General features: G+C 37.0%; 4 protein-coding genes across 6 annotated transcripts; 3 read left to right on the top strand and 1 right to left on the bottom strand.

The window, feature by feature from the left end:
- Window positions 1-13,748: 13,748 nt before the first annotated feature.
- On the bottom strand, window positions 13,749-15,769 carry LOC116020272 (protein FAR1-RELATED SEQUENCE 7-like). The gene is made up of 4 exons (XM_031260756.1): window positions 15,567-15,769; window positions 14,600-14,724; window positions 14,339-14,481; window positions 13,749-14,276 (listed from the first exon to the last, which is right to left on the bottom strand). The coding sequence occupies exons 1-4, from the start codon at window positions 15,767-15,769 to the stop codon at window positions 13,749-13,751; spliced, it is 999 nt and encodes a 332-aa protein (XP_031116616.1).
- A 5,459-nt stretch (window positions 15,770-21,228) lies between these two features.
- LOC116020271 (receptor-like protein 52) lies at window positions 21,229-22,827 on the top strand. The gene has a single exon (XM_031260755.1). It carries the CDS (start codon window positions 21,229-21,231, stop codon window positions 22,825-22,827), a length of 1,599 nt encoding a protein of 532 aa, XP_031116615.1.
- Window positions 22,828-25,436: 2,609 nt separating this feature from the next.
- LOC116019692 (receptor-like protein kinase HSL1) lies at window positions 25,437-31,487 on the top strand. 3 transcript variants are annotated; one of them, XM_031259984.1, is made up of 6 exons: window positions 25,437-26,723; window positions 26,796-28,274; window positions 29,071-29,888; window positions 30,604-30,745; window positions 30,838-31,077; window positions 31,191-31,487. In XM_031259984.1, exons 1-3 carry the CDS (start codon window positions 25,652-25,654, stop codon window positions 29,499-29,501), a joined length of 2,982 nt encoding a protein of 993 aa, XP_031115844.1. In that variant the 5' UTR covers window positions 25,437-25,651; the 3' UTR covers window positions 29,502-29,888; window positions 30,604-30,745; window positions 30,838-31,077; window positions 31,191-31,487. The 3 variants fall into 3 exon arrangements, with proteins under 3 accessions (XP_031115844.1, XP_031115841.1, XP_031115842.1); XM_031259981.1 differs by having other exon boundaries at window positions 25,437-28,274; XM_031259982.1 differs by having other exon boundaries at window positions 25,437-28,274; window positions 30,827-31,077.
- Window positions 31,488-34,921: 3,434 nt separating this feature from the next.
- LOC116019256 (receptor-like protein kinase HSL1) lies at window positions 34,922-38,898 on the top strand. Its single transcript, XM_031259405.1, has 2 exons — window positions 34,922-38,119; window positions 38,228-38,898. The coding sequence occupies exons 1-2, from the start codon at window positions 35,539-35,541 to the stop codon at window positions 38,686-38,688; spliced, it is 3,042 nt and encodes a 1,013-aa protein (XP_031115265.1). The 5' UTR covers window positions 34,922-35,538; the 3' UTR covers window positions 38,689-38,898.
- Window positions 38,899-72,089: the final 33,191 nt, after the last annotated feature.

The raw sequence follows: 72,089 nt of genomic DNA, 5'->3' as shown, positions 1-72,089 counted from the left end.
TTTTTTTCATTTACTTTCCAATTTACTAAATAATTACCATTAAAAATAAATATTCTGATAAAAACTCTATAGAAGAGGCGCCAACTTTTTCTCCAAAAAAATAAAAAAGAGGCGCCATTAATTATGTTTTTTATCATTTACTTTCCAAGTTTTGTTCTTTGATTAATTTAAAATTGAATTACCTTGTGGGTGAAATTGTTACCTAAGCAATCAAACCAATACTTTGATTGTTTTAATTAATTGGTCAAATTAATCAACATTTTTTATGTATGCTATTTTTTATATTATATATTTGATACAACCAACTTGTACAAAAATTGTATTACAGGGATGACTTTAATGAAAAAATAATAGCCTAATATGGTTAGGAGTAATAATTCAATTAATTAATTTGATCCAATTAACCAATAGTCATCCAATTAATTTTGAATCAAACTTAGAGATTAAGATGCCATATTGATAGCATAAAAAGCAATCCCTAGGAATGACATTCATTGTTCTGATTGCATTTGTCTTCCCCTGCTTTAAAATAATTTTTTAAATAAAAAACAGAGCTTCATCTCCGGTCATGGGGACGAAGGCACGAAGCCCTCTGTTTTTTTAAAATATATATATTTTTAAAATGATTGTTTTAAAATTATTTTTTAAAAATATTTTTAATTTTGGTTGAATGGTTAAAACCCTGAAAAAACCTGCAAATTAGACTAATTGCATTGAATGGATTAGTTTAGGGATTTAATTGTAACTTTTTAAAGTTTAATGGTCTAATTGCATTACCTTGTGCAATTTGATGGCTTATTTGACCCTTATATATGTATATATATATATATTGAGTTTGAATGGTTAACTTTAATAAATCTTTTTGAAATATATTGTTGGTACTAAACATATAATTTTTGTTATGGAATTATAGAGCGTCACAAATAGTTGTAACAATTTTATCACAAATAGTTTTTTCTCACAATTGTTTCTCATTTCTAGTGGTACTAACCAATTGTATTTTTATTGACAAAAACTATTGTCACAAATATTATAAACAAGAGTGACCAACAACTATTTGTCACAAAAAGTACAAAAATTTGTGTCCACATTATATTTTGTCACAATTACATTCGTTCCCGCCATAATTATAATACCGCCAAAATGTACATACATTTAGTGACAACAAATAGTGACAATGTATGTTACGACACTATTATTCTAGTAATAGTGACAACTTATTCGCAACAAATATTTACTTGTCACAATTCATATTATCATAGGGCGAAATGGGGATCTATCCACTTTGGACAATAGTATACTGTAAATAAGTACTCAGGTTTTTTTTTTTTTTAAATAAAATTGTTTTGATCTTGTGTTGACTTTAAATAGTACAAATTTGATAATCAATGACAATATTTCAAAAAAAAAAAACAGTCAATAACATTATTCGATGAAATAAAATGTTACAAAAAAATTTTGCCAAAGTTTTCTATGTAATATTTACGTGTACGTGATTTTTACGTTGTTATAGTCTTCTTTAATTTTTTTTTTTTGGTTTTGTGTGTGCACGGTAACGGGATAATGTGTGCCTGTCTCCTTTGTCTTGTGAGCACTTGTCATATTCCAGGTGTGTTGACATGCATTTTTCGGTTGTGTGCACTGTTATGTTTGTCTGTGTGCACGAGTTCAGAGTGGTGTGTGCACTGTTTTGTTTGCCTGTGTTCACGGGTTATAGTGTGTTGTGTCACTTGGCTTACATTTAGTTTGTTTTAGTGATTGTGTTTGTTCATGTTGTTGGTCGGCAGCTAAGAAGGCAAGGAATGCACCTTCGGAGGGTTGTTCATCCGAATTTTGTAGATGGGATGCGGCAAGAACCTTTGTGTGATGATCCGAAGATTGATTTTACTCTAGAGGAGCGGGTACGATTTCTAGGTGCTAGAATTAGGGTGCTTCCAACACTGTTGGTATAGGCCTTGGAAGACCTTACTGCATAACAAAGGAAGGATATTCATGTTGGTATGACTTTACTGTCTCGTCACATTCTAGAATAAATTCATCTGTTATTCCAAGAGTTATTTCCTCCTTGCACTCTGCACCGTAATTGACCTGTCCGTCTGATTCAAAGTAATATCAAAATGAGTACCACGTTGATAAAAAACTATTATTTTAACCACTAACACCTATATGTTACTTCAAAAAATTTCAGCACTTTAGGTGAGGAAAGTTAACTGCTTCCTGTTTAATTAATATGGCACACGACATAGTATTAGCATGAACACGATTTCCTCAACAATGCACACGAGATGTAAAGATATATGACTCAATAAAAGATAAGCAGTGAAGCATATATTAATAACTAAAATCACCTGTTGACTCCAAACCATATTCTTTTATGTTATTGGTTTAACTACTAGTACACATCATTTACATATATCATTAACCAATGATGCCAAACAATCGTTGCATTTCTAGGAGTCTCTAATAACTTCTCAATTAACCATTGTTTACTTAATCAAAGCAATGTACACTACCACCTGATTCACCTTCCAGAGGACTAGTGTTGACTCTGGAGTCTGGACTGCAATAGTGGCTAGTCTTCCTCCTTACAAAATCTGTTTAGAAGGATTTCATGCCAACAATCACTGCCCAGAATATATGCAAATTGCATGTCAACTATGCCAATCAACCTCTGCATCCTCACACTCATCTTTTAAAAAAACGATTGAAAAATCCTATCTTAACAATTGTTGGCATGAAAATCCTATCTTAACAATTTTGTAAGGAGGAAGACTAGCCATTATTGCTGAGTCAACTTAGTAGTATTTGAGAAGTCCACGTAGTGGTCTTTTAATAATTTTTTTAAAAAATAACATAGTAACATCATGTGTAAGGTGGAAGAATAGCCATTATTGCTGAGTCAACTTAGCAGTTCGGACCACGGTCCACAATGCTTTGTGGACCGTGGTCCCAAAACGCCGCCGTTTCATTTACTAAATGAAACGGCGGCCGTTTACTCCGTCCCACGACGTCAACCCGTCGTGGGACATTTGATATTATTATTATTTTTTTTTTAATAAAATACGAAAAGAACGGGGAAAAGGCATCATTTGTCCTCTCCACTCTCCCACTTTCTTTTCAAACAAACAAAAGACGTACTTACCATCTTCTCCAAAAAGCAACAGTGCTCTTCACTTCTTCTGCCATTGTCGACCATTTTCATCGCCATTATCGACACATTTTCAACTATTGTTGCAATCTAAAAGCTTCAATACCGGTAAACATCTTGTTATGTATCAAGCAAACACATTGTTATGTATCATGAATGAGCTAAGAGTTTATTTTCAGTTATTTTACATCCATTACAACGCATGCACTGAAATGAAAAAGGCATATAACAAAAATACATATATTATTGTCAAATGTGAAAAAGAAATCGCGTGTATCATTCAAAAAATNATTTTCATCGCCATTATCGACACATTTTCAACTATTGTTGCAATCTAAAAGCTTCAATACCGGTAAACATCTTGTTATGTATCAAGCAAACACATTGTTATGTATCATGAATGAGCTAAGAGTTTATTTTCAGTTATTTTACATCCATTACAACGCATGCACTGAAATGAAAAAGGCATATAACAAAAATACATATATTATTGTCAAATGTGAAAAAGAAATCGCGTGTATCATTCAAAAAATTGTATATTACTTGAAAGGATACTAATCTTTCAAAATGATGAAATCACATGGTTTATAAAATCGAACTAGATGTATGAAAACACATGAATCGTCAAAATATTCTGTTGTATTTTCAAAATGAAACTAAAGGTTTGTCTAAAAGAAACTAGTGGTTTGTCTAAATGAAACTGTAGGTTTGTCAAAAAGAAACCGTATGTTTGTAAAATATAACAGTTTAGATGGTGTCTTGTTATGCCCTAAAAATTATTAAATGAAAATATAGAGTAATTCAAAAGATACTGTATTGTTTTGGGAAAGAACCTACATTGTTCATAAAATGAATCTGACAAAGTGGAACTATAGTGTTTGCAATAAGAAACTGTAATGTAATTTAAAAGAAACTGCAGTGTTTGGTAAAGGAAAGTGCTGTATTTTCAAAAAGAAACTATATTCTTTTTAAGTATATTGTTTCTCCATAATTCCTAAAAATCTTAAATGAAACTATAGAGTAACTGAAATGATAATGTAGTATTCATGAACTGAAACTGAAGGGTTTATTAACTAGAACTGACAATGTGGTGTCAAATATTCCACTGCAATTCCATTTGAAACTATAGCTAAATGAAAAAGAAACTGTAGTGTTTTTCAAAAGAAACTGCAGTGTTTGGTAAAAGAAAGTGCTGTATTTTCAAAAAGAAACTATATTCTTTTTAAGTATATTGTTTCTCCATAAGTCCTAAAAATCTTAAATGAAACTATAGAGTAACTGAAATAATAATGTAGTATTCATGAACTGAAACTGAAGGGTTTATTAACTAGAACTGACAATGTGGTGTCAAATATTCCACTGCAATTCCATTTGAAACTACAGCTGAATGAAAAAGAAACTGTAGTGTTTTTCAAAAGTAACTATAGTGTTTTGTAAAAGAAACTGTATGGTGTATCAGAACAGGGGGTTGTGTGACCAGAAAACTATGAAATCTATGAAAAGAAATTTATGAACTGTATGAACACAAAAAATTATGAATAGAAAACAATGAAATCTACCTAATTATAATAATCATTGTTAATTTGTGACCTTGTTTGCAGAGAAAAAATGAAGAAGATAGCAGCAACACAGAAAAAAACCAAAGAAATCGATACAGAAACAGAAATGCCAGAGCAGCCAAAAACAAGGGGTAGTAAAGCTGGTGCTAAGCGCAAGGCTCAAAAACAAAACCTCCCAAAGCACCCAAAAACAAAAAATCAAAAACAACTCCAGAGAAGTCATTGATTACTGACCTTGAATACCTGCAAACCCGAATGTCACCAAAGCACTTTAGGGAACTCTTGTAACACCCCAATTTTCACATCTTGGATTTATTACAAAATCCTAATAATACAATACATTGCGGAAGCGTCTAACCAGCAGAAAACTGGGTGTTACCGCCACGCTTAGGCATCTCTCCTATACCCAAACGCTAAGGCTAAACTTACAACCTCAAATAACCATATCAATATCCAAATATGTACATATGGAAATAATCCTTCCAGGGTGCCTATTCTAGAATAGAGTAGTCTTCCACCTCGACTTCCATCCTATTCAGAGCTCATCGGGCCACAGAGGCCCACGTTAGACTGCATCTAATAAAGGACACAATGAAGTGTAGTTAGCACGACGGCTAAGTAAGGGGATCCATGGTCACTCGAAAAATAAACAAAGGTTTTCGAAAACAGCATTCAATAACAAGTGGAGTAAGACAAACGTTACCCAGCAGTCGCAGTCTACTTGCAATCACTCTAACAGCAAGCAATTCCACATTATATAAGTAATTCCGGCACATAACACAGCCATTAATTCACACGTGAGAAACACAACACCCACACTACTGTTCGAGACACCCGACAGTTAGTTCTCACAACTTCACTCAGCGAATAGACTTCGCTCTGCAGTATGAATCAATCATACAAAATCTCACACATCACTCAGCGAATAGACATCGCTCTGCAGTATGAATCAATCATACAAAATCTCACACATCACTCAGCGAATAGACTTCGCTCTGCAGTATGAATCAATCATACAAAATCTCACACATTACTCAGCGAATAGACTTCGCTCGGCAGTATGAATCAATCATACAAAACCTCACACATCACTCAGCGAATAGGCTTCGCTCTGCAGTATGAATTAATCATACAAAATCTCACCCATCACTCAGCGAATAGACTTCGCTCGGCAGTATGAATCAATCATACAAAACCTCACACATCACTCAGCGAATAGGCTTCGCTCTGCAGTATGAATTAATCATACAAAATCTCACCCATCACTCAGCGAATAGACTTCGCTCGGCAGTATGAATCAATCATACAAAACCTCACACATCACTCAGCGAATAGGCTTCGCTCTGCAGTATGAATTAATCATACAAAATCTCACACATCACTCAGCGAATAGACTTCGCTCTGCAGTATGAATCAATCATACAAAATCTCACACATCACTCAGCGAATAGACTTCGCTCTGCAGTATGAATTAATCATACAAAATCTCACCATTCACTCAGCGAATAGACTTCGTTCTGCAGTATAGATTAATCATACAGACCCCTCACCATTTCACTCAGCGAAGAAACTTCGCTCTGCAGTATAGATTAATCATACAGACTCCCTCACCATTCATTATTATCACACGACTCCATAACCATCACACTTGATCAAATATATTTCCCCAAAATACACACTTTGGTTAGTGTTAGTCTCGTTATGGAAATTCGAGTACAGGAGACACAATAATTTTCAAAACACAAGTACTTTCCAAGTTAATAAATATAATGCACAAAAATAATATTTGGGCCTTCAAAAATTCACCCGGATGCCCGTAGGCTTTCAAAACATCGCAACACTCAGGGTTAAAAACATCGGGGAAAAACCGGGTNTCAAAACATAATTATTTTCCACGTTAATATAATGCACAAAAATAATATTTGTCAAAATTGTTTCTAACCATCCTTTTTCAGAAAATTTCAGCTTGGCGCAGTCAGAAAGATTGAGTCGGTAAAAATAGTTCCCGAACTCTTTTTCACTTGAAATTTTTATGGTAGAACCCCAACTTATAGTACTTGATGTCCATAAAAAGTTTTGGTCGTTTTGATCCGCGAATAAACCCAGAAAATTCCATTTTTTCCCTTGGCAATGTGCTGTCCAGAGTTTTTCTCTCTGGACCAGTTTTGGAAAAAAATTTTAAAACCATACTTATACTACTCCGATCATTATGAAATTTTATATGCAGGTTCTACACTTATAGGACTACATGTCAAAAAAAATGGGATCAAAATACCTTACCGATTTTTCCCAATAAATCTCGGAAGTTACTGCCCGAGACTATCCTTATTTCTTTTCACTATTTTCACAAATATAAGCCTATATGGGCATAAATACAACATATACGTGTATAAATTAGCTATGGACATGCCTAGTAAATTTACCAAAAAAAAATCAAGGTAGAGATTTTGAGCCAACTTTTAGATCTATAACATAGCACAAAATTTTCATGTAAAAATTCCTAATCATATAATTTCCTAGCAATTGTCTACCTTCAAGTGATTGGGCCAACTTAAGGGATTCCTTACCTCGATGGAAGATTTTAAAACCGAAGAAGTTGCTAGATCCTTCCTTTGAGTTCAAAGACCCTAAAAATATCACCATAATAACAATATTTTTCATGCACCAAACATTAACACTTAAGTTCTAGAGATGATTTAATCCAACAAAGTCTAAGGTCTTACCTACACTTAGTCTCTTGGGTTGGAGAAATGCTTGGGAGCTCTTTGATCACAATGGAAGACCAAACTAATTCTTCTTCTTCTTCCTAATTGTGTAGTTTCGAAAATGGGATGAAGGAATGAGAGAGATGATGTGAGTTTGTCTTGATCATTAAGCAACAAGTGCAATTGCACCATACCTCTTATGACATAGCATTTAATGATCCAATCTTAGGCTAAGATTTGGTTGCCACTTGTCATCACCCTATGGAGTCTCTAGGAAGATCACAACTTAATTGGCCAGTTTATGGTTAAATCAGATGAAAGCTCGGAGGATTATAACTTAATTCGGGAAAATTCTAACACCAAAATTATCCTAAAAATAATCCCGTCGGAAAATTCTAACACCAAAATTATCCTAAAAATAATCCCGTCGGAAAATTCTAACACCAAAATTATCCTAAAAATAATCCCGTCGCAAAATTCTAACACCAAAATTATCCTAAAAATAATCCCGTCGCAAATCACCAAAATTGGGAATTTTTCGATATCTCGCGAAATATAGGTACAGAGTTCGTAACAATTTTCCCCTTACAGTCCATTAAAAATTTTCTTGAACTAACTAGAAGTTCAGGCTTAATCGTATGATACTTAATAATCCAATTTCTAGGAAAATTCGAACTGAATCTATATCCTTAAAATTTTCTCGGTTCGTGACCGGTACGTAGTTCGTAGCTTATCGATAACTAATCTTAAAAAAATTCTTTCGAGCACCGAGAAGCCTTCTCTTAAATGTCATAGCTAAAAAAAAATTATATCAATATTCTCGAATCTTAACTTTGTCGGAAAACCCGAGGGGTTACAACTCTTATCTTCACTAAACCCTGCACAGCAACAAGCAGTTCAAGACATCGGTTTTGGATCAATGCTGACAATGACAGTTTTTGATTGGGACAGTAGGTTAACAAGATACCTAGTCCAGAAGTTTGATCCCTATAGATGCTCATTAGATTTACAGGGCGATCAAATGAGGATTTCTGCTGATGATGTGTATAGCACAATGGAGCTCCCAAATGGACAAGACCCTGTCATTGAATCTACTTCAGAAACTGAACCAGCAGAGTATGTTAATCTTTTGACTGAATGGAGGCAAAGATGGGAAATAACAAAAGGTTCACCACTCACAAGACGCATGCCAGCGAAGATGATTGAAAGAGGAGATAGTGGAGATTGGTTCAAACGGGATTTTGTTATCCTATTGGTGTCCAGCATACTCAAAGGGAATCAGAGTAGGAATGCAGCGTACAAGGTCCTATAATCGCTGAATGATGTTTCAAAAATTAAAGACTTGAACTGGTGCGAGTACACTTTCAAATCTTTGATTGACTCTGTTGAAGCTTGGAAAAAGAAGCCGAATGCATTCTTCTGTGGCCCTGCACTGTTTCTGATGGTAATAATTTAAACCATATATTTATAATATTTCTCTTATTGTCCTACATACTAGAACAATTAAATTTAACTTGTACTAACTAATATTCTTATTGTTTCAAACACAGTTGACATACCTTGACCGTTTAGAATTCAAAGGCAAAAAGATACAAAGGGTAGCTCCTGCAATAACATCATGGACTGAAGAAAAAGTAAAGGAAAGGATAAAGTCAGAGATATTATCTGGACAATTTGGAAGGGGAAAGGTAATCCCACGATTTGAACGGAAAGAAGAACATGTACATGAGAGGATTGATGAGAATGTCCAAGATGAATTGTCTGATGAGTCTTTAAAGAAGGTCACTTCTGTCTTGAGGAAGATGGCTGACACAGTGGTTGAATATGCTGAGGTAATGGCTGAGATTGGCAACACCAGGACTGGAGGTGGAATAATCAAGAGAACATTTGAAAATATTGCTGAAATGATCAACGGTGTGTCCTGTTCTCAACCTCCACAACAACAAGGTCTGCTAGATGATGATGACATCTTCAATCAACAGAGCTTTCTTGATGCAGTCAGTGCTCTTGAGCAAGCATTCTTACAGACAAGGAAAAATTACCCAGCTCAGCCAACACAGCCTACAACTTCACAATCACAACAACAAATTCAAACACCATCTTTTGACCTTGGAGTGCCCTCTCCTCAACCTGCTGCAATGGAACAACCCCAAGATAAGTTTGATTCTAATGAACTACGAAATATTGCAAGAGATCTTGAAGAAGATAGTGAGAATGCCATTTCTGATGAATAACAGTTGGACACAACCCCAGCAGACAACACAATGAAAGAACTCTTTGATAGGTATGCTCAATCCTTTTATATATACACTAATTTTAACACATAATATTTGCATGATATCAAAATGAAATTATAGTCTAACTTAAAGGATAGTATAGTGTTCATGAAAAGACAGTGAAGTGTCTATAAAATGTAACTAAACAGCATGTCTAACATATTTATTCTATGTTGACAATTGAACATATAATTGAATAGAAATGATAGTGAGGTCATTATGAAAAGTAACTGCAGTGTATGTTAACTGAAATTGACCAGCATGCCTACTCTATGTTGTATGAGATCTGATAGGAACTATAGTTGTAATAAACAGATAGTGAAGTGTTTGTGAAAAGAAACTGCAGTGTATATAAACTGAAACTGACCAGCATGCCTACTCTATGTTGTATGAGACCTAATAGGAACTATATTTTTAATAAACTGATACTGAAGTGTTTGTGAAAAGAAACTAAAGTGTGTATCAACTGAAACTGAACAGCATGCCTACTCTATGTTGTATGAGATCTGATAGGAACTATAGTTGTAATAAACAGATAGTGAAGTGTTTGTGAAAAGAAACTGCAGTGTATATAAACTGAAACTGAACAGCATGCCTACTCTATGTTGTATGAGATCTGATAGGAACTATAGTTGTAATAAACAGATAGTGAAGTGTTTGTGAAAAGAAACTGCAGTGTATATAAACTGAAACTGAACAGCATGCCTACTCTATGTTGTATGAGATCTGATAAGAAATATAGTTGTAATAAACAGATACTGAAGTGTTTGTGAAAAGAAACTGTAGTGTATATAAACTGAAACTGACCAGCATGACTCACAGATTATATATTTGAACAATTAAACTGCAGTTTGATTGCTGAACCTGATGATGATGACCAATTAAACTGCAGTTTGATTGCTGAACCTGATGATGATGACCACTCTAACTGCAGTTTGATTGCTGAACCTGATGATGATGACCACTCTGAGCAAGTAGTGATTGCTGAACCTGATGATGATGACCACTCTGAGCAAGTAGTGGCTGAAAAACCTGATGATGATGACCACTCTGAGCAAGTAGTGGCTGAAACGACCCGAAGATTTAAAAATCTACCAATGAATCTGAGATCACCTTTTTGGACCAAGAACGATGAAATTTTGAAGAAAGTCGGACCAAAAGAAAAGTTGATATCTGATTATGCCTTCCTTGACCCAACAAAAGAACGACCTTTGACGTATGAAAGACACTCATCTTATATTATTATCTCCATATTTTTGCCTAACTAACTTAAATATCTATACATGCTCTTTTTGCAGTGAACAACTGTTTGAGTATGNAAGACACTCATCTTATATTATTATCTCCATATTTTTGCCTAACTAACTTAAATATCTATACATGCTCTTTTTGTAGTGAACAACTGTTTGAGTATGCTGGATATTACTTGAATAGAGAAACATTCCAATCTATGAGAGCCGGAGAGCTGGAAAGTGTTATTGTAGATGTTTGGTGTCTACGACTAAATCAGCTGGATCTCAACAGAGGGGTTGATAAGCCCAAGCGAATATTCTTCTCAACCCAGGCTTTTGTAAGCAACAACACTTTTTTACATTATGCTTAATTTTTATAATTAACATCCTACACTTTTTTACATTATGCTTAATTTTTATAATTAACATCCTATAACATATTACATTATGCTTAATTTTTATAATTAACATCCTATAACATAAAATAAATTTTTACAGCTCCAACTAGACAGCCCTATAACATAAAATAAATTTTTACAGCTCCAACTAGACAGCCCAACAAATTGGGAAAGGGGTGAAAATACAGAACAAAGCTCCTACGAGACAGACTTTGAGCAGTGCTTAGACACTGAAATAAACAACGTCGGAAAGTTAGACATAAGTGATGCTCAGCTGGTAAATAATGTCCTATGCAAAAAAAATATTATACTTAGAATTAAACAAACTACTAATATTTTATTAATTGTTAACAGATATTCTTTGGCATATTCCGGCATCATCACTTCTACATAATGTGCTACAATTTCACAACGTCAATGCTTGAAATCATTGACAACAGGCCCCTTCCAAAAGGAATGAGAATTCAACAAAAGTATGCTGACAGTCCAAAAGTACTAGTAAGTATTCTAATTACCTATTCCATTCAAAAAATACTTTAGTTTAATTTGATAAAGTGTCATATAGTCTTATATGTGGTTCATTATGAAACTGTGTAAAAAGAAATATATTATTCATCAACTGATACTATAGTATATGCAAAAAGAAACTATAATGTATTCGAAAAGAAACTGTAGTGTATGGTAAAGGAAACTGATATATATTCAAAATAATTCAATCTAACACTCTAATTATGAATATATGATGCATATCTAACTACTTTTAATTTGCAGAGCAATGCATTTTCGGAGTATTTGATGAAAAGAGGACATACCAGTCTAGCTGAGAGGATAACGAAACTGCCCGTGGAGTTGGTAAAAATGAATTGGAGAACAGCTGATAACATGACTGATTGTGGATTGTATTGCATGCGCCACATGGAGACCTACATGGGCAATCCACAATGGAAATGTGGTTTTACTCCGAAAAACCCAAATGTAAGTTTACATAAAACTTTAAACATTTATACTGCTCATTCAATTATAAAAATTTAAATAACAAACAATTAACACTAATACAGGACCCATATTTGGCATCACTATGAGCATTGTACACATCAAGGATCATCATGATACCCGTGAATGTTCACGAAACAAATGTCATAAGGAATGCCGAAGAACACTTTATTGGAAAAAGGCTCTTACAGTGACTTTGAATTTGAATGTAAGGATAAATGCACCACCTGACAATGTTTTGTTCTGTTTGATTGTGAAGCCAAGGTAGCTTTAGACTACGTTTATTATGCAGGTTTTAATCATCATAGTTTTTGCTAAAAATACTTTTATGTTTTTGACTTATCATGTTAATATATAATCAATGGAATATTATTAATCCTGAAATGCTACATTTCCATTCACAAAATACTTTAGTTTAATTTCATAAAGTGTCATATATTCTTATATGTGATTCATCAACTGAAACTATATTATATGCACTAAGAAACTGGAATGTATTCGAAAAGAAACTGTAGTGTTTGATAAAGGAAACTGATATATATTCAAAACAAAAAAGTGTAGTATTCATGAAAAGGAACTACAGTGTCCGTGAAAGGAAAGTGTAGTGTTTACCAAGGGATACTGTCAATGTGAAAAAGAAATCACGTGTGTCATTGAAAAAACTGTATAGTACTTGAAATGATACTAATCTTTCAAAACGATGAAATCACATGGTTTATAAAATCGAACTAGCTGTATGAAAACACATCAATCGTCAAAATATTCTGTTGTATTTTCAAAACGAAACTAAAGGTTTGTCTAAAAGAAACTATTGGTTTGTCTAAATGAAACTGTAGGTTGTTCAAAAAGAAACTGTGTGTTTGTAAAATATAACAGTTTAGATGGTGTCCTGTTATGCCCTAAAAAGTATTAAATGAAAATATAGAGTAATTGAAAAGATACGGTAGTGTTTTGGGAAAGAACCTACCTTGTTCATAAAATGAATCTGATAAAGTGGAACTATAGTGTTTGCAATAAGAAACTGTAATGTAACTTAAAAGAAACTGCAGTGTTTGGTAAAGGAAAGTGTTGTATTTTCAAAAAGAAACTATATTCTTTTTAAGTATATTGTTTCTCCATAATTCCTAAAAATCTTAAATGAAACTATAGAGTAATTGAAATGATAATGTAGTGTTCATGAACTGAAACTGAAGGGTTTATTAACTAGAACTGACAATGTGGTGACAAATATTCCACTGCAATTGCATTTGAAACTACAGCTAAATGAAAAAGAAACTGTAGTGTTTTTCAAAAGTAACTGTAGTGTTTGGTAAAGGAAAGTGTTGTATTTTCAAAAAGAAACTATATTCTTTTTAAGTACTTTCATTTGGATTAAAATGAACCAACTTTGAGCTACTACCACCAGACGGATGGACCAAATATCCACTGCCCACCATACTAGAAACAGATTCTAGCAACAGATGATTGCACAGTCGCCTTTGTATTCAACTCGACATACTTTGAATAATTCTTTCGTCCTCTTGCATATTTATACTTCTTTTCTATTGTGCTAATCAACCGTTTGTTGCGTTCACCTTTTGGCCTACTACGTGATGGATTTTGTATAACACCATATGTGGTTTGTTCACCATCTTCAAAGAAAATAGGACCAATTTCAGCTTCAATCTTCATCTTGGCATTTTGAAAGGCATCTTCACATGCTTCCCAAGCTTTAGAATTGTCTTGACTAGATAAAACCAACCGCTGAAACTTTCTACCAATTTGTATAACCCAACCACTTGAAGCAACACCACAAACATTCTCTACTGTCCTGTCTTCAACAACCCTTTTAGTCCATCTTTTAAGAATATACTTATCAGGGATTGTTGCAACACAGTGAATATTTAAAATGCGAAGAGAATGAGAGCACAAAATACACATCTCTGAAAACAACCTGCACCTACATGATATATCCAAGTCCTTAAACTAAAACAAACCTCATGACGAATCAAATCAACATCAGAACGCCAAACATGATATTTCATTACCTCACCACTAACCCCCACCAAATCTTGATGGCATGAAGAACCTTTCAAGAACTGTTCCTCAAATAAAAAGTATATCTCAGTAATGTAAACTTCTCTAGCATGTGAAAGTAACTTCACGTAATTCATAGCCATTGATGGCAAACCTTGAGAACAACGAACATCTTCACCACTCAGAAATCACACTAACAAATGAATTATAAAAATCATACAATCCAGCTGTTTTTGAAAGTCTTCTAGAAATTGAATGATTAGTAGACTCACTCCTTTGCGAGGATAAAATACCACCAGAGAAATACTGTTTGCTAAAAGCAGGACACCACTTCTCCCTAATATTATATAATCTATCTAACCAAACATTCTTATGAATATTATAGTCAGTCACCATCCTGAAAAAATATAACATAAAAGATAAATTGTAATAGCAAAAAAAACAAAACAAAAATTTCATATGCACAACTGATTTGGATACCATATTTGTAAGTAGAGAGGGTGTGGGGTATGCCGAATAAATCCAGTTGAGCTCTACAAACAAATAGGATCTACAACTAATAAACAAAAACAAACCGAAAATTCGATACTAAATATATAAATAAATAAATAAACATTGACATGTTATCATTTTGTCAAACCCCAAATATCATTCTCTCTTAACAGTACTATTATTTCATAAACAAAGCCAACTCATACAATGTACGGGGAAAAACATAAAAACACAAACACTGACACAGTATCCTTTCATCAAAACAGTAGTTTCATTCACTCAAGCCTGCACTGTCCTTCTATAAGGTCCTGTTTGGTAAATTATCAGCCTATCAGCCAATTTTGGCTTATTTGACCACTATTAGTTGTTTGGTTAATAAGCTTTTTGTAACTCCAAAATGCTAAAATTCAAAAAGCTACTCAAAGCAGCCTTTTCAATTAGCTTTTTGAGAAAAGAAATTATACAAAACAGCTATCAGCTAACAGCTAATTTATCAAACAACTTTCTACAATCAGCCAATATTATCAACAAATCATACCTTCTAACCCAAACAGCCAATCCAATCAGCCAACAGCCATTTACCAAACAGGGCCTAAATAAAACAAAATCATTCCAATTACAGTAGAAAACAAATATAGTCAAAACTGCATACTATCATTTGATCAAAACCATAGTATCATTTAATCAAAACAGCATTATCATTATATAAACAAAGCAAAATCTAAGGATGAAAGTTGCAAAAAATACCTGTTCCAGTAAAATTTAAATTCAGCTTCTGTATCACTATACTTTAACAGAAAATTAAATAACTCTATGAAACCCTTTTGCATTCTCAATCCTTTGATATGCTTCTTTGAATTCTCCCCAATGCGCCAAATACATAGCCTATGTTTTGAATTTGGAAATACTTGCATGATTGCAGCAGCCATGACAGAACACTGATCAGTCATTATTGTTTGTGGCTGCCTACCATCCATTGACTGTAGAAACGTTTTGAACAGCCAGACAAAAGATTCTGTCCTCTCATTCAATAAAAAGCCACAACCAAACATCACATTCATACAATGGTGGTTCATACCTACAAATGGACCACAAATCATATCATACCTATTGGTACGGTATGTTGTATCATGTACCACCAAATCACCAAACAACAAATAATCCGAGTTCATTTGCACATCCCTCCAAAAAAAACTACACAACCTAGCATCATCATCAACTTCGAAATCAAAAAAGAAACCAGACTCATTCAATTGTCTCTTCCGAAAAACCTCAATCAAAGTNGGCAGTAAATCCAACAAATGGTGAACCTCCAGACTGATATTTTAAAAATCGAATACCATCAGATAATAGGACTCCACTCCTCTTCATATCTTTAAGGTATGTCAACTGATCAACAGAAACATTCCTATGCGACCTAAGCATATAGCTTGCAGATGCCGGACACAACTCATGGTTATGCTCCTTTACATGTTTTGTAACTACCCACTTCCCACTTGAATTTAAGTCAAATTGACACATTGCATCACATCCAGTCCAAGTATCTATCTTTGTATAACACTTATTAGCACTCGCTTGTTTTGCTTTCAACCCAGCCTTATAACAATGGAACTTTTTCGACTTCACATTCCGAGTTCCAGGGAAGTAGTACTGTTTTCCCTTCCTAACACTAAATCCCATCCGAGATGCAAGATCATTATAATACATATCAAATGCTTCTTCAAGTGAATAAACAGAATGTCCCACCAATTCTTGATTAGCTGTGAGTTATTAAAATGAACTTTCGATAAGTATACACTAACAGTTCATACTAATTGGGGAAATCAATTGACACTATAGACATATTGACCTGATACTACAATGTTCTTCAAAAGATAATACAGTGTTCTTAAAAGGATACTAATGTAGTCTGTAAATGTACCTAAGTATGATGCTCCTAAACAAAAAATATAACTAATCTGTTCAAACTCAATGAACAAACAGCTAAACATAAGAACCTGGAATAGATGAATCGTCCTCATTGGCATCTGTAGAAGTACCACCACCTTCAGCAGATGGATTATAGCCATCTGACCAAACAAAAACCAATCAAGGCAAAAGAAATCAGTGTTTGCAATAAGAAACTGTAATGTAATTTAAAAGAAACTACATTGTTTGGTAAAGGAAAGTGTTGTATTTTCAAAAAGAAACTATATTCTTTTTAAGTATATTGTTTCTCCATAAATCCTAAAAATCTTAAATGAAACTATAGAGTAATTGAAATGATAATGTAGTGTTCATGAACTGAAACTGAAGGGTTTATTAACTAGAACTGACAATGTGGTGTCAAATATTCCACTGCAATTCCATTTGAAACTACAGAGAAATGAAAAAGAAACTGTAGTGTATTTCAAAAGAAACTGTAGTGTATTTCAAAAGAAACTGTAGTGTTTTTCAAAAGTAACTGTAGTGTTTCCAATAACAAAAACTACTTCAAAAACAAATTCATACTAACTATGATGATTCTAACACAAATGCATAATTCAACACCAGTAGGGATTAAAACCTGGAATGTCGTCGTGATCACCATCAAAACATGAAGAACTAGCATTACATACAACTAGTGAATCCGATTCAACACCATTAGGGAGATTACATTCAACTGCAATGCATAAAAATTTGAAAATATATAGCATCAAATATAACCTAGAAATATTACACAATCAAACGAGTAAACAAACGAAAGCTAATTATACAATCAAACGAAGATACATACCAGGAGTTGATGAACTGTAATCTTCAACAATCAACGCATTCAAATCAATATCATCAATAAGATTACTTCTACCTAACATCTCTCCCATAATTTGCGAAATAATGAACTCAAATCGCGATGAACAAATGTAATCTCCTCTGCTCCCTTTGCGAACAAAAAAAATTAGATCGAACTGAAAAAGGAAACAAACGAAAGCTGAAAGAAGAAAAATTGCCGCCGGTGATAGTTAACAGCGCCGTCTAAATCTAACGATTAGGAAATAACAAAACGACGTCGTTTCATCCCTTGGTCCACAATGCTTTGTGGACCACGGTCCATGATATAATTTGCGCAACTTAGGGTGTGTTTGGAAAGCAGGAAAATGACTTCTGGAAATGTTTTCCGGAAAATGAGTCATTTTCCGGAAAACATTTTCCATTCTTGTGTTTGGATGTGCAGCAGAAAAATTGTATTTGCATGTTTGGTTAATTTTCCAGAAAATGATATAGAAAACACAACAAAATCTTTTTAAAAAATAAATAAAACAAAAAAATTTCCAACCCACCGGATTTGCGAAACCGGTCGTGCGAAACCAGTCGGTCGACTGGTTTCGCCGACCAGACTAGAAACCAGTCCAGACTAGACTGGTTTCCGGACTGGTTTTCCACCAACCCAGTCCAGACTGGTTTCGCCGACCAGTCTGGAGACTGGTTTCCGTGAAGCGAAACCAGTCCAGACTGGTTTGGCGGAAAACCAGTCCAGACTGGTTTGGCGGAAAGCCAGTCCAAACTGGTTTCGCCAGCCAGTCTGGAAACCAGTCCAGACTGGACCGGTTTCCGTGAAGCAGGGCGGAAAACCAGTCAAGACTGGTTTCGCCGACCAGTCTGGGCTGGTTTCCGTGAAGCGATCTGGACTCGTTTCGTCGACTACCGGAAACCGCAAGCTGTGTGGAAGACTGGTTTTCCGCCGCTAGACCGCAACCCATGACTCATTGGCAACCTACAACCACCATTATACCTTATGGCATAGGCCATTATCGGTATAATATAATGGTCTAAAAAGACTCGACGATTTGGAATGAATCAGGCTCGACGGTTCGGAATGAGCCGGATGAAACGTTCCAACAAATAATTCAAAAGTAAAGACTCGACGATTCGGAATGAGTCAAGCTCGACGATTCGGAATGAGCATATAGGAACACTCCAAGCCGAACAAAACAAATAACAAATGTAGGTTGCCGCATGAGTTTGGTCAAACATTCAAAATAATTCTTATAATCAAATAGCCCATTGTAGCAAAAATCATTTCCTTAAAATCACATAATAAAATACGTATCCAAAAGTAATATGAAATCCGTATAGCTCATAACTTGGCAAAACAAATATGACATCATAAACTAATAATTATCAAATAAGTTACTTGCTCCTATTTTAGAGCAAAATACGTTAGTACAAATCATACCCATAAATCGAATAATAGTGAAATCAAACTTTAACAATCATAACTAGCTTGAGTCATATTATATCAAAAGCCCAAAATATTTTTAACTCAAACTAACCCTAAAATGGGTATTCAAGTAGCAGAGATTTCAAAATAGGTTATGGGTTTTGCAAAATAAGGAGAGAAGAGTTAACCACTTACCTAAAACATCCAAATCTTAGCTATTTAGCTCACCCAAATACTCCTTGTCAAAATCCCTAACATTTTCGAAACATCAATCTTAGGGTTCCAATGATAAACCCAACTCAAAAATAGTGAAATATGGAGGTTGAACTTACCTAGAATACTCCAATTACTTGAGACCTAAGCTTGAAGAAGATGGAGATCAAAGTTTCAAGGTTTTTCCTTCCCCTATCTCTCTAGTCAACTCTCTTAATCTTCTTTCAAATGAGATATCTATATATATATATATATATATATATATATATATATATATATATATATATAATAACAGAAGTGCCTGAAAGAGTTTTCCCGCCCAAACTGAAGGGCATTTTAGTAATAATACAATTAATAAAAAATTAAGTCAATTAAATCAGCAATTAATAAAAAAAAATTAAGTCATTTAAATCAGCAATAGATAGAGTAAATTAATTCTTATTTTGCTATCTACGACTGAAGTCAACCCAATCCGTAATTATTTAAGGAATTAATGAATAGATTAAGGAATATTTATTTTTCGTAATTAATTTATTGAATAGATTAAGGAATTTTTATTTTAATATGTTATTTAGGTGCCTGATTATGTTCATTTTTCTTTTTTGATTAGCTTATTTAGCTTCTCTCTTTCTCTTTTGTTATTGTTACTAAATAAAGTTACAAATATACATCATCTATAAATGTTGAAACCCTCTCAATATTTTCTCTGCCCAGCTCCTCACCCGCAGGTATGTATCTTCCTGCACTCTATCTTTTGAATTTGTATGCACGTAAAGTATGGATGCGTTTATTTACGGATTTGATTTTGGTTTTGGTTATGTGATGTAAAGAAACAATGGATGATATAAGGCAACAAAAATTCGTATGGTGCAAATTCAATGATGATGCCGGTTGGTTTGGGTCATAATGAGGTAGCCTCGATCTCCTTTGCTCAATTTGTACCGGGTCCATTGAGTTTTGAAGCCAGCAATTTCTAATTGTTACTGATATATGATATTCTAAAATTTTAATATGATTTGTTTTTTATGAGTTCCCCATTTGAAAGAGGGCGATGCTCGGCCGCAAGGAGGGAGACCAAGATGGGCGGTGCCACCAAATCCTAGGATGGGTCCTTGGTTGATTCTCTTGAAGAAGATTGCTCATCAATCTCATAATCTGCTTTCTGAGTTTGAGGTATGTAGAAGAAGTGTGTTGAGAAATTTTTTGGGGTGTTTTCTAAATGGGTCACACTTATGTATCACAATCAATTTTATTCTAAATAGTATCACAATCTCAAATATAAGTATTACAATATTTATTATAAGTAATGATGTATTTTTAATTCAAATTGGTATTAAATTTTCTACCATAAGTATTACAATTTCTATCCTAAGTAACATTCAAAAATATGCAAGATAGAAGAACATTATTTAGCGTACTTTACAATAACGTCTGGTATCCTTACAAAATTGTTAATATAATGCCAACAATACTTATGTTGACTTTGCAATAATGGCTAGTCTGTTTTTTGTTTTTTATATACTATCAAATAACGTCGCCGAAATAACGTCGATTTTTCAAAAAACCGTCGTCAAAAAATTATTATTTTTTTTTTTTTTAAAAAAGGGATACGACGTCGGTGCTCCAATCTCTGCTCCCAATTGTCACACTCATGAATACACCATTCAATATCAGCGTGACTTTCACTTCACAAAGTCTAGTAGTGAGGGGATATTGGAAGATGAAGATCATGGTTTACAAATAGAGGATAGAAACTCTAAAATTTTAGACTTTAGGGAATAGTAAATTGTAAATAAGAATTTTCTTTTTAAAAGTTATAATGGTCTTCGCCAAGTCAATTTGTAAGAATTTAGACGCGAGATAATTTTATTTATTTTTAATAAACAAGTCTCCTTGCTTATAAAATGTGTAAGGTGCCCTCAAAAAAAAACATATCAGCAAGATAGAAGGACTTGCATGCCAGCAATCCTTAATTGTAGAATACCTTACACAATGTATGCACATTGCATGTCAACCATGCCAATCAACCTCTGCATCCTCACACTCTTCATCTTTACTTTCCTCTGCCATGGACAATCCCAAACCAGTCCTGACAGATCAATTCTTCTTGATTTAAAGAAGCACTTTTCGAACTCACCAAACATCTCTCATCACTGGACTTCATCATCAGACCACTGTACCTGGCTGGGAATCACCTGCTGGAATGGAGTCGTCACCAAAATTCAGCTTGGCAGGCTAATCATCAACCACACAATCCCACCCTTCATCTGCGACCTGAAACATCTTACTCTTCTTGATCTCAACAACAACAATATCCCTGGATCATTTCCTGCATTTCTGTACAATTGTTCCAACCTTGAATACTTGGACCTTTCTTTTAACAACCTCAGTGGCATCATCCCTGATGATATTAGCCTGCTTTTTCCTCGACTACAGGTTCTTAAACTGTCTTCTAACTGGTTCGTGGGCGGCGTTCCAGCTGGAATTGAAGGCCTAAAAGGTCTGAAAGAACTTCAGCTAGCTGAGCTGTTCACAAATGGCTCATTCCCTCCACAGATTGGCAACCTGCTGAATCTTGAAGTTCTTGTTCTTAGCCAGAATAGTTTCTCACCACAGGAAATCCCACCAAGTTTTACCCAGTTGAAGAAACTGAGACACCTCTGGATGAAAGAGGCCAACTTGATTGGCAAAATCCCGGAAAATATCAGCAGCATGGAAGCACTAGAGTACCTGGATTTATGCAAAAATGACTTGAGTGGAAACATTCCAAGTGACTTGTTCCTGCTCAAGAATTTGACCACGGTTTTCCTCTACACAAACAGATTGTCTGGGCCTATTCCCCATCTAGTTATGGCATTGAATTTGAATGTAATTGATTTTTCTAATAACTGCTTGACGGGGAGCATTCCAGAAGACTTCGGAAAGATGGTAAAGTTGGAAAATTTGGCCTTGTTCATGAATCAATTATCAGGGAAAATACCAGTAGGCATAGGTAGACTGCCAGCACTGTCTTCTATTGAACTCTTCATGAACAATCTGTCAGGTGAACTTCCGCCAGATTTAGGTCGATTTTCAAAGCTTAAAGTTTTTGATGTCTCCACAAACCATCTTACAGGATCACTACCAGATGGTTTGTGTTATAATAAGGTATTGTATGGCATTTATGCTTTTGACAACAATCTCACGGGTGAGTTACCAAAATCACTTGAGGATTGCAACACCATGAGTGGAGTCAGGGTTCAGAGAAACAATCTTTCCGGTACAATTCCGGATGGTCTATGGACAATTGGGCCTTTGACAGAGTTGCTGATTAACAATAACCAGTTCACTGGTCAGCTGCCACAAAAGGTGGCATCAAATTTATCTCTAGTTGATATCAGCAACAACCGATTTTCGGGTGAAATTCCATCTGCAATCTCTTCTTGGAGCAAGCTAGATACCTTCAGGGCAAGCAATAATCTCTTGACAGGTAAAATTCCTCAAGAACTCACGGCTCTTAGATCTTTATCAGTCCTTATGCTTGATGGGAATATGCTTTCTGGAAATTTTCCTTCAAATATTATATCTTGGAAGTCATTGTCCACATTGAAAGTCCAGCTCAAAGACCCACCATGAAAGAAGCCTTGCAGATCCTTAGTGGACCGTAGTCTATATAGCAGCGTGGTATGTATCACTTTAATTCGCAAATTTTATGGTGGACTGCGGTCACAATGGATTGTGGTTAGTTGATATATATATATATATATATATAAAACACAATCTCAAAACCTACTTTTGGATATCAATTACAAAGCATATGTATGTAGTTTTACATGTTGGAATGAAATTTACATAGCATCTTCGCTAATGTTTGTAACTCGTGTTTTCAGGTATGTGGTAGAGTTCGTTCTCGTGAGAGCGGTTGTATGCTTTCTGGCTCCATTCCTTCCTTTTGGCTAGTTTTGATGTTCTCTTGTTAGACTCGTGGTCGGTAGACCTATGCTTAGACATTTTGGGATGTAATAATTTGGCTCTTGTTAGCCTTTTGGATTAGATGTTTAGTAACTATATTACTACTGTTATGCATTCACACATTCAAAACTCTATATTCACAGGTCCTATACTCCACATTCACAACTTGAGAACTCCACATTCACACATTCTAGGGTTACAAGTTGCTAGAACTTCTTAACTCTATTACAAATTCACACATGCATAACTCCGCATTCACGATTTCTATACTCCATATTCACAATTTGAAACCTCCACATTCACATATTTCTGGGCAACTCTACATTCACACCATCATAAATCTACATTCACGATTTCTATACTCTACATTCACACTTTGAAACCTCTACATTCACACATTTTTGGACAACTCTATATTCAGCAATATGTTTACTAATTTAAAAAAAAAAAAAAAAAAAAAAAAGACAAAAATGACGTAGTGTTGGACCTAGGTCCACCTTGCAAGGTGGACCTGGGTCCACAGCATAATTTGCCAATAATATTAACCACACGGTAGAAATAATTACCAGGGTTCAAGGCATGAATTAAATCCGGGGTATCACAGTTAGGGGGTATTTGGTTCAGGTCATTTGAGATTACCTAGGTAATCTAAGTTCGGTAATGTTATATTACCTTGTTTGGTTCAAATTATGAGATTACCTGGTAATGTTATATCACCTCAAAGCTGATGTGGCGGTAATGTTTCATGGTAATGTGATTACACTCATTTTCTTAGGTAGTCTTAAATTATCTTGAATTATTCCAACTTTGTCCTTATTAACTAATCCTTATAATAATAATAATAATAATAATAATAATAATAATAATAATAAATATATGTTTATATAATCAAATATACATGTGTATATTTATATATTTATTTTTCTTAATATTTAAGCATTGATAAAAATTCATACATATAAATAAATAAATATGTGTGTGTGTGTGTGTGTATTGAGGAGATTATAGTAAATTGATTCATATAACCTAAAATAAAACCCTAAACTAAACAAGATAATATTATATTCAACAATTCAAACCAAACACATAAGGTAATTTTACATTCCCAAAATCTCGGATTACCTTCCTAGAAGTAATCCTATTACCTGAGGTAATCTAAGATTCCGTAGACCAAACACCCCTTAAAGTCTTAAAGCTCTATGAGAGACAAGGAAGCAAGAGGAAGAGTGAGAAGATGAGCTGAGCCGTGGAAATGAAATGAGGAATGATACTGTCTAACCCTTAAAAAAATTCCAACCACCTAGGTGGTTGAAAACGAAAATCAATTTAAATATTTAACAGAAAACTTTCCGACCACCCTCAAGAGTGGTCGGAAATACCGACCTCTAAAGAAAAGGTAGTCAAAAATTTCGACCTCTTTCCATCTAGACATTTAGTGTAACTTTTCGATGAAAAATGGATAAATATGTCACTTTTTTTTTACCATTTTTGTAAATGGTCAGAAATGTGATCCGAAAATCGAATATTTCCAGTAGTGACCGTAGGTTTCATTTTTAAAACTCATTCCTGACATCCCTATTAGGCCCATCCCAATAGTCTATTTTGGCACAAATTTTAATAGAAAAAAATTGACACGTTACGTTTTACACAAATGGGAGAATGAGATTTTAGCCATTTTTTTTTTCCTGCAAGTATGGGATTTTGTCGGAAAATGGTGGGCCCTGCCCAGAGAAGAAGAAGTTGGGCTTGTGATTATGTATATTTTATATATTTTTTCTGTTTTAGATTTTGTTTTATTATTATTTTTTTTTTCCTTCACCTCATTTTCTCTTTCTTAATCACACTTACAAAGAACTCCTCAAAAACCACACTAAAATTACAACTATTGTGGAAGGCCTTACAAAGTTACAATGTCACAATGTGGAATGTGGGACTATGTCAGGATGTGTACACAATCAGCAAAAATTATATTAAAAAATATTATTATATTTCCAGGTTGACTGCAAGTCATTGCGCACGCTGTATTATGTTTACGAAGTCTACCGTTGACTCTAGTCAACTAATTGATGTCATTGTTTAAACGCAACAACTTGCTGAAAGGACATAAAGGTATTCATCCAGCTGAGTACTGGCAGATAGATACAAAGAATTGCCATCACTTTGTCCATTTTCTATTTAACTCTCTCCAATTTAACAGACAGCAGGAGGAAAAAAATAAGAAGTGGAGCCACTAACACAATTATCAAAATAATCATATCGAAGCCATTCAAAATGGAGGGACCTCCAATGTGGAAGACCAATAATTAACCATTTATCCACTTCAATGGAAGACCACTAGTGTAATGTAGCCCTACTAAATGGGCTATTTGCAAGAAGATGGCCATCACACTGGAAAGAAATAACAGGTTTTGAGGTTCATCAACACAATTTTGAGAACCGACAGTCCATATATACTTCCTGAAAAGAAAACCTCAAAATCGGTGCCAGAATGCCCATGAAAACCTTATCATCATCAACCCAAATCAACCTCTGTGTCCTCGCAGTCTTTATCTTCACTTTCCCTTTATATGTATATGTAGAGTCCCAGTCCCAAACTAGTAGCATCATTTCTGAAAGATCAATTCTTCTTGATATAAAGAAGCACTTTTCGAACCCACCAAATATCTCTCACTGGACTTCATCATCGGACCACTGTACATGGCCGGAAATTACCTGCCGGAACGGCGTGGTCACCGGAATTCAGCTTGGTGGGCTACTTATCAATGACACAATCCCACCCTCCATCTGCGACCTGAAAAATCTGACCCTTCTTGATCTCCAAAACAACAATATCCCTGGATCATTTCCTAAAATTCTCTACAATTGTTCCAGCCTTGAAAACTTGGACCTTTCTTTTAACAGCTTCAGTGGCATCATCCCTGATGATATTAGCAAGCTTTCGCCTCAGCTCAAGGTTCTTAATCTCTCTTCTAACGGCTTCATGGGTGGCATTCCAGCTGGAATTGGAGGCCTGAAAGGTCTAAAGGAACTTCAGCTAGCTGGAGTGGTGTCAAATGGCTCATTCCCTTCAGAGATTGGCAACTTGTTGAATCTTGAATTTCTTGTTCTGAGCTGGAATTCGTTTTCACCACAGGAAATCCCACCCAGTTTTACCCAGTTGAAGAAACTGAGAATCTTCTGGATGCAACAGGCCAATTTGATAGGCAAAATCCCAAAAAATATGAGTGCCATGGAAGCTCTAGAGTACCTGGATTTAAATACAAATGACTTGAGTGGGAACATTCCTAATGACTTGTTTCTGCTCAAGAATTTGACCACAATTTTCCTCTACAAGAACAGGTTGTCAGGGCCTATTCCTCGCCCAGTTATGGCCTTGAATTTGAAGGTAATTGATTTTTCTAATAACAGCCTGACAGGGAGCATTCCAGAAGATTTCGGACATCTGGCAAAGTTGGAGGGATTGGCCTTGTTCATGAATCAATTATCAGGCCAAATACCAGTAGGCTTAGGGAGATTGCCAGCATTGTCTTCTATTGAACTCTTCATGAACAATCTGTCAGGTGAACTTCCGCCAGATTTTGGTCGATTTTCAAAGCTTACAGTTTTTGATGTCTCCTCAAACCATCTTATAGGTTCACTACCAGATGGTTTGTGTGATAACAAGGTGTTGATTTCCATGATTGCCTTTGACAACAATCTCACGGGTGGGCTACCGAAATCATTTGAGGATTGCAACACCTTGAGAGGGGTCAGGGTTGAGAGGAACAATCTTTCTGGTACAATTCCTGATGGTTTGTGGGCAGCTATGAATTTGACAATGTTGGTGATTAGCAATAACCAGTTCACTGGTCAGCTTCCACAAAAGGTGGCATCAAATTTATCTCTAGTTGATATCAGCAACAACCGATTTTCGGGTGAAATTCCACCTGAAATCTCTTCTTGGAGCAAGCTAGATACCTTCAGGGCAAGCAATAATCTCTTAACAGGTAAAATTCCTCAAGAGCTCACGGCTCTTAGTTCGTTATCAGTCCTTAAGCTTGATGGGAATAAGCTTTTTGGAAATTTTCCTAAAAATATTATATCTTGGAAGTCATTGTCCACATTGACTTGCAGTAGAAATCAGCTTTCCGGCACAATACCTCCAGCACTAGGTCTTTTACCAAACCTTTATCAGCTAGACCTGTCTGAAAACCAATTCTCCGGGGAAATACCACCTGAAATTGGCCGTAAACCAATTTCACTCAATCTGTCCTCCAATCATTTCTCGGGGAAAGTCCCAGATCAATTTGAAGGTGCAGCTTTCCAAAGGAGCTTCTTGAATAATCCTGGTCTTTGTGCTACTATGCCCTCAATAGGCCTCAGGGATTGTGGGGCAAAATCTGACAAATCCAACAAGATTTCAGCCAAAGTTATTGCCATTCTAGGAAGTACAGTAGCATTTTTATTTGTAGTGATCATTCTATATATGGTGTATTTGTTCAGAAGTTACAAGAAAAGAGAACGAGCATTATTGGCTCGCGATTGGAAGCTCAAATCATTCCACACTTTGAGCTTCAACCAATCAAACATTATACCAAATTTAAGAGAGGAAAATGTGGTCGGGAGTGGTGGATCAGGGAAAGTTTATGTTGTGCCATTGAGTAATGGAGAGAAAGTTGCTGTAAAGAGGATTTGGAGCAAGCACAAGTTGGATGAGATGCTTGAGAAGGAGTTTCAAGCAGAAGTTGGGATACTGGGCACAATTCGTCATTCCAACATAGTGAAGCTCTGGTGCTGCATTTCAAGTGAAGAATCAAACCTACTTGTTTATGAATACATGGAAAATCGCAGCCTCGACCTATGGCTTCATGCAAAAAGAAGACCACCCGGCGAATTCCTGGATTGGCCAACTAGGCTACGCATCGCAATTGGAGCTGCTCAAGGGTTGTCCTATATGCATCACGATTGCTCACAACCAATTGTTCATAGAGATGTGAAATCCAGCAATATTCTTTTAGATTCAGAGTTCAATGCCAAGATTGCAGATTTTGGCCTCGCCAGAACATTGATAAATCATGGAGATCCCAACATAGTGTCCACAGTTGCTGGCTCCTTTGGCTATATAGCTCCTGGTAAGTCACTATATTTCAAGACTTGAAACTAGCTAGGGATGTTAATTGGACCAACTCGTTAGATTTTGGGCAAGTCCTGAAGCACTGTTGGGCTAAATGGCTTTTTTTAGATTGGATTGCTCCTAACTGTGGATTGTCGGGTTTATCGAACGGGTTAAACCACTAAACTAAAATTGAAAAGTGAAGGTGTATATTTACATTTGGTCGAGTGTGATGAGTTTTGAAAAAAATACACCAACTACATCAACAAATTAGAACAGATAATGTTGATAAAATTATGTTTAGGCCCTGTTTGGTTAATGACTGTTGGCTGATTGGGTTGGCTGTTTGGGTTAGAAGGTATGATTTGTAGATAACATTGGTTGATTGTAAAAAGTTGTTTGATAAATTAGCTGTTAGCTGATAGCTGTTTGGTATAATTTCTTTTCTCAAAAAGCTAATTGAAAAGGCTACTTTGAGTAGCCTTTTGAATTTTAGCATTTTGGAGTTACAAAAAGCTTATTATTTACCAACTAATAGTGGTCAAATAAGCCAAAATTGGCTGATAGGGATTATTTACCAAACAGGGCCTTAGTGTATATATGTATTATTTTTTTTAGAAAAGCCTGCGAGTTGGTCCATGGCCCGCCAACTCGCACCGGCAAAGCCTGTGAACCTGCATTTTAGCAGACAAAAAATTTTAAGTCCTAACTCGCCCCATCCCGGATTGAATTAGAACCAACCCTACTTAAACTCTGTAATGTCTTACTCATAATTTCATAAGTTAATTAAACCTCTGCTTTAATGCTTATTCCAGAGTATGCACACACTAGAAAAGTGAATGAGAAGATTGATGTGTATAGCTTCGGTGTGATACTTCTGGAACTGGTGACGGGAAGAGAGCCGAACGATGGAGACATGGATTGGTGCCTAGTTGACTGGGCGCGATACTATGTTCAAGAAGGAAACCCCATTGAGGATGCTTTAGATGAGGAAATAAAGGAGGCAGAGAACATTGATGAGATGTGTGGAGTATTCAGGCTGGGGATATTCTGTACTGGTGCAAATCCTGCTAAAAGACCCTCCATGAGAGAGGTCTTGCGGTTCCTCCTCGATTGCAGCTCTCAATCAGCAAATGGAAAAGAAATGAGTGTTAGTGAGCGCGATGTTTCACCGCTTCTCAAGTGTTCTAGTAGTGAGGGGATATTGGAAGATGGAGATGATGGTTTAAAGCCAGGCCAGTTGTAGTTTAAAAATATATAGAAGATAGAATGGACTCGACAAATTGAGTATGGGTTGTTTTACTACGAATTCAACATCTCTATTAATCCAAAGGGTTGATTCAAGTGGCAAATGAATTTCTTAGTAAGGACGATCTTCGGGATAAACCGGATTCAATACCCACAAGTGACAATTTATCTTGAGCTAGTTCTTGTGCCTCTTAGAGCGAATGAGAATTACTTAGGTGGAGCCAGACCGTTAAATGGACGGAGAAAGACCCGAACCACCTTCTGGTTTAAACACAAAAGAAAGAATGTCTATTGAGAAATTCAGAAAGTAGAACAACACTAAGGAGAAAATCAATGTACGTGTACGGGAGTATCTTCTGCAATTTCATAGAATTCATGGATGCAGGTAAGTCATATCTTCTAAGTACATCATATTTTGTGTAAATCGTGACAAAGTCACTATAGTTTAGTTGCATGTTTTATCGCTTGAGATGGCTTCCTAGCTATAATTATATTTTTGGGTCATAAAAAGTGTCTTTGATCATTATAACAATATCTCTATTATAAATAACAATTTATTTATTTTAAATATGTATTAAATTTTTTGTAATAAGTATTATGATTTCACATAAATGTGACTCATTTGCAAAATTATATGTTTCCTTGATAATTGCACATGTAGCATAAATTTTTCGTTGACAATAACATTTTGCGGCATTAAAGTTTGATTAGTGAGTTTCTTGTGAGTTGTAACATTAAGACATTTTAATGTTCATATTTAAGGGATGTCTTTAAAGAATGATATAGTGAGTTATATGAATGATTGAAGTTATATATTATATTGCTACCCAAGGTGAGCAATTGCATATAGTCTAACATTTAAATGGACATATCAATGGATCTAGGTAGAGTGATATGTATATTCAAAGATAGCATACTTATTTAACTGAAGTATTTTGTGATTGTCCAATAAATTGTGTTTATTTTGGCATTAATTATGTTATGTATGTTTAAGTATTACCGAAAGTTGAACTTCATTGAAAGTTTATTATTTATTAAAATTTTGAATCTGTTATTGTTAATTCAAGACATTAATGGTAAACATGTATGAACTTTTGCAGCTTTGATTAACCTTTTTGCATCGGGAAATGTTGTGGATAAATTTAATGGGTTGAATTCCAAGCCAATCCGTGATCATTGCGATGAGATGGCCAATCTTTCACAAAAGTTAATAAGCTTGGGAATGGAAGTGAATGATTCTTGGTTAGTACACTTCTTTATTATTTTTCTTCCACCTGGCCAGCAAAGTTTGCTCAGTTCAAGGTGAACTATAACACCCTTAAGAAAAAGTGCAGAATTTTTAGAACTTAAACATCTACTACATCAAGAGGAAGGGATACTGAAGAAAATGAAGGATAATTTTGTTCATCTCGTATTCCACGATGGTTCTAATAGCAACAAGTTCAAACTAGGTAAGAGGAATGAAGAAGAACAAGGCCCAATGAAAGTTCATGCAGGTCAAATTCAAAACGTTGTTAGGTGTTTCTTTTATAAGAAATATTGTCCTAAAACAAGAGCATGGTTCCAAAAGAAAGGTATAAATTATTATTTTTTTTTTTTTTGCTTTGAATAAAATTTTATAAAAGTACCAAACAATACATGGTGGTTAGAGTCTTGTGCTTTTACTCATGTGTTTCACATTTTTCAGGGATTCAATTTGATCCAGCTCATAAAAGAACCCGTACAAGTACTTGTTCATGGGGAACAAGATGAAAGCATAGGTACGCCATGGTATAAGTAGATTAAATCTCAAATAGAGCGAGAAAATTATGTAATACCAGTTAATCATTACCTTGTATAATTAGAATAATTTTGGTAGCTTAATAATTATAAGCATTAGTATAATAGTATAAATAGCCTTATTGTATATTCAAGGATAACCATAGAAACATATCACAACCCTAATACATATACATACACATACATGTGTGTGTGTAGGTTCAAATGCGGATGTGTGGTGAGAGAAGAGTCTTTAATCTTGTCAAAATCAACGAAAATCCAAGATTAATAATTATTAAAAAAAAACGTGGTAATTTTGTGTATTTGTCAAACTTAAAGTGCGTGATTTTCCTTCTTAAGGTGCGTGGTTTTCATTCCTTCTTTAGGTACGTGGTTTCTGTGTTTAAGGTGCGTCAGTTCTTACGTGAGAACTTAAGGTGTGTTTTTATTGAAACTTAAGGTGCGTTGATCTAAAGCTTTATGTGCGTGGTTTTACTTCTTAAGGTGAGTGATTTTTCTTCTTAAGGTGTGTGGTTTGTGTGGTTAAGGTGCGTCAGTTGTTGAAACTTAATCTGCGTCGGTTTAAAACTTCAAGTGTGTGGTTTTCCTTTTTAAGGTGTGTGGTTTCTTTACTTAAAGATGCGTTAGTTATAATATTCAGGTACCCCATTTTAAAACTTTAGGTGCGGGGTTTGTGTTCTTAAGGTGTTTTGTATATGTGTTAAGGTGTTTTGTATATGTGCTTAAGATGCGTTGTTTGTGTACTTAAGGTGCGTCATTTTCATGCTTAAGGTAAAGTTGTTTAGTTCTTTCCAGATGCGTGTTTCTTTTTTTAAATTTTCATTGATTTGAGCCGTTGATCTAGATTTGATCAATGACTCAAATTAAATTACACGTCTATACCGGACCAAATTCTCGCACCAGAACCACTCCCTATATGTATATTGAAAGTCCGTAGGAGAAAACTAAGAAGTAAGAACTAATCACAACCTTATATCTGGAAAAATTGAACGCACCAGATCAAATTTAAAAAAAAAATGCGGACTGCAAACGTGAACACTAAAATCTGCTACTTAGTATTAATGTTTTACACATTTAGTGTTAACATTTTGCATATTTAGTATTAAAAGTTACCATTGCGAAAATGCAAAAGTACATTGCAATTAAGGTTTGGATTTTAGAGTTTTATTATTTAGTTTTTGATTTTTTTTTTATCTAGTAGTTCACTTTTTACTGCTTAAGGTCTAACATTTATAGCTTAGATTTAAAATTTAGTTTTTTTTTTGTTGATTTTATAGAATTAACCAAATTTGCATATTTAGTTGTTAACGATGACATATTTAAGTGTTAAAGTTTGCACAGTGGAGTTGATGATAATTACGAAACTGCCACCAACCACCACGTCTTTTTTTTTTTTTTTTTTTTTTTGAATCTGATCAAATCCGTCGAATTTTTATAGATATAAAGCTGAAATTAGTTCTTATTTCGTTCTTATAAAAGTGTTCTCACATGATCCATAGCCGATATATGTAGAGTTAATACCATCCAGAATCCTCCGAGTATAGTGGTTTTACCATGTTTAGTCATAAACTTTCAAATTGACCATTAGTGGTCCTTCAACTTTCAAATTGTTACCATTTGTGGTCCAAGTAACCACCCTCATTCCTGTAATTGTGTTATTCAGAAAATACTACACTCATCTGGTATCAGAGCCAGGTTAGGAACCCCATCACCCTCTCTCCTCCTTTCCCGTAACCAACCATGACCACCTCTGCTGACGGTGCGATCACCCCGTCCAGTGCTCCTCCCTCGTCGCCGACACCCATTCTGTCGACTTTTAAAATTTAATCAGCACTAGTCTTACTAGAAGGATCTACTTTTAAAATTTGACCATGGATGGTTAACTTGGACCACAGATAGTAGCAATTTAAAAGTCAAATGACCACAGGTGATCAATTTGAAAGTTTAGAACTAAACGTGACAAAATCACAATACTCGGAGTACCCCAGATAATATTAACTCCCTATATATATATATATATATATATATATATATATATATATATATATATATATATATATATATATATATATATATATATATAAAACATTTTNTATATATATATATAAGTACATAGATTAAACATTTCTAAAAATATAGGTTTCAACCTATAAAAATGGTAATGATTTTTGTAATTTAGAACTTTATGTTCACAAATTTAGAACTCTACGTTCACAATTTTAGATCTTTACGTAGATTCAAAAATTGTGTTATAATGTTGAACATAGAGTTTTGATACTGTTGAATATAGAGTTAGGAAATTGTGAACATAGAGTTATAAAATTGTGAATATAGAGTTATGAAATTGTGAACATATAGCTATGAAATTGTGAACATGACGTTATAAAATTGTGAACATGGAATTATAAAATTGTGCACATGAGATTATAAAATTATGAACATAGAGTTATAAAATTGTGAACATAAACCCGGGTCCACCTTGCAAGATGGACCTGAATCTATGGCATAACAACTGACAGGCAAATTATTGAATGGACCATGGTCCACACAGCCAAAAATAAAAAGTACATTATTTTTATACTGTAGCTACATTATTTTTATGCTGTATATATCAAATAATGTACCTTCAGTACAAAAATAATGTACCTTAAAATAATGTACCTACAGTATAAAAATAGTGTACCTTCAGTACAAAAATAATGTACTTTTTATTTTTGGTCCACACAGCTGTGTGGACCAAAAATAAAAAGTACATTATTTTTGTATTGAAGGGGCCAGATCCATGCAATAATGATTGCAACTGACGTGTCAAAGTAGATGCTGTGTGGACCAAAAATAAAAAGTACATTATTTTTGTATTGAAGGGGCCAGATCCATGCAATAATGATTGCAACTGACGTGTCAAAGTAGATTGAAACCCTGCAATGGGGCGAATTAAGATTATAAAAGATAAGGTCCACAAAAATGTGGGCCTAGCGAAGGCCCGCAGCAGCGTGGGTCGCGGGCTATGACTTGTTTATTAAAATAAAATTTAAAAAATTCTCTCCAGTCTTTATTATCACAACTGAAATTGACTTCGTGAAGACTTATGTTGACTCTACAGTAATGGCTAGTCTTCTCCTCACAAAAATCTGCAAGATAGAAGCTAGGATTTGCATGCCAACCATCCTTACTTGTAGAATACCTTAGAATATATTCACATTGCATGCCAGCCCATGCCAATCAACCTCTGCATCCCCACACTCTTCATCTTCACTTTCCTCTGCCATGGACAATTCCAAACCAGTCCTGACAATTAAAGTCACTGCCTAGAATATATGCCCATTGCATGTAATATCAACAATATCATTCTCAACCATAATCAATCTCTGCATCCTTATGCTCTTCATCTTCACTTTACCCTTCCCAAACCAGAAGTATCAAATCTTTTTTATTTAAAGAACTTTTCAAATTCGCCAAATATCTCTCACTGGAATACATCATCCGACCACTGCACATGGCCGTAATTAACAAACTTATACGGGATGTTAAATTGCTAATAACAGCCAGTTACTATGTTATTTAAAAACAAAATTACTAAAAGACCACTACGTTGACTACCCAAAGACTACTAAGTTGACTCAGCAATAATGGCCTCCTTACAAAATTGTTAAAATAGGATTTTCATGCCAACAATCGTTACTTGTAGGATACCTTAAAATCACTGCCCAGAATATATGCACATTTCATGTCAACCATGCCATTCAGCCTCTGTATCCTCACACTCTTCATCTTCACTTTCCTCTGCATAACTGACGCAATTGAAACTGAGGGTTAGTTTCGGCATATTATATTTAACAAAGATGTTTGTTGCCTGGAATTGCTAAACGCCTGAGCTCCCGGAATCCGACGGTAACTAATAAACTTACATAGGATTAGATGTGTCAAAATAGACCAGGGTGGGATGAATTAAGATCATAAAAGATATGATTGGCAAAAATGTGGACCTAACGGGCTGCGGGGGCTAGCCGTGAAGGCCCGCAGCCCGCGTGTGCTGCGGGTTAGTACTTGTTTATTAAAAGAAAAAATTCTCTCCCGTCACCATTATCAGAACTGAATATGTACGTATTGACTTGACGAAGACCATGAAATTGACTCTGAAATAATGTGGCTAGTTTTTCTCCTCTCAAAAATCTGCAAGATAGAAGGATTTGCATGCCAACAATCCTTACTTGTAGAATACCTTAAAATCACTGCGCATAATATATGCACATTGCATGTCAACCATGCCAATCAACCTCTGCATCCTCACACTCTTCATCTTTACTTTCCTCTGCCATGGACAATCCCAAAGCAGTGGCAACAGTCCTGACAAATCAATTCTTCTTGAGTTAAAGAAGCACTTTACGAACTCACCAAATATCTCTCATCACTGGACTTCATCATCAGGCCACTGTACCTGGCTGGGAATCACCTGCCGGAATGGCCTCGTCACCAAAATTCAGCTTGGTAGGCTAATCATCAACGACACAATCCCACCCTTCATATGCGACCTGAAAAATCTCACTCATCTTGATCTCAACAACAACAATATCCCTGGATCATTTCCTGCATTTCTGTACAATTGTTCCAAACTTGAATACTTGGACCTTTCTTTTAACAACCTCAGTGGCATCATCCCTGATAATATTAGCCTGCTTTTTCCTCGACTAGAGGTTCTTAAACTGTCTTCTAACTGGTTCGTGGGCGGCGTTCCAGCTGGAATTGAAGGCCTAAAAGGTCTGAAAGAACTTCAGCTAGCTGGACTGTTCACAAATGGCTCATTCCCTCCAGAGATTGGCAACCTCCTGAATCTTGAAGTTCTTGTTCTTAGCCAGAATAGTTTCTCACCACAGGAAATCCCGCCAAGTTTTGCCCAGTTGAAGAAACTGAGACACCTCTGGATGAAAGAGGCAAACTTGATCGGCAAAATCCCGGAAAATATCAGCAGCATGGAAGCACTAGAGTACCTGGATTTATGCCAAAATGAGTTGAGTGGAAACATTCCAAGTGACTTGTTCCTGCTCAAGAATTTGACCACGGTTTTCCTCTACACAAACAGATTGTCTGGGCCTATTCCCCGTCCAGTTATGGCATTGAATTTGAATGGAATTGATTTTTCTAAGAACAGATTGACAGGGAGCATTCCAGAAGACTTGGGAAAGCTGACAAAGTTGGAGGGTTTGCAATTGTTCATGAATCAATTATCAGGCAAAATACCAGTAGGCATAGGTAGATTGCCAGCACTGTCTTCTATTGAACTCTTCATGAACAATCTGTCAGGTGAACTTCCGCCAGATTTTGGTCGATTTTCAAAGCTTACAGTTTTTGATGTCTCCTCAAACCATCTTATAGGTTCACTACCAGATGGTTTGTGTGATAACAAGGTGTTGATTTCCATGATTGCCTTTGACAACAATCTCACGGGTGGGCTACCGAAATCACTTGAGGATTGTAACACCTTGAGTGGAGTCAGGGTTGAGAGAAACAATCTTTCTGGTACAATTCCTGATGGTCTGTGGACAGCTGGACCTTTGACAAGGTTGTTGATTAACAATAACCAGTTCACTGGTCAGCTGCCACAAAAGGTGGCATCAAATTTATCTCAAGTTGATATCAGCAACAACCGATTTTCGGGTGAAATTCCTCCTGTAATATCTTCTTGGAGCAAGCTAGATACCTTCGGGGCAAGCAATAATTTCTTAACAGGTAAAATTCCTCAAGAACTCACGGCTCTTAGTTCTTTATCAGCCCTTAAGCTTGATGGGAATAAGCTTTCTGGAAATTTTCCTAAAAATATTATATCTTGGAAGTCGTTGTCCACATTGACTTGCAGTAGAAATCAGCTTTCCGGCACAATCCCTCCAGCATTAGGTCTTTTACCAAACCTTTATCAGCTAGACCTGTCTGAAAACCAATTCTCCGGGGAAATCCCACCTGAAATAGGCCGTAAACCAATTTCACTCAATCTGTCCTCCAATCATCTCTCGGGGAAAATCCCAGATCAATTTGAAGATTCAGCTTTTCAAAGGAGCTTCTTGAATAATCCTGGTCTTTGTGCTACTATGCCCTCATTAGGCCTCAGGGATTGTGGGGCAAAAACTGAGAAATCTAACAAGATTTCAGTTGAAGTTATTGCCATTCTAGCAGCATTTTTAGTCGTAGTGGCCGGTCTATATATGGTGTTCAGAAGTTTCAAGAAAAGAAAACGACCATTATTGGTTCAGGATTGGAAGCTCACACCATTCCACAATTTGAGCTTCGACCAATCAAACATTATACCAAATTTAAGAGAGGATAATGTGGTTGGGAGTGGTGGATCAGGGAAAGTTTATGTTGTGACGTTGAGTAATGGAGATAAAGTTGCTGTCAAGAGGATTTGGAACAAGAACAAGTTGGATGAGATGCTTGAGAAGGAGTTTCAAGCAGAAGTTAAAATACTGGGAACAATTCGTCATTCCAACATAGTGAAGCTCTGGTGCTGCATTTCATGTGAAGAATCAAACCTTCTTGTGTATGAATACATGGAAAATCGCAGCCTGGATCTGTGGCTTCATGCAAAGAAAAGATCACATGGCCAATTCCTTGACTGGCCTACTAGACTGAAGATCGCAATCGGAACTGCTCAAGGGCTGTCCTATATGCATCACAACTGCTCACCACCAATTGTTCATAGGGATGTGAAATCCAGCAATGTTCTTCTAGATTCAGAGTTCAATGCCAAGATTGCAGATTTCGGCTTAGCCAGAATGTTGATGAAACATGGTGATCCCAACACAATGTCCACCTTTGCTGGCACATGTGGGTATATAGCTCCTGGTGAGTCACTATACATATATATGTTGCCACACGTACTATCTAACTAAATTTGTCTTACAAATAATAAATTTTGCAAGTTAAACTTTTGTTTGATAATGTTGATCTCAGAGTATGTAAAAACTAGAAAAGTGAATGAGAAGATTGATGTGTATAGCTTCGGGGTGATCCTTCTGGAACTGGTGACAGGAAGAGAGCCGAACGATGGAGATATGGATTGGTGCCTAGCTGACTGGGCACGATACTATGTTGTAGAAGAAAACCCCATTGAGGATGCTTTAGATGAGGAAATAAAGGAGGCAGAGAACATAGATGTGATGTGTGGAGTGTTCAAGCTAGGGATCTTCTGTACTGGTAAAACTCCAGCTCAAAGACCAACCATGGGAGAAGCCTTGCGGATCCTCCAACATCCCAGCCCTCTATCACCATATGGCAAAGAAATAAGTGTTAGTGAGCGTGATGTTTTACCGCTTATTAAGTGTTCTAGTAGTGAGGATATATTGGAAGATGGAGATCGTGGTTTACAAATAGAGGATAGAAACTCTACAATTTTAGACTTTAGGCAATATTAGATTGTAAAAAAGCAGTTTTTTTTTTCTCCCAAATTGGGTTCCTGAATTGGAACTCTCACCCTCCAGCCCGATAAAGCATGTGCGGAGATGTAAATCATGTTAACTTAGTAGCTTAGCAAATAGGGCCAAATGGGGATCTGCCCACTTTATTTAGGTAATACTATATTGTAAATAAGTAGTTTTTTTTTTTTAATTTAATTGTTTTGATCCTCTGTTGGCTTTAAATAGTACAAATTTGATAATCAATAACATTTTTTTAAAATAATCAATAACATTATTAGATGAAATAAAAAGTTAAAAATTAATATGATGAAATCATTATAGTCAATCATTCTACTAGTTTATTCTTGAGTTAATACCATTTTTGGTTCTAGATTTATAGGTGACAATACATTTTTAGTCATTTTATATTAGAACATGCACTTTTGATCCTAGTATTATTGTGGCATGACCATTTTGGGTCTCTTATTAATAAATCAGTTTAAATATCGCTAAATACAAGGACATTTTGGTCTTCAATTATGAATGTTTTCAAACAAATAAACATAACAAATATAGCGGTTCAACATAATTAATTTGTATAAAAATGATTGAAATGTCTTTGTATTTAACGATATTTCAACGATTTTGTTGCTGGAGGACTAAAATTGGTTATGCCACAATATACTAGGAGCAAATGAATATGTTCAAATAAAAAAGGACTAAAAATGGATTATCAACTATAAATCTAGGACAAAAAATGGAATTAACTCTTTTTTTTTTGAAAACTAAAGAACCAGATATATTAATGCAAAAGAGCTGAAATAGAGTCGGGAGGGACAGAGTCCCAGTACAAAGTATCTAAAGATGAAAATGCCTGAGAGGCAAGAGTATAAACAATAACATTTGTTGTTCTAGGTACCCAATTAATCTGGCATTGGTTAAACGTTGACACCGATGCCCTACACGCATCAATGGCGAGGCCAGCGAGGATCGAAACGACGGTTGCGACGCTGTTAAACCATTCCGGAGTTGCAAGCAGTCCGTGAGCAGTTGGACGTCCGTAACCTCCTTGTGCCGAAGCCACAGTAGCACCTCTTCGCAAGCAGCAGCCTCTGCCATTAATGGACTAAAGCAATCCGGCAGAGCACCTGCGCACGCTGCTACAAAACATCCCTCCTGAGATAACAAGACCGCTCCATAGGTTGTTCTTGTGGACTCGGCATGATAACCTGCGTCGAAGAAGCATCGCTGCAAACTCGACGTCGCATGAACTGGACCGCCAGAAGCAGCCGGCTGACCCACAGGCTGCGTGTGAACAGTGGTGGCTGTCGTGCGGTAGTGCACATCCCTCCACTCGTGCAAAGCTTATGGAAATAACTCTTTATTCTTTAAATAAATCAAAACCACGAGTAATTTTATAGAGAAGGTAATGCAAAAGGAAGTAAAGAAATAACAAGAATAGAGTGATAAAGGAATTAAGGAAATTTTATAGATAAGGTAATTGATGGTTTTCCGACCTTCAGGTGATCGGCCGGCGAGCCAACACGATAGGAAAACTAGAAATATGATATATAACCCTATGGGTTGCCTCTCTCAACTCTTTGTATTAGTCTCGCTCAAATCAGGTGTCCCTCTCAAAATGATTTGTACAACCTTTTATACTAGGCCCCTGGGCCATTACATGTCTGCTCCAGATTAATGATACAAATTAATACTCATAAAGTGCATTAAATACACTCAATTATGGATCTTCAATCGTGAATGTCCGTTGGCTTTCCCAAGGTTCTTAACCTCGTAGGTTAAGGTTCCTCAGACATGTTCTGTGCTTGACCGAAAGCCTCAAACACTCAACCTTCCGTCCCACTCGTCCAGCCATTCGGCCGAGAGCCTTGATCAATCAGCCTTTCCTTCGACTCGTCCGGCCATCCAGCCGAGAGCCTTGATCTCTTAGTTTTTCTTTCGACTCGTCTGGTCATCCAACCGAGAGCCTTGATCTCTCAGTCTTCCTCCCGACTCGTCCGGCCATCCAGCCGAGAGCCTTGATCTCTCAGTCTTCCTTGACTCGATCTTGTTCCTCGCAATGATCGCTCCTCTTCGCTCGTTCCTTCCTGCTTTATCTGACTCGTCCATCCAGCCAGACTCATATCCCATCATCTAGTCCCTCACTTTTCTAGGTCTAAAGAAATGCGACCTGGGAAAGTACATATTCTGACAACTGGATCTGTATCTCTTTTATATTCCTCTTTCCTCTCACTTCATCAATCAAATCCCTGATCTCACTCGATTACCAAAGAAATCTTACCAAATCTGTATTTAGAACCTTCCTTCTCTGACAGGCCGTCATTTTTTATCTCCATCCCTTCCTTTTATTACATTTGCTGGCCATTCCCTCGTTCGCCACACATATAAATAGCCCACTCCCTTCTACTCGAATGTCTCACCAACTCATTTCTTGCCCTTTTTGCAGATCACAATGAAGAGAAGTCACTCTAATGACGCTCAAGACACCGCTCTAAGCGTTTGGCGGAACAAACTCGGCTGGAAATGCTACGGCAGCGAAAATTGCTCATGGAGGCCATGAGGTTGGCGATACCCGAGAAAATCCCTTGTTCATTCCTTCAGACGAGGAAAAGGAAGTGGTGGTCCTGTTTCCTGCTAAATCAGAAGTTTCCCTCCCTGACAATCTAGACTATGATTCCGACTATTTGGACTTCCTTGTAGAGACGAAGGCTATGGCTAAAGCCCCCTGCGAACACTCCGCCGATGCTATTGCAAGTGGCAGCGCCTGATGTGAACTCTTCTCCAACTTCGGTTCCGGCGTTGCCGTGGACTGACCCTCCATCTCCTTTCACTCCGATGCCATCTTCTGTGGCAAGCAATTCTCCTGTCCAAACCGCCCCTCCAACCTAATCCCACGAAGAAGAGGAGATCCTCCTCTAGTACTAGGTGTAAGCTTGCTAGGCCCTTCGGGGAAATTTTGTAATCGGCTCGGATGAACTAATGAATAAAATGTTTTACATTATGTATTCACTCTCCCTGGTCCTCATTGATCACCTCATAAAGATCCCCGTCGTCATTTGTTCTCAACTTCGAGACAACTGTTCGCGTCCTCGTGATAACCACCCCTCGGGGTCCTCTTAACCTTCCATTATTCGTTCTTCAAGGAATCTTCCCTCCAAAGATACATGATGCGCCGAGTGTCGACTCCTACTCCAAGACTCCGACCATCTAACATACCGACCTTATGGCTTCTTTTTCCACTCCCTTTTCAAGGAGCCACGGTTGACCGAGTGCCGACTCCTTTTTCGGGACTCCGGTCCAACCGAAACATCAACTTATGAGTTCTTTTCGCACTCCCTTCTCAGGGAGGCACGGTTGACCGAGTGCCGACTCCATTTTCAGGACTCTGGCCCAACCAAAACATCGACCTTATGACTTCTTTTCCCACTCCTTTTTCAGAGAGACACGGTTGACCGAGTGGCGACTACATTTTCAGGACTCCGGCCCAACCAAACACCGACCTTATGACTTCTTTTCCCACTCCCTTTTCAGGGAGGCACGGTTGACCGAGTGCCAACTCCATTTTGAAGACTCCGACCCAACCAAAACACCGACCTTATGACTTCTTTTCCCACTCTTAACTCATGCTTCTTAATTCTTGTCTAGTAACATGCCCTGGCCGTCTAGTCGGAAATGCGAAGGAGGATGAAACCTCTTATGGCAGATGCAGAATCTGTGCCAACCCTCTAGGCTAACTACCAGAAGAGTTTGAAGGAGTTGGATGACCTGGCGCTTCGAGTGGGTCAGTTGGAGTCGTAGCTAGAGGCCGAGAAGAAGAAAAACGCCGAAGCTGCGGATTTGGCGGTGGCTGCCTACAAATCTTCTCAGGCCTTTGAGGAGGACGTCACGACACACGCTCGTTCAAAGCTGAAGCTGCTGGCTCTCGTATGGTTAGACTCCAAGGAGGTCAGGCTCTATCTGACAGACTTAGGGGAGGAGGATTACCATGCCGGGTCCTTAGAGATGCGAAGGGACATCTACCAGTTCTCCTGGATAGAAACCCGACCTTTGACCCCATGGCATGGGGCCTACTGGTACCACTAACCGCTCTTCCTTCTCGCATTCCTGCTACCCCCGCACGTCAACAGGGGGCCGGAGACACCTCCAGGGTCACTCTGGAGAGCTCAAGTGGAGGGCAAATTCCGATAGACCCTTCTTATCTGAATTCTGCTACGAATCTGACTGCTTTAGCAGGGATCGACCATCATCCAGTCCTCTCAATTCCAAACGTAGCTGAGGAGGTAGAGTCTACTGAGGGCAGTCTGGTGCGTTGCTCCTGCCTTCGTGGAAACACCAACGACCCTCCCCCTACTGATCCAACGAAGGGGGAAACAGCCGGTGGCAACCCGGAGACTTAATTTGAATATTGTCGCTTTTCCTTTTTTGAACTTTTTGTCAAGCTTGTTTTTTTGATGATAACAGGCCTTTTAACTATCCAATGAACAATCACTTTCCTTTATTCTTGGATCCTTATGTTTGTCGCGCCTTCAGTTTCAAATTTTGGACTTAGGGGCCGCCCGAGACCCTCAGTCATTTGCTACTTCCCTTTCACAAACAGATTACAAAACTCGTCTCAAAGCAATCATTGGGGTAGGCAGGTCGCCTGACTTTCTCGTCTAAAAGTGATCAAGGATCTCTTGGGACTTAGGTTTTCAAAACCCCAATCATAGAGGCAATCGGACTACCAAACTCACTCGTCCTGAAGTGATCCAGAGATCACTAGGACTTAGGTTATCTCAACCTAACTCGTAGAGGCAGGCGGACTGCCAAACTCACTCGTCCTGAAGTGATCTGGAGATCACTAGGACTTAGGTTATCTCAACCTAACTCGTAGAGGTAGGCGGACTGCCAAACTCACTCGTCCTGAAGTGATTCGGAGATCACTAGGACTTAGGTTATCTCAACCTAACTCATAGAGGCAGGCGGATTGCCAAACTCACTCGTCCTGAAGTGATCCGGAGGTCACTAGGACTTAGGTTATCTCAACCTAACTCGTAGAGGCAAACGGATTGCCAAACTCACTCGTCCTGAAGTGATCCGGAGATCACTAGGACTTGGTTATCTCAACCTAAGTCGTAGAGGCAGGCGGACTGCCAAACTCACTCGTCTTGAAGTGATCTGGAGATCACTAGGACTTAGGTTATCTCAACCTAACTCGTAGAGGCAGGCGGGCTGCCAAACTCACTCGTGCTGAAGTGATCCGGAGATCACTAGGACTTAGGTTATCTCAACCTAACTCGTAGAGGCAGGCAGACTGCCAAACTCACTCGTCCTGAAGTGATCCAGAGGTCACTAGGACTTAGGTTATCTTAACCTAACTCGTAGAGGCAGACGGACTGCCAAACTCACTCGTCTTGAAGTGATCCGGAGATCACTAGGACTTAGGTTATCTCAACCTAACTCGTAGAGGCAGGCGGACTGCCAAACTCACTCGCGACAGGTAAACTTCAAGACTTTGCGGAAACTCAAACACTTCATTAATCTTAAAAACTTCCATTACAATCTTTTAAAGCGTAACCCTCTACTGAAAAAATTTCTTCAAGTGAACGGCGTTCCAATTTCGCTCTATCTCTCGCCTTTCCATAGTTTCTAATCGGTAAGTTCCAGGGCGAATTACCTCTCGAATCCGATAAAGAAATCGGACCTTCCCACTTGATTGCGAATTTTCCTCTTTGATTAGGCTGGCTAGCTTTCCTATCTCTCAAGACCATATCCCCCTCTTGAAATTGTTTCTCCTTCACCCGTTTATCATAGTAGCGCTTCACCGACTGTTGATACTAGACCATTCGCCCATAAGCTGCATCCCTTCTTTCCTCCAGAAAATTCTTCTCTATTTGCAAACTCTCCTCATTTCCATTATCATCGTATTGAAGCACTCGGTGGGTTGGGGTAGTGATCTCAGCAGGTACCTTGGTTTCGAACCCGTAAGTCAAGGAGAACGGAGTCTCTCCGGTTGCCCGTCGTGGAGTTGTCCGATAAGCCCACAGGACTCGATCCTGCTCATCGACCCAGATTCCTCCCAAGTCACTTAGTTTCCTTCGAATTCAAATTACGATGGTTTGATTGACATTTTCGACTTGCCCGTTGGCTTGAGGGTAAGCCACAGAAACTTTTGTGTGACGGATTCCATACTGTTGACAAAAATCCGAGAAAGGCTGACAGTCGAACTGCCGTCCATTGTCACTAACCAAATGCTCAGGGAGTTCGAATCGACAAATAACTTTTTTCCACAAGAACTTTCGACACTGGAACTCAGTAATCGTCGCTAGGGGCTCAGCTTCCACCCATTTGGTAAAGTAATCCACCGCCACTACGCAAAAACGAAGCCGACAGGGTGCTTGAGGCGATTGGCCGGCGATAAAGTAATTGATGGTTTTCAAGCGATTGGCCGGCGAGCCAACACGACCGGAAAATTAGAAATACGATATAAAACCCTATGGGTTGCCTCTCTCAACTCTCTGTATTAGTCTCGCTCAAATCAGGTGTCCCTCTCAAAATGATTTGTACAACCTTTTATACTAGGCCCCTGGGCCGTTACATGTCTACTCCCGATTAATGATACAAATTAATACTCATAAAGCGCATTAAATACACTCAATTATGGATCTTTAATTGTGAATGTCTGTTGGCTTTCCCAAGGTTCTTAACCTCGTAGGCTAAGGTTCCTCAGACACGTTCTGTGCCTGACCGAAAGCCTCAAACACTCAACCTTCCTTCCCACTCGTCCAGCCATTCGGCCGAGAGCCTTATCTCTCGGCCTTTCTTTCGACTTGTCCGGGCATCCAGCCGAGAGCCTTGATCTCTCAGTCTTCCTTCCGACTCGTCCGGTCATCCAACCGAGAGCCTTGATCTCTCAGTCTTCCTCCCGACTCGTCCGGCTATCCAGCCGAGAGCCTTGATCTCTCAGTCTTCCTTGACTCGATCTTGTTCCTCGCAATGATCGCTCCTCTTCGCTCATTCCTTCCTGCTCCATCTGACTCGTCCATCCAGCCAGACTCATATTCCATCAGTAATATATAATGCAAAAGGAATTGAAGAAATTACAGAAAACATAAATTAAGTTGGAGTAATCAAAAAGATAAATAATAAATGGATGAATGGAAGATTTAGAGTTATTAATTTTTCTTAGACGATACTATTTTATGCGTCAGGTAAGAAATAAGATTTGAAATTACGTTTAATTTATTATTTAAAAGATGCTGTAATTTTTCTTAGACAATACTAAATATCGTCTATCAATCTGTAATAAATTTACGTTTAATTTATTATTTAAGAAGAAAAACATGATAGATGCGTACATGGTAAAGAAGAAGATGCTTAGAGAAAGAATGATATCTAATATGTATTACGTAAAGTTTACAAGGGAGCTGAGGTATTTATACGGTAAAGCAATTAATGATAAAGATTTAAATTAGATATAGAATCAATATTTACTTAATATACTTCATGGGATATGAATAACGAGTGGTCAAAGCTACAATAAAAGAAGACATTAAATGACAATCAAGCAATTATGGAAAGACTATCAAAGCTAACCAAAATTAGCTCCTACCCCGTAAAATACCCTATCTCACCATAAATACCAAATAACAATGTAGATCTTGAATTACCATATGTCTTGTATTCATTGTAGGGGAGAAGTCCAAGTCTTTAGACTTGAGAATTGTATAGATCTCCTTCTGAGCATCTTGGTACCTGGGCAGTGTAGTCTTCATCCCCTAAGTTGGTCTGGAAGTTCTTTCCTTCTTGGGTGGCCAGCCATTCATCAACGCGAGCTCTCTCAGGCGCGAGCGGGCATGGGTCATCGCTTCCACCATTGCTTACGGTGCAAACAAGTGCTCAAAAGATTGTGTTATGGGGTTATCCCCGAGTTGTATCGTCTCTCACGGAGACAAAGCGGAGGTATTGATTTAACTTCTATTCAAGAGAATGCATTGTGCTGAACGTACATGTGGGTATATAGCTCCTGGTGAGTCACTACATATATATGTTGCCACACGTACTATCTAACTAAATTTGTATTACAAATAATGAATCTTCCAAGTTAATCCTTTTGTTTAATAATGTTGATCTCAGAGTATGTAAAAACTAGAAAAGTGAATGAGAAGATTGATGTGTATAGTTTCGGGGTGATCCTTCTTAATTGAACTGTTTACAGGAAGAGAGCCGAACGATGAAGATATGGATTGGTGCCTAGCTGACTGGGCACGATACTATGTTGTAGAAGAAAACCCCATTGAGAATGCTTTAGATGAGGAAATAAAGGAGGCAGAGAACATAGATGAGATGTGTGGTGTGTGGAGTGTTCAAGCTAGGTATCTTCTGTACTGGTAAAAGTCCAGCTCAAAGACCCTCCATCAAAGAAGCCTTGCAGATCCTCCAACATCCAGATGGCAAAGAGATAAGTGTCAGTGAGCCACTGCTGGAAACCTTCAAATTTCCGACAATCTAAAAGTGATTGGAAATCGCCTAAATCCAGTCGGAAGCTGTTGTTCCGACTAGTTCACTGGTCAGCTGCCACAAAAGATGGCATCAAATTTATATGTAGCTGATATTAGCAACAATTGATTTTCTTGTGAAATTCCTGATGGTGTTTGGACATCTGGGCAATTGAAACGGTTGTTTATTAACAATAACCAGTTCACTGGTCAGTTGCCAAAAAACATTCCATCAAATTTATCTCTACTTGATATTAGTAACAACCAATTTTTTGGTGAAATTCTTCCAATAATCTCTCATTTATTACCTGTAAACAAATAATACTGAAGTTAGAGCCTTTATTATGAATAAAATAGATCCATTACCAGAATTAAATAGAAGGGGATATTGGTAATCTTTTTATTCCTAATTTTACTGCTAATACCTCTTTTTCATTTATATGATAACTAGTGTTTTACCCATGCTTTGCATGGAAAATTTTTCGTTATTATGAATTTAAATTTAAAGAATAGAAAAAACAAAAAAATGTTAAAATATACAGTATAATAATATAGTTTGACTTTTATATATTTGGTCAAGTATATATGTTCATAACATACAAAATTTAAACTTAAATTTTGTATGGTTAATATAATCTCTAAGTTTATAGAAAAATTCACATAATTAAGTTGATTTATTCCTAATTGTATTTATATATATATTATAATTGTAAAAATATGAATAATAACTAAAATTATTATACTTACAAATCAATAAAAAAATGTAAATTTTAAATTTTGTATGAGTAAGTCTAAACTATAATCGGACGCATTTCCTTATATGATTGTATAATACATTATATATACACATAATATTTATTAATCTGTATATAGGAAAATTCTATAATATAATTTCATTAATTATAATTTATATTGATAGATAAATAATTAAATTTTGTATGATTAATATAGTGTATATGTATGTATTTAAAAAAATTTATAAATATTTATGAACACATTTTGTTAATTTTATAATTTCATTTCCTTAATTATATTTCATATTTTATTAATTATAAATGAAATTTCCAAAAATATTGCCACGAGATAAATATTATATTTCTCAATGAAGTTAATTATATTAATTATAATTACCAAATATTGTGACAATTATCATAATAATTTCATTAATTATATTAATTATAATATTTTTTTATCTTCTAATATTAAATTGACTTACTAATTATTATATAATTATAATAATATTACCAAATATTGTCCCAATAATATTAATTCTATACGTTACAGTTTTCCTAATTATTATATAATTATAATAATTTCTAATTGCCTAAGGTACATATATAGTTATATATTGATTGATCTGCAGTTATATAGATATACTAGTGTTTTACCCGTGCGATGCACGGATAATATTTTTATATTAAATATTTAAAATAATAAAATTAAAGGTTAAATTATAAATAATCAAACAAACAAATAGATAAATATATAAAAATGAAACAACTGGGTGGGAACTTCATGAATTATGATCAGATTGAAGCGACAAAAACATAAGAAACATATATATATATATATATATATATATATATATATATATATATATATATATATATATGTAAAGAACATATACCTCCAAATCTTCGAACACATATTCTAAAGTTTCTCCTCGGTTGTTTTTGACTTCGTAAAGACGAATCAATTGTACTTTGATTGCCCATGCAGTACTGAAGACGTTTATCTTATTTATAGTAAAACAAAAATATGGGCCATTGTATGTAGATTTTTTTGTGTGTATGAAGCTAAAGTGGTAACATGGAGTGAACAAAAGATGTGAAATTGGTTGCATGGTTGCATGATTTATATAGTGGTATGGAAATTTATTAGATAGAAATTTATTTGGAAAATTTTAAAAATGATTGATTAATAATAATTATTGATTGATTAATATTAATAATAATAATCACTCATGCTATTATCCGATTATTATTATTATTATTAATTATTAATTATTAATTACTCACTAATAATTTGCAATAAATATTAACAATATTACCATATATATTAGATATATCACAAATTATATATCACCAATCACCAATTAATGTTATTAATAAATATGGATAATGGCATTAAATTATTAATAAATATGGATAATGACAGTACATTATTAATAAATATGGATAACTAATAAAATTAATAAAATAATAAATAAATAAATAATATCCATTATGTTGTTACTAAAATGCCCTCCAGTTTTGGGGGAAAAACGTTTGCTAGGCACTTTTACATATATATATATATATATATATATATATATATATATATACACACACACACACACACACATATATATATATATATATATATACACACACACATATATATATATATACACACACACACATATATATATATATATACACATATATATATATATACACACACACACACACACATATATATATATATATATATATATATATAGATATAGATAATTAATTATTAATATTATGGAAATTATTTTAGGAAATTATATTAAGAATATTACGAAGTATTATTATTATTATTATTATTATTATTATTATTATTATTATTATTATTATCTTAATAAGAATACATTTTAAATTGAGGCTACAAACCAACCGGTTAAAGTTTGGACTTTGGACTGCCTAATCGTAATATTATCGCGCACAAAAAAAATGTAATATTTTTCATTTAAGTCTCTTGTCCTAATATGTAATTTCTTTCGTTCTCTTGTAAACTCTTCTAGTCGAATTATTATGACAAAAATAAAAATCAAGGATGTTATGCATGTGACATTTGTTTTAAAAGTACAGCTATTGACTAAAAGTAATCATGCCACAATAATTAAAGGATGAAAGTAAATGTACTTTTAAAAAGATCGCATTTCTTAGAAAATTTGAAGTTGAGGATTGGTAAAATATAAGTTAATCACAAATTCATGAAAACAATATTGTAAAAATACTTTTCAATACATCTCAAAAAAAAAACAAATAAATATTGTAAGAAGAAAATAAAAATTCTGTATATACATTAAACTATGAATAACAACACCATTACTTGTATGCCTTCAAACCATCCTGAGGTTGTGAATATCCTTCTTACTTTTGCCGTGTTTAGGGATTAATTATGATGTCCATGCAATCTGAATATTATGTATATGTTTAATTTCGTTTAATTATGAATGTAATTTGTGTTTGTTTAATTTCCTATAATTATCTATGTACTATGTTTATTATCAATTTTCTTAACTGATTAGATAAAATTTATTTTACAAAAAGTATTAAATCCTTAACTGCCATAATGTTTAAGATTTTTATTCAAAAGTAATCAAATGAAGTGAACGGGTAATTGATATTATTTGAAGTAAAAAATATATAAAATCATCGTAAGAAAGGAATCGCTATGTTTAACTACCATAATAAATTTAGATATTAATACAGTTGGTAATTATCACAAGTTATTTAGATGGTAAATAGTATATGGTAATTAGCTATATATATTACCATAATAAATGGATTAACATATAGACCAGTATTATTAAAAAAAATTGGAGGAAGCCTTTTAGTTTAGATATATTAGAAAAATAAGTACCAATTAATTAAAAAATTATAAGAAAATTATATTAGAGGAATTATATTAGAAAATTGATTAGCTAGTATCAATCCTATTAATTTTTTCTTATCCTATCAATCCTTATCTTTATAACCGAATTTAGTTGAAAAATTTAATTAAGAACTTATTATATTAAGAATTTTGAATTATTATTATTATTATTATGGAGTATTATTATTATTATTATTATTATTATTATTATTATTATTATTATTATTATTATTATTATTACCACCATAACAAAATATATTAGTACTTGTAACACGCACCCTAATTTCCATTTTCAAAATTAAGGGTAAAATTCTTCCTTTACATAAACATCTAACTCATGGATGTTACCGTCACGCTGAGGTATTTCTCCCATACCTAAACGCTAAGGCTAATTTACAACCTAAAATAAATAATCCAAGTACAACTTAATACAGTAAATTGAAATAAATATACAACCATATAATTTTCAAGATAATAAATCTTCTGCAAAGTCTATTCTTAGATTGACTTAATCCATCCTTTCTTAAATTCATCCTGAATTCCTACCTATCTTCACCTGTAAAAAAAAATTCATTTCACATAAAAACATGGTGTAGACAAAGTTAGCATATGGGATATTTATATATTTTCATCCTACTACTACTACTACAACATAGAACAATCATTACCTCATCATTAGCATCATCATTATCTACAGGTTCACGACGAGAGAGAATAGAGGGGAAGGGGGGGGGGGTGTGCACCCCTTAAATTCGTCCTGAATTCCTACTCCTACTTGAATGCTTGCATGATATTCACCTCTTATTTTCCTTAGACCTTAGTCAATGATCTCTCGAAGTGGGAGTGTGCACCCCTTAATTTTAGAAAGATAAGTGAAAGCGAAGCCCGGAATTGAACTAATTTTGGTAGGGCATGGGGCAAAAGGCGAGCCTAATAGTGAGCTTAGAGTGAAAAATCCCTTAATCCCAAGAAAAAGGCATGAGGTGGTGGTTGGGCTTTGGCGTTTAGTCGAAAAGTGGTTGGTTGAGGTGTGCACATCGTTCCCACTAGGGGGCTCGGCTTGAAGGCCTTTGTAAAATTTGAGGTGAATCTAATTTGGATTGCATGCTTGGTTGAATGAAGGGTGTGTGCGTTGCATTGTCCAAATGAGACCTTAGGGGTTTTGCTTTGTTTGTATATTCTTAGAGTGTATGGCATGTGGTTACCATTCTGTGTAGATAATGTACGTTATTTCACCCACTCCGTTGGCTACACCCTAGAGTTAATAGGCCGATTAATTGATTGAGTAACACAGCTACCTTTGGCACTTAAATGATTGGCGTTTAATTGTGAATTGCTTGAGGACAAGCAAAGTTAAAGTGTGGAAAATTTGATAAGTGCCAAAAGTAGCCGTATTTTAGGGGTCATTTAGGTGTTAAGTGCCAAAAGTAGCCGTATTTTAGGGGTCATTTAGGTGTAAAATATGCTATAATAGAGTATTTTAGGGGTCATTTAGGTGTAAAATATGCTATAATAGATGTCCATTAGGCCTATTTAGGTGTAAAATATGCTATAATAGATGTCCATTAGGCCTACAAACATGCTAAGATAGGGTAATTTCATTGCATATAGGTCTAGGGACTAATCTTGTGTGTTTTTATATAATTTGCACAATTCTTGCACTTCGCAGGGCATTCCGGCGACACTTCAGTAAAATGAACGTAACCGGAGCTAGGAATGTCCGAATGAGGCGAGGCAGGTGGCTATGGAACCGTATCGACGAGAGCTACAACATAGAAGAAGACAGAAGAAGCAAACCTCACCACGCACGCTCACACGCGTGTGAGCGGCGTGGTTGCTTACTGGTTCGCTCCCACGCACGCTCACACGCGTGTGAGCCGCGTGGACGCGACACAGCGCGGAAATTATTAGGGCGAAATTTTGGTGGCTATATATATGCCCTTTATAGGTCTTTTAGAGCAGTTTTTCAGCAGCCCCCAATAGCTTTAGATATGATTTCCCTTTCCAAATTCTTCCCCTTTGGGGAAGAAAACATTCCTCCTTAGAATAGATTTAGGATTTGAAGATGAAGATGTAGATCAAAGAACTCTTTAGGTATAATTTCTCTTCTATTAATATAAAGTTTACTCTTTTATATTCTTGCATTGTTTATATTGCTTCTATTTATGTTTATTATGGTAGAGTAGAGTAGTTGGGTGTGTGTGCCCTTGTTGATCTATGGTGTGACCCCTCGGTTTTTCCGACAGAGTTAAGGTTCGAGAATATTTTTTTTTAGCTATGACATTTATGAGAAGGTCTCTCGGTATTTCAAAGGAATTTTTTTTTGAGACTAGTTATTAATAAGCTGCGATCTACGTACCGGTCACGAACCGTAAAATTTTAAAGGATGCATATACAGTTCGAATTCCTCCTAGAAAATGGATTACTAAGTATGGTACGATTAAGCCTGAACTTTCTACTTAGTTCAAGAGAAATGTAAACGGACTGTAAGAGTGAGATTGTTACGGACCTTCGTACCTATATTTCGAGAGATACCGAAAAATTTCCAATTTCAGCGGTTAATAACGGGATTATTTTTAGGATAATTTTGGTGTTAGAATTTTCCCGAATTAAGTTATGATCCTCCGAACTTTTATCTGATTTAACCCCAAACTGGCAAAATAAGTTATACTCTTCAAGGATCTACCATGGGAATTTGACAAGTGTCATCCTTAATTACCACATGGTAAATTCATTAATGAAGTTTCATAAGAGGTATGGGATGGTATACTTGTTTCTTAATCTTAAAGCCAACCTCCCATCATCATCTCTCTCTCACCTCCTATTTTCGAAAATCATAAAGAAAAGAAGAGGAAGGAAACCTCATTCTTCTACATTGTGATCAAGGACTCCATAGCTTTCTCTCCAACTCAAGTGCTCTATTATAGGTAAAAACTTTGGTTTTGTTCGGTTAAATCCTTCCTAGACCTTAAGTTTAAACTAAAGGTTCATGAAAATGTTGTCATTATGGTGATTTTGTTTAGGATCTTCGGTGAAAAGTGTGGAGGAGGAGATCATCACCTTTTTACGGTTCAAAAAAAAAAAATCTACTTGGGAGGTAAGGAATCCCTTAAGTTGGTTTAGTCACTTGAAGGTGATCAAATGCTAGTAAATTACGTGACTAGGAATTTTACGTGAAATTATGTGTTAAGTTTATGGACCTACAAATTTGCTTAAAAGACTACACTTTGATTTGTGGTAATTTTTGTATGCATGTTCATAGTTGATTTATGCATGTATGTGTTGTGTTTATGTCCATATAGGCTTACACTTGTGAAAATAGTGGAAAATCGGGACNTTTTAGGGGTCATTTAGGTGTAAAATATGCTATAATAGATGTCCATTAGGCCTACAAACATGCTAAGATAGGGTAATTTCATTGCATATAGGTCTAGGGACTAATCTTGTGTGTTTTTATATAATTTGCACAATTCTTGCACTTCGCAGGGCATTCCGGCGACACTTCAGTAAAATGAACGTAACCGGAGCTAGGAATGTCCGAATGAGGCGAGGCAGGTGGCTATGGAACCGTATCGACGAGAGCTACAACATAGAAGAAGACAGAAGAAGCAAACCTCACCACGCACGCTCACACGCGTGTGAGCGGCGTGGTTGCTTACTGGTTCGCTCCCACGCACGCTCACACGCGTGTGAGCCGCGTGGACGCGACACAGCGCGGAAATTATTAGGGCGAAATTTTGGTGGCTATATATATGCCCTTTATAGGTCTTTTAGAGCAGTTTTTCAGCAGCCCCCAATAGCTTTAGATATGATTTCCCTTTCCAAATTCTTCCCCTTTGGGGAAGAAAACATTCCTCCTTAGAATAGATTTAGGATTTGAAGATGAAGATGTAGATCAAAGAACTCTTTAGGTATAATTTCTCTTCTATTAATATAAAGTTTACTCTTTTATATTCTTGCATTGTTTATATTGCTTCTATTTATGTTTATTATGGTAGAGTAGAGTAGTTGGGTGTGTGTGCCCTTGTTGATCTATGGTGTGACCCCTCGGTTTTTCCGACAGAGTTAAGGTTCGAGAATATTTTTTTTTAGCTATGACATTTATGAGAAGGTCTCTCGGTATTTCAAAGGAATTTTTTTTTGAGACTAGTTATTAATAAGCTGCGATCTACGTACCGGTCACGAACCGTAAAATTTTAAAGGATGCATATACAGTTCGAATTCCTCCTAGAAAATGGATTACTAAGTATGGTACGATTAAGCCTGAACTTTCTACTTAGTTCAAGAGAAATGTAAACGGACTGTAAGAGTGAGATTGTTACGGACCTTCGTACCTATATTTCGAGAGATACCGAAAAATTTCCAATTTCAGCGGTTAATAACGGGATTATTTTTAGGATAATTTTGGTGTTAGAATTTTCCCGAATTAAGTTATGATCCTCCGAACTTTTATCTGATTTAACCCCAAACTGGCAAAATAAGTTATACTCTTCAAGGATCTACCATGGGAATTTGACAAGTGTCATCCTTAATTACCACATGGTAAATTCATTAATGAAGTTTCATAAGAGGTATGGGATGGTATACTTGTTTCTTAATCTTAAAGCCAACCTCCCATCATCATCTCTCTCTCACCTCCTATTTTCGAAAATCATAAAGAAAAGAAGAGGAAGGAAACCTCATTCTTCTACATTGTGATCAAGGACTCCATAGCTTTCTCTCCAACTCAAGTGCTCTATTATAGGTAAAAACTTTGGTTTTGTTCGGTTAAATCCTTCCTAGACCTTAAGTTTAAACTAAAGGTTCATGAAAATGTTGTCATTATGGTGATTTTGTTTAGGATCTTCGGTGAAAAGTGTGGAGGAGGAGATCATCACCTTTTTACGGTTCAAAAAAAAAAAATCTACTTGGGAGGTAAGGAATCCCTTAAGTTGGTTTAGTCACTTGAAGGTGATCAAATGCTAGTAAATTACGTGACTAGGAATTTTACGTGAAATTATGTGTTAAGTTTATGGACCTACAAATTTGCTTAAAAGACTACACTTTGATTTGTGGTAATTTTTGTATGCATGTTCATAGTTGATTTATGCATGTATGTGTTGTGTTTATGTCCATATAGGCTTACACTTGTGAAAATAGTGGAAAATCGGGACGTTACAACCCCGTTCTTGCGGCCCGAAGTGGGCAGAATCGGATGGACGCGACAGTGGACGTGCGTCCACCGCGCGTCCATCACGTAAAAAGTTTCGGCGTCCCGGCCGAAGGGCCGGACGCGACACGGACGCGCGCGTCCGCTGTGCGTCCGTGGCGCCCAGAAATTCGGCGTCCCTTTCCGAACCAGCGGACGCAGCTCGGACGCACGCGTCCGCCGTGCGTCCGTCGCTGCGGACAACCGCGAGTCCGCGCGACGCGGACTCGTTTTCAACCGAACCTCCTTCCGATGTTTTTGCTCCCGAGTGTTATGATGTTTGGAAGGCCTACGGGCAACCGAGTCTATTTTTGAAAGCTCAAATATTATTTTGTAAAATTATGTTCATCAATTTGGGAAAAATTGTGTTTTTAAGGAACAAGTGTGACCTTGTCACTTGGAAATTTCATGTTGCAAAGTCTTGGACAAATATGGGTATTTTGGAAATATATTTAGATGAGAATGATCGTTTGAGTCATCATATGAATATACTAATTAAACCCAAGGGAGAAAGAATGTTCGAAAACCTTAGTTCTGGATAATGGTTGTTGAGATGTTTGACTTTACGGGAGGCCTGTGGGAGCCGTGGCCCGAAAGTTATTGAAATGTTGACTTTACGGGAGGCCTGCGGGAGCCGTGGCCCGAAAGTTATTGAAATGTTTGACTTCTTGGGAGGCTTGCGAGCCGGGGCCCGGAAATTATTGAGATGTTTGACTTTGCGGGAGGCTTGTGAGCCGTGGCCCCAAAGTTATAGAGATGGTGACCTGCGGGAGGCATGAGTGCCGCGGCCCGAGGTTCTTGAACTTGTTCCAAATATGCCTTACGCTTATCCACGGGGAAACTAAGTAAAACTTTACTAACTATGCAAATCTAGTTACTCCGTAACTAGATCGCAGAATAAAATATCACGTATTTCCGAACAGTAAAGTGTGTGTTGTTGAACTCTCTATTTTGAATTAAATGATGGAATTCTCGGAGATGAAAGTATTATATGCTGATGTCACTCATATACTAGACTATACCGTCTTTTGTTGTTAATCTGATTGCAGGTAGATGGCAACTGATGGGTAAAGTTTACCGTTTTCTGAGTATTATGTGGTTTTTGAAACCTTTGTTTACTTTCGAGTGACAATGGATTTCCTTACTTAGCCGTCGTGCTAACTACACTTCATTGTGTCCTTTATCAGATGGAATCTAGTGTGGGCTCATGCAGCCCAACGGACTCCGATCCATCGGAGTTCGAGTTCCCGGTCCTAAATTACGATGATTACGCCCGGTATATACTTGATGGTGACCCGTACGCACCCGGCTATGCACCAGATCCTCCTGTGCTGACTTGTACTCCCGATCCTGCTCCCACTGCTGTCTCACCAGCGGTACCGGTTTGGTCCCCGGCCCCTGTCAAACCGTTGTGTCCTTTTGACGTCATCCAGGCTAGTTATGGGTTTAACCCCATAGAGGTTTTACCCGATAGCGACCCTCTCGAGTTTGTTGTTCGCTATCCATACCCGTGGGACCCGAGTCCCCCAGACTATCACGAGGAGTGATACCCGTGGGACCCGAGTCCCCCAGACTATCACGAGGAGTGGATGATGTATATCAATACTCCCCCAGACTATCACGAGGAGTGGATGATGTATATCAATACCTGTAAGTTTCTGGACCACATCACTTGGTTTGAGGGTGAGTGGCACGTCGTTTGGGGCACCTACACTGGCCCGCTGTACCACTCGTTAGACTAGGTAGTGTCTAGGGTGGGGAGTCAAGTCTGATCTTTTGTGTATATATATCTTTTGTAGCTATGCCAGTTCTAGAATGACTAGCAAAGTCGGGTCTAGCTTAACTCTTTTGATGGGCTGTATTTAAAACCTTGGTACATTTTGGTAGCTAATTTAGCTACTCCTTTTGTCGATGCTATACAAATGCATATCAAGTTGATGGTTATGATGTTATAGTGCAGTTCCCTTATCTTGAGCCTGTGCATCTAGATCGAATCCTATCTGAATGTGATTGGGTTTAGTCTAGGTGTGGCGGTAATTGCTCCGGTTGTTCGGTATAGCCGAGCCGGGGTGTTACATATGGATTGATGCTTATAATTTGATATTATGATCTTGGTATTGTGGGAGTATGATTGATGAATGTATGGATGAAGTTGTTCAATCTTTGCTTCTATTTCCGGCCGGGATAGGTAGTAAACCGAGTGGAAGTGAGAGAGTGCGTGATAGCGGCCTCTCACGAGCCCAACTCATCTATATCTCCGCTCTTAATCCGAAAGGATGAGATCCGAGAGGAATGGTAGGCTAGGTGTTCGATGNCGCTCTTAATCCGAAAGGATGAGATCCGAGAGGAATGGTAGGCTAGGTGTTCGATGAAATGCCTCAACCGAATGAGGATTGAGAGTTTGAGTGTGACGCCACTCAATACAAAGACAGTGACTCCCTCGATCAATCCCGAAACCCAATTCCAAGCTACCTACGATAATCAATCCTTTGGCTTAACTTTGGCATGCACCCCTTCCCTTTATCTTTTGTATTTTCTATCCCTTTTTACCTTCAAAACCAACCATGAACAACACCTCTCCCTTTGATTCTTGTAACTCTTACCTATCAACCTCTTAAATGCCAACATAAATTCGGTTCCCATTCGCCATCCTTGAGAGACACGACACTCGGGGAGTCTTGACTCTTCATTTTACCACTTCCATACCACATTCACCCTCACCACCATACACACAACATCAACATCAAATCACATATTCAATTTAAAGCTGACAAGGTAGGAAAACATTCCTTCACAAAGTAAATGCAATCAGATAAGAAAATCAATAAATTTTGTCAGGTAGCAGTTATAGGAAATGTAAATTTCCTATCAGTAAAAAGAACATGAAACTTACTACATAAGACCAAAAGCATAAGGACAAAACACGTAAACCCATTTCTCATGAGTCATGCATGGAAAGTAGGACAATTTTAAATACTGAGCAAATATTACATCCACCTACTAATAGAAACACATAAATACAGTCTAGCATGCGTAATGATTAAAACATAGATAAAGAGAATATGCATAGATAAACAAATAAGCAAATATGGTCACATAATAAATGCACACATATACCAAAAAAAATAACACATGCATACGTACGAAAATAACCAAAATAAGCAAATAATGCAATTAAAGCACAAATATAGATCATGCATACGTAAAAATCACATAAAAAAATGCATAAAATAAATAATAAAACATGAGCTTTTAGAATAGAGATAGTGATACTTAGCTCATTTCGATCATACCCATCTCGTGCCTTAGAGTATTGAATCTTGATTCGCATAAGGGCTTCGTGAGAATATCGGCAATTTGACTTTCCGTGGGTATATACTCGATCTTTAAATCCTTCTTTTCAACGTGATCTCGGATAAAATGGTGTCTCACATTAATATGTTTGGTACGCGAGTGAAGCACTGGATTTTGGGTAATCGCAATTGCACTAGTATTATCACATAAAATACTAATGTCATCGCAATTTATCCCATAACCTTTTAATTGTTGCTTCATCCATAAGATTTGCGCACAACAACTCCCTACTGCGATATATTCCACTTCGGCTGTACATGTTGCAATGGAGTTTTGTTTCTTGCTAAACCAAGAGACCAATCTTCCCCCTAAGAACTGGCACGTTCCTGAGGTACTTTTCCTGTCTATTTTGCACCCTGCAAAATCTGCATCTGAAAATCCAGTTAGTTCAAAATTACCTTCTTTGGGATACCATAATCCCACATTGATAGTTCCTTTGAGATAACGGATAATCTTCTTGGTAGCTTGAAAATGACTTTCTTTTGGTTGTGATTGAAATCTAGCACATACACCCACTGAGTAAGATATATCGGGTCTACTCGCAGTGAGGTATAGAAGAGAACCAATCATTCCTCGATATTTTGTTTGCTCGACATCTTTTCCTTCATCATCTTTATTTAGTCTAAGTGCTGTACTCATCGGTATTTTGACTGATCCTTTTCCTTCCATGCCAAATTTCTTTATTAGATCTTTTGTGTATTTGGCCTGGTTGATGAAGATTCCTTCCTTTAGTTGTCTGACTTGTAGTCCAAGGAAGTAATTTAGTTCACCCATCATGCTCATTTCGAATCTGTTCTGCATAAGCTTAGAAAATTTCTCACACAAGGATTTATCAGTACTTCCAAATATAATATCATCAACATAAATTTGTACCAATAAAATATGATTATTTTCTTGAATTCTAAATAAGGTTTTGTCAAAAAGGCCTATGGTAAAACCGCACCTAATTAAGAACATTGACAGAGTGTCATACCAAGCTCGTGGTGCTTGTTTTAACCCATACAATGCCTTCTTTAGTTTATAGACCTTATCAACATCACCTTTTACCTCAAAACCGGGTGGTTGTTCCACGTAGACTTCCTCTTCAAGTAGTCCGTTTAGAAATGCACTTTTCACGTCCATTTGGTAGACCGTGAAATTTTTGTATGCTGCGTAGGCTAGAAAAATTCGTATTGCTTCGAGTCGTGCAACTGGGGCGAATGTTTCATCAAAATCAATTCCTTCTTCTTGTGAATAGCCCTTTGCAACTAGCCTTGCCTTATTCCTAACAATGATTCCATCTTCATTTGCTTTGTTCCTAAAGACCCATTTTGTTCCAATAACGTTATGATCTTTTGGTCTAGGAACAAGTTCCCATACGTCATTCCTTGTGAATTGATTTAGCTCCTCTTGCATAGCCTCAATCCAGCTTGGATCACTTAGAGCTTCATCTATTTCTTTTGGTTCAATCTGAGACAGAAAACACGCAAATAAAGTGTCTCGTGCAGCTGATCTTGTTTTCACGCCTTCTTGCAAATTTCCAATGATAAGAGCTTGTGGATGACTCCTTAGCCACTTTCTATCAGGTTGGAAAAATTCTTGAACGTGGGTAGTGGGTAGAGGTTGGCTTTCACGTGTAGATCCATCATGATTAGCTTGGTCAGCCTCATCCTCACTTTGAATAGTCATGTGGTTAACCTCATCCTCAAAATTTGTCTCATTAATGAGGTTAGCCTCACCAACATGAATTTCTTCATTTCTAGAGTTGGCCCCGTCTCTCCTAGTGATTGTCACGTCCACTTCTTGAATTTTGGAATTATTAAGTTCCAAATCACTTATTCCCTGCAAGATCTCAATCTCAGATGAATCATTAGTTTCAAATAAATTATTTGGCACATTTTTACCAATATTCGAAACATCTGCTTCCTTGCTTTTTGCTGATTCATCAAATACAACATGTATTGATTCCTCTACCACTATTGTTGATTTATTGTATACTCTGAATGCTCTGCTGGTGGAAGAATATCCCAAAAATATTGCTTCACCTGCACGCTCATCAAATGTTTTCAGATGTGTTTTACCATTGATAAGAACAAAACATTTGCATCCAAAAATATGAAAATAACTAAGGTTAGGTTTTCTCCCTTTCCAAAGTTCATATGGCATCTTGTTGTGCAGCTTGTGAATCATGCTTCTATTTTGAGTATAGCAAGCAGTGTTGATAGCTTCTGCCCAAAAACGTTTTGGTAGATCGGCGGCCGTAATCATAACTCGTGCGGCTTCTTTAAGCGTTCTATTTCTTCTTTCGGCTACACCGTTTTGTTGCGGCGTTCTTGCGGCTGATAATTGATGTATAATTCCTTGAGAATTGCAATAAGCTTGAATCACACCATTCACGAACTCTGTACCCCGATCGGTACGGATTTTGACTATTTTGACTTCTTTTTCATTTTGAAGTTGCTTGAGTAGTTCTGGCAGCTTTTTCTCCACTTCATTCTTTTTGTTGAGAAATATTGTCCATGTGTACCTGGAAAAATCATCAACAACAACAAGAGTATATTTCTTACCACTTATACTTACTGGGTTTACTGGACCAAATAGATCCATGTGTAGTAGACTAAGAGGTCTTGAGCTTGATTCGTGGGTTTTGGACTTGAATGAAGATTTGATTTGCTTTCCTCTTTGACACGCATCGCAAATTTGATCTTTCTTGTATGTGATGTTGGGTAGTCCTTTGACTAGATTTTTCGTTGCTAGCTTGTTGATCGTCTTGAAGTTCAAATGATTTAACTTCTTGTGCCATTCCCAACACGTGATGCTTGAATTGTTTGCCACTAAGTACACTGTATCTTTTGTAGTGCTCCAATTCACAACGTACATGTTTCTCTTTCTCGTTCCTTCGAGTACGATTTCTCCGGTTGATTCGTTCTTCACTTGGCATTTGTCTTTGAAGAATTCCACAAGATATCCTTCGTCAAAAAATTGACTTGTACTCAACAAGTTGAATTTTAGACCTTCCACATAGGATACATCTTCTATTTTCAATCTGTTTCGTACTATCGTTCCGATTCCTTTTGTCGAACCATATCGATCGTTTCCTCCAAATACAACTTTTGGTCCTTCGATGGATTTGAAATTAAAAAGACTAGATTTGTTTCCAGTCATGTGCCGTGAACATCCACTATCGAAGTACCATACTTCCTGCAAAATATTTAAACATTTTTAGGTACCCAGTTTTGATTGGGTCCTGGGGGGTTAGTGATTTTTGGTACCCAAATCCACCTTGTTCTCACAGAACCATGAATAGGTGATTTGTAACTATTGTTAACTTTATAATCATAGCTAATCTTCGAAAACTATTTCGGTGCCGGGTTTTGAAAATTTAATCTACTTTTTGGCACTTGGGAAATATATTGTTTGAACTTATTAACTCTTGGTCTAGTCCAAGTTTTAATATTTTCAACCCAATATGACTCTGTAGGATAAAATCTCCTAACTCCACAGTTTGGAATTTTTCCCATTTTCCAATGTGGTCTTTTTGCACTTAACTCATTAGAGTATCTTTTTGAATAATTAAATCCATGCCTTTTAGCAAACTGCCTTGGCGGAAAATTGTTCTTTTGAGCATTCGGCCGTACAGTACTATTTTTGACAATTGGTTGATACCCAATTCCTTGTCTCATTGTGTTGTCTTGACTTTTAACAAATTTTACCACATGCACTTTATCATTTAAAGCAGTAGTAGAATTGGTCAACTTGATAAAGGCTTGAGAACACGACGGATCATAACCGAGACCGGTTTTATCGTTAGATGGTTTTTGCATATTTACCATTTTGTCCATTATTTTAGACGAACGAGTAAATGTTGCAATAACCTCCCTTAAGTTGTGTTCTCTCACTTCTCTCGATTTACACTCTTCTTGAAGACAAATAATTTTGGCATTCAATTCTTTCACCTCGGACAGAGCATGTTGCAATTTTTCATTTATTTCATCTTTTTCAAGAATAAAAAATTTATTGCGCTCTTCGAGTTGAGAGTGAGTGTCCATTACGGTTTGACATTCCCTCATTAAATGAGAGATAGACTCTTTCGAAAAAGTAGAACTCACAGAATCAAAAGATTTAGATGTTACCTCATCTTCTTCCAAATCATGCTCCATTAAGCACTTGTCCTCACAGGTTGAATTACTTGAAATACTCATGCAAAATAATGCATTGTCATCCTTAGAGTTGTCACTTTCATCACTTGAAGATTCCTCTGACATGCTTGATTCCAAGGGATCACTAATCAAGGCTTTTCTCTTATCCTTTTTGAATCTTCTTTCCTTTGTCTTAGCCTCTTCCTGCACAATGTCATTTTGATTTTTGCTAACCTTGGGATAGGGACACTCAGCCATAAAGTGTCCAGACTTTCTGCAATTGTAGCATAAATTTGAAACTTCTTCTGGGTTGCTTCGTCTGGGTCTTCTCATTGAGCTTGTGTTTTTCTTCTTCATAAATTTCTTAAATTTCCTAACAAACAAAGCAAAATTTTCGTCAGATAATAATTCACTATTTTCAACTGACCTTGACGTGGATGGTTGTTCGACAACGAGTGCGGCATTTTTCTCTTCGCGTTCCTCTTCCATCCTTGACTTCATTTCGAATTCGTACGCCTTGAGATCACTAAAAAGTTTGTCAGTTGTCAACGTTTTTAGATCTCTATGATCTCTCATGGCCGTGACTTTCATATCCCAGTTTGATGGTAATCCTCGTAGGATTTTGAGCGATATCTCCTTTTGATCAATCTCATTGCCTAGATCGACAATCTCTCCCATGATTTTGATAAATCTTGCTTCCATGTCGGTAATAGATTCACCACTTAGCATTTTGAAATCCTCGAATTTCTTCAATGCTATTGTGAGCTTATTGTCTTTTTCTTGTTCGTCTCCTTCGCCAATCTTCACAAGAATTCCCCAAATTTCCTTCGCAGTTTTGCATTTTCAAACTTTTGGGAAAGTTGCATCGTCAATGGCTTTGAACAAAATGTCCTTGGCAATGTTGTCCAAGTTATTTCGTGTACGATCTTTTGGACCCCATTCCTCTTTGGGTTTAGGAATGTACTGCGGTGTTGTACTCGTTTGTGCTACAACGGTGTTGATCTTTAAGATTTTGATTGGCCCGTCTTTAATGACTTCCCACATTTCATCGTGTAATGTAGACAAATGAACATGCATACGGATTTTCCGATCATCAAATTTATCTAATGAAAATAACAGGTTGGGAGCCAAGTCTCTCTTCATTTTGAAGGTTTGAGATCTGTCTAGCAGTCAAGATTTGACTCAAATAGACAACCGATCTGATACCACTTGTTGGTCCCGAAAGGGTAGGGAAAAGTCTAGAGGGGGGGGGGTGAATAGACTTTTCTAAGTTTTCAAAAATATTATAACACTTCAACAGAAAGAATCCAAGTGAATAAATTCAACATGAATTGCGCAGCGGATAAATAAACGGTAAAGTGCAATAATCAAAGTTACGCAAAAATGAAGAGTTTCACAACATGCAACACGTTAGAAACGTCAGATATAACTCAAATAATGAGTATATAAAGTTTGGCTCGCATGCGGACGTGGGAACTATCAAACCCAGATCAAAAGATATAACTAGTGAATAGTTGGGTTCGTAGCATAACAACAAATATAACTTTCACAGGATGAGGTTGAGTATGCAAATATGTCTTGCATGCAAATATGATGTCACGTATATCAATAAAACACTTAGCAATAAATGTGACAAAATATGCAATGCATGTGATGCTCAGATAGATAAATATGCAAGCAGATATATGAGCAGATAAAGTAAATGACACAGGGATTTATAGTGGTTCGGAGGTGATGTAATCCTCCTACTCCACTTTCTCATTCCTCTAGGAGAGATGTCACGTATATCAATAAAAATTTTGTATTTTTATACCATACCAAATACATCATGTATATACCCCAAATCATCTACAAGGCATCCAAAAGTAAATTTTAGTGGACATAAACACTTACCTCTAAAGCTTATTCTCCAACTTCCTCTAATCTTTCATTTGATCAATTTCCTTCTTTTGGCTTAGTAGAGAGGATTTCCACTCTAGAAGAAAAGAGAATGAATTTTTTTTTTCTGAGTAGGCATTCGGCCAAAGAGGAGGGAGAAGAAGAAGGAAGAAGAAGTCATCTTTGTCCTAATCATTATCTTTGGGTTTTAATGAAAAATAGAGAAATTTAATCAATTTAGGATTTGTAACTCCCAATTAATATCTCAATCACATTATCTTATTTAATAAATATATTTATAATATCATTATATATATGTATACTACACACACGGTCAAAACATTTATATATGTATATATCCATACTTATAATTAACTAATACTACATATATATATACTTCACGTACTAACAGTACTACCATATATATATTACCATATATATATACCATACATAATTAATATACAATATATATTCGGATTGTATATTATATACAATATATATAGCTCACAACTCACGTACTAATCAATAGTATACAACTTAATTATAATTATGTACATATATACGTATAAGCATAGTATTAATAATAATAATAATAATAATAATAATAATAATAATAATAATAATAATCAAATTGATATATTTTAGTAGTTGACTTTTTATTTGACTTTTGTAGTTGACTTTTTATTTAGCTATCAAATTGATATATTTTGTGATGAATTTATGCATGTGTGTGATAATGGAATGATATTGTTGATATTCTTATGCTAGAATTGTCCAAAATATAGGGGAAACTATGGCAAAATTTTCGAAAATTCTTAGCCCTATATGTTGCAATCCATTATCTTGACAAGGAATTTTACACAATTATAATGGTGACATATTCAAAACCAATTACCATGATTGTTAATTTCTATAATTTGTAGGATGGGACGCTCGAAGGAAATTGCGAAGAAATCAAAGCATGATCAGGGAGAATCGAGTCGATCGAGGACACGGCAGCGAGCTACAGCTACGCAGGAGCCGGGGTCAAGGTCATTACGACACTTGACACCCATCCAACTCACAAAGTGGATAACTATAAAGGGAAGCAGCTTTCTGTTGGCCGTCACTTCGACGATAGCATTTTACGGGAATTCGGTTGTTTGGACGAAGTAAATAAGCTTCTTAGGCACCCACAGCTCCGCTATCTGTTTGAGTGGAGAGGACCCACCTACGCGTCTGTCACTTATGAATTCTTGGCGACCTTGGAAATTCGAAGAGAGGTCAACAATGCAAGAGAGTCTATTTCGTTCACTCTATTCGGCAACCACTACTGCATGTCTGTCAACACTTTGGGTGTTACGCTCGGTTTCCATGATGCAGTAAGCGTGTCCATGCCATATTTCAGAGACTTCAAGGAGGATTTTGATTCAGACGCAGTTGCTAGACAATATTGGAGAACCATCACAAACAATGCCCCATACAACTCTTCAAACTTGAAGGCAAAACTCATCACCCGCAATGCTCTGAAGGCTATCAGATTAGCCTTTGCTATAAATCTCTCAGGCAGAACCACAAATCGCAACAAGGTATACAAGCAGGATCTGTTTTACATGTGGTGCATGGAGAATGAGGTTGGCATCAACATGGGCGTTCAAGCTAAAAAGTGGCTCCAGACCCAGCAAAATCCTAAGGTTCAGACTGTGTTTATTGGACCTTTTTTTACTAGACTTTGCTTCGGGTTGGGCTTATTGGACCGGTTGATGGGAGAAAGAGCTAAAGGTTGCACAATTTCTTTCTCCGTGTGTGAGTTCTTTGCCGCAGAATTAAAGCTTGGAGGTGATGATGCACCTGATCTAGAGGCTTCTGATGATGATGATGATGAGGACGAGGAAGAGAATGAGGAGGAGGATGCTGCACAGGAGCAAGGCCCTACTCCTATGGATTGGGCCACGACACAGAACTTTCATAGACAGCTCCATGAGGAACAAATGAACTACTGGCGTGAGCAGCATACATGGCAAGAAGGCCACTTCACATCCATCTCCGTGAGACAGGATGTCCACACCGAAGACCTCAACTGCATGAGATAGGCGGTGGAGGATAATGATAGGAGAATTACCGCTCTTGAGGATAGATTCGACAGGCAATTCCATCCCTTCAGTGATGACTGATGCCTTCCTTCGATTTTCCTCGATCTTGACCTATTGACATTTGATACTGAGTTCCTTGACAGTGGTTACTATGGTTGATAGCCCCATCTGAACATTAGGATCCCTATGCGCGGGGTTCCGACTTTTATTTCCTTTATTTCTTTATTATGCTTTACTTATCTTTATCGCTTTATGTTATTTAATTTCCAACTGCTTTACTTTTCTGCATTTCTATTTGAATAATTCTACTTATTTATATGCTTTATTATCTAAGTTTTTGTTTTTTTTATTGCTTTTATATTTCTGTCAGTTATAATAATTGAATAGTACTCCGAAAACCCTTTTTTGTATGTTATGTCTCCATTTCTTATAGAGCATCTATAACGGGAACAGGCCTATGCTGGAAGCTAAAGTGTGGAAAGAGGGATGCATATTTGGTTTATCCTCTTATCCCTTTTCTAATTTTAAGCCCCGTTTTGATCTTTAAAGTGTGGCTTTAAAAAAAGGCCACTCCTAGAGATAAAAATTTGAGGAAAGCCTTCTCGCTAGGAAGTGTTCAACCATAGTATTCAAACGCTATATCTGGAGTCGGTTGTTCACTTAAAATGTTCCTAGGAGAAGAGAAAATTGAGAGGAGGTGAGCCGCCTCGCTAGGATTCGGGCACCCATTGCACTGTCTTCGAAAAAACATGGATCTCCATGTGAAGTCGGGTAGCCCGACGACGTTATCCTAGGAGGTGAGAAAATAGAGTGATCGCCCAAGACATGGCGATGAGCGGTCCATGTCCTTGCCCTCACTTATTTTAACGTAAAGGGGCTTTGGCGTTAGGATGGAAATTGGCTAGGGGGTGAGCATCGTTCCCACTAGTCGGATCGGCTGGAGACCCCTAGAAAATACAAGGTGAAACCCTATTGTCTTTTGCATGCTTGAAAGGTGTAAAACATTTTATGTCATATCCATCTCTTGAGACCTTAACTTCCTTAGCATATTTCTTACATTTGGTCGACATAAGTTTAGAGGTCTTGGTAGATAGTGTAGGGAATTTCACCCACTCAACTCCGAACACCTACACATCGCTTGATTAATTGACAATGAGAGAACGAACTATCCTTGGTGCTTAGATGATTAGAGTTTAGAAAAGTATGCTTGCTTAAGGACAAGCAAGGTTTAAGTGTGGAAACTTTGATAAGCACCAAGAATAGCTTATTTTAAGGGTCATTTACGGGTAGAATTGTATGGTTTAGTACCCATTTCAAAAGAATATCATGCGTTTAGACTCAGATGTGACCCAAAACCGCTAACAAGAGCTTGGAAGATGTTTTAAGGTATTTTACAGCCAAACGGAGGACCTAAGGCCAAAACGGAGCAGAAAATGGAGAAACCATGAAGCAGGAGCCTCCCACGCAGCCTCACACGCGTGTGGAGGGGCGTGGAAACATTCTAGTAACTCCCCACGTCCTCCACACGCGTAGCGATAGTCGAAGCCTCAAGGCTCGACGCGTCGAGAGCGTGCCGTAGCATTTTCTCGGAAAATCCTTGAGGGCTCGACGCGTCGTGAGGCCTGATCCAAACCTAAAATTCTGCTGCGGGAAAAATTACTATCTTGCCCCTATTTTGTTTCCCCTATATAGGGCTCATTATTTCAGACCTTTGGGCAAGTAGTTAGGTAGCTTAGGTAGGGGAGGGGACTCCCAATAATTTAGATCTAATTTTCCTTTCCAAATTCTTCCCCTTTGGGGAGGAAAACATTCCTTAGAATAGATTTAGATTAGGTTGAAGATGATTATCTTGTAGATTCAAACTTCCTTAGGTATAAATTCTCTTCTTTTATATTAAAGTTTGATCTTTTATATTATTGCTTTGTTTCTATTGCTTCTATTTATGTTTATTATGTTAGAGTAGAGTAGAAAGGGGATTGGTGGCCCCAAGGTTAATCTATGTGGATGTTTGATATAAATTGCTAGATTAAATGTGAGCTTCTTGATTGTTGGATGATGATCTTGTGTGGATGATGTTTATTGATGCTTTGTGCCTAAGTGTTGCCACATTAGGTAGCAAACCCAAAGGAAGTGAGTGTGTGCGCGATAGCGGCCACTCACGAGCCTAACTCACCCACATCTCCGCTCTTATTCCGAAAGGACAAGGTCCGAGAGGAGTGGTAGACAAAGTGTTCGATGAAATGCCCCAACCAAATGAGGATGTGGGAGTCCAAAGTGTGACGCCACTTGGTGATGTGCCATGAACTCCCTAGACTATTCCACATCTCTAGCTCACGAAACCATACAAAGGTAGTCCACATAGAGAAGCCTAAGGCCCCGATCTCCGCCTTTACTTTTCCTTTTATCACACCCAACACAACCTTTCAAACCTTCCTACTTATGACCTCCAATCTTAGCAAATCCCGTAACTCTTTTCCTTCAACCTCTTAGATGCCAACACACTAATTCGGTTCCCATTCGCCATCCTTGAGAGACACGACACTCGGGGAGTCTTGACTCTTCGTTTTACCACCTTCACATTCACCCTCATCGCAATACAGAACATCAGTAAGCATAGGCATGTGGTTGAAACAGGTCTAGCCCTTATGTCTCGTGCTTCTATGCCCTCTCGTTTCTGGCATTTTGCTTTTGAGTCTACTGTGTTCCTTTTTAACAAGATGCCTTCTTCTACTCTACGTGGGTCTAGTCCTCATCTTTTACTACATAAATCCCCGCCCTCCTATTCGTTTCTCCGTGTTTTTGGTTGTTTGTGTTACCCGCATTTGCGGCCATACAACAGCCATAAGATGTCTTACAGGTCATCTCCTTGTGTATTTCTTGGGTATCCTGATTCTTTTAGGGGCTATAGGTGCATGGACCTGCATACTAATTTATGTGTGTCGTCATGTTCGTTTTGATGAGGGGGTGTTCCCTTTTGCTGCTAAGACTGTTTTGCAGGCTCCTTTAGGCTCTGTGCCTGCTCCTTGGGCTGAGACGATTTTTCGCTCCACAACTGCTTCATCCCCGGAGGCCTCTTCTTCCCCGGTTGTGGTTGCTCAACGTCGTCCTTGTGGTCGTCCGCGTGGCCGGACCACTCGTCCCACTGAGCGGACTCATTCCATGGCTACTAGGAGTCGTTATGTTGTTCCGGTTACTGGTTTTACTGTGCAGGTTTCCTCATCTGATCCCACTTGTTACACGCAGGCAGTTAAGTTTCTTGAATGGAGGGAAGCGATGGATCAGGAGTTCAATGCTCTCTTGCAAAATCAGACTTGGTGTCTGGTTCCCTCTAGTTTCGCTATGAACATCATTGGCTGCAAGTGGGTCTTCCGTACCAAGAGGAAGGCTGATGGTTCAATTGAGAGGCATAAGGCCAGGTTAGTGACTAAGGGGTTCAACCAGGTTCCTGGACAAGACTTCTTTGACACGTTCAGTCCAGTGGTTTAGCCTACTACGGTGAGGTTGCTTCTTTCTCTTGCTCTTTCTTTTGGTTGGTCGGTCAGGCAGCTTGATGTGCACAACGCGTTCTTAAATGGTAACTTGAGTGAAACAGTGTATATGCGTCAGCCTCCTGGCTACATTGATCCTCAGTTTCCTGATCATGTATGCTTACTTAAGCGGTCTCTGTATGGTTTAAAATAGGCTCCGAGAGCTTGGTTTCATCGTTTGCATGCCTTTTTATTATATGTTGGGTTCAAGGCCTCTAAGACTGATGTTTCACTGTTTTACTTTTCTCAAGCCTATGCCATTGTTTATCTGTTGGTTTATGTAGATGATATCCTTGTTATGGGTAATGATCAGACTGTGATGGCCACTTTGCTCTCCAAGCTTTATACTGCTTTCAAGATTCGTGATCTTGGGGAGCCTGGGTTTTCTCTTGGGATTGAAACTATCAAGTGTGCTGATGGTCTTATGCTTTCACAACGTAGATATACGAATGACATTCTTAAGCGTGCTGGTATGACAGACTGTAAGCCTCTTGCTACCCTTCTTTTGTCTCTTTCGAGACCCGCTTCTACCAGTACAGACTTGTATGATGATCCCACCAGGCACAGGAGTCCTGCAGGTGCATTACAGTACTTGACTGTCACAAGGCCTAATCTATCTTTTGCAGTCAATCTCCTCTGCCAGCACATGCATGCACCATCTACCACGCACTAGGAGCAATTAAAGAGGGTGTTACAGTATGTCAAGGGCACTCTTACTATGGGCATGCGCCTGAGGAAGTCTGCTTCGACTGAGTTACATGCGTTCTCTGATTCTGACTGGGCCGGGTGTCCTGAAGACCGCAAATCTACCAGTGCATATGCTGTGTTTCTTGGAACCAACCTTGTCTCGTGGGTGTGCAAGAAACAGAAGACAGTTGCTAGATCCTCTACTGAGGCTGAGTACAAGGCTCTCACGGATGTTTGTGCTGAGGTGGTCTGGATTCTTTCGTTGTTGTGTTAGATAGGTGTTCCCACTATTCCGGTTCCAAAGCTTTGGTGTGACAACCTTGGTGCTATTTACATGTGTGCCAATCCGGTATTCCATGCTCGTACAAAGCATGTTGAGATTGATTATCATTTTGTGCGGGACAAGGTTGCCTCTGGAGATATACATGTACATTTTATTTCGGCAAAGGATCAGCTTGTAATACCCCGTATTT

This window comes from Ipomoea triloba, chromosome 5 (genome assembly GCF_003576645.1).
Source record: "Ipomoea triloba cultivar NCNSP0323 chromosome 5, ASM357664v1".
NCBI classification, from domain to species: Eukaryota; Viridiplantae; Streptophyta; class Magnoliopsida; order Solanales; family Convolvulaceae; genus Ipomoea; species Ipomoea triloba.
The sequence above is the reverse complement of the archived record's forward strand: the minus strand, read 5'-3'. Positions and strand labels throughout refer to the sequence as shown.

Coding starts and splice junctions, on each gene's coding strand:
- LOC116019256 (XM_031259405.1), top strand. CDS start 35,539: ATGTCAACCATGCCAATCAACCTCTGCATCCTCACACTCTTCATCTTT. Junction 38,120..38,227: donor ATGTGGGTATATAGCTCCTG/GTGAGTCACTAT, acceptor TGTTGATCTCAG/AGTATGTAAAAACTAGAAAA.
- LOC116020271 (XM_031260755.1), top strand. CDS start 21,229: ATGCCAATCAACCTCTGCATCCTCACACTCTTCATCTTTACTTTCCTC.
- LOC116020272 (XM_031260756.1), bottom strand. CDS start 15,769: ATGACTGATCAGTGTTCTGTCATGGCTGCTGCAATCATGCAAGTATTT. Junction 14,725..15,566: donor TTTAAATTTTACTGGAACAG/GTATTTTTTGCA, acceptor ATATTTTTTCAG/GATGGTGACTGACTATAATA. Junction 14,277..14,338: donor TGGTGGGGGTTAGTGGTGAG/GTAATGAAATAT, acceptor GGTTTGTTTTAG/TTTAAGGACTTGGATATATC.
- LOC116019692 (XM_031259981.1), top strand. CDS start 25,652: ATGCCCATGAAAACCTTATCATCATCAACCCAAATCAACCTCTGTGTC. Junction 28,275..29,070: donor CTTTGGCTATATAGCTCCTG/GTAAGTCACTAT, acceptor TGCTTATTCCAG/AGTATGCACACACTAGAAAA.